The sequence below is a fragment of the Aquarana catesbeiana genome, linkage group LG10 (assembly GCF_042186555.1).
Source record: "Aquarana catesbeiana isolate 2022-GZ linkage group LG10, ASM4218655v1, whole genome shotgun sequence".
Taxonomy (NCBI): Eukaryota; Metazoa; Chordata; class Amphibia; order Anura; family Ranidae; genus Aquarana; species Aquarana catesbeiana.
Genome location: NC_133333.1, coordinates 245,198,556 through 245,270,644, shown reverse-complemented (window position 1 = coordinate 245,270,644; position 72,089 = coordinate 245,198,556). Strand labels below are relative to the sequence as shown.

The following is a 72,089-nucleotide window of genomic DNA, read 5'->3' as shown; positions in this document are numbered from 1 at the left end:
GACCATCAACGTCGGACAGACTGCACCCCTCCTTCAAGAACTCAGTGACGGCACATTGCTTCTGCTTGGAATCCATTATTTAGTACCTGCTATGAAAAAGAAGAAGAGTTATGCCCCGTATACACAGTCGGACTTTCCGACGGAATATGTGCGACCGGAGCTTCTGACCGTGTGTGGGCTCCATCGGAATTTCCGACACACAAAGTTTGAGAGCAGGCTATAAAATTTTCCGACAACAAAAGCCGATCCTTTAACCACTTGAGGTCCGGGCCATAGCCGAATGACGGCTACAGCGCGGACCTCAATCTCCGGGAGGACGTCATATGACGTCCTCCCCTATGCACGCGCACCGCGCGCACCCTGCAGGGCGCGCGGTGTGCGCGCTGTGATCACCGAGTCACAGAGACTCGGATGATCACAGATCCGAGTAAGGGGCCGGTCCCGGCCCCTTACCATGTGATCAGCTGTCAGCCAATGACAGCTGATCACATGATGTAAACAAAAGCTCGGTGATCGGTTTCGTTTTCTCTTCACGCTGACAGCGTGAGGAGGAAAAAAAAGCCGATCACCAGCTTATGTCAAAGGGACATCGGTCCCGAAGAGGAAGGAGGCACAGATGCCTCATCTGTGCCTCCAAGTGCCATCTGCCAGTGCCCACAGTGCCCACAAGTGCCACCTATTAAAGCCCACAAGTGCCACCTATCAATGCCCACAAGTGCCACCTATTAGTGCCACCTAGCAGTGCTGCCATCAATCAGTGCCCAATCAGTGCCCAACACTGCCACCCATCAGTGCCCATAACCGCCACCCATCAGTGCCCATAACCGCCACCCATCAGTGCCCATCACTGCCACCTATCGGTGCCCATCAGTGCCGCCTCATCAGCGTACATCAACGAAGGAGAAAAATTAACTGTTTGCAAAAATTGATAACAAAATATAAAAAAAAAATAATTTTTTTTTTTAATTCTGTCTTTTTCAATTTTTTTAACAAAAAATAAAAACCGTAGAGCTGATCAAATACCATCAAAAGAAAGCTCTATTTGTGGGAAAAAAATTATAAAAATTTCATTTGGGTACTGTGTTGTATGACCGCGCAATTGTCATTCAAAGTGCGACAGCGCTGAAAGCTGAAAATTGGTCTGGACAGGAGGGAGGTTTAAGTGCCCAGTAAGCAAGTGGTTAAATTCCGATCGTGCGTAGACAATTCCAACGGACAAAGTGCCACGCATGCTCAGAATAAATAAAGAGACGAAAGCTATTGGCTATTGCCCCGTTTATAGTCCCGACGTACGTGTTTTACGTCACCGCGTTCAGAACGATCGGATTTTCCGACAACTTTGTGCGACCGTGTGTATGCAAGACAAGTTTGAGCCAACATCCGTCGGAAAAAATCCTAGGATTTTGTTGTCGGAATGTCCGATCAATGTCTGACCGTGTGTACGGGGCAGTAGTCTTCCAACGTGTGAAATTTGATAGACCAGTGTAAGCTATTCTGTTTGCTTTTTCGGCACAACCCTTGTATATTACCCTGTTTCCCCGAAAATAAGACCTAGCGTGATTGTCGGTGATGGCTGCAATATAAGCCCTACCCCCCAAATAAGCCCTAGTTAAAGTCCTTGTAGGTCTTATTTTCAGGGTAGGGCTTATTTTCGGGGAAACAGGGTAGGGCTTATTTGGGGGGGGGGTAGGGCCTATATTGCAGCCATCACCGACGATCACGCTAGGTCTTATTTTCGGGGAAACAGGGTAGTAGAGTGACTATTTCAGTCTGTTTGGGCCATGATAAAATTTTGACTATTTTTATTTTGAATCTTCATTTCCGGTTTCCTTCTCCCAATCATCTTGCTTAGTGCAATCTTGAATTCCTTGTTCCTCATTGTATATATTAGCGGGTTCAGCGTTGGAGTGATTACGGCGTAGACTACAGGGGTCAGCTTCTCTTGCTCGGTTATTTCTTCAGAACTACTTCTATAATACGCAAACAAGGAAGTGCTGTAAAACAAGGATACAACAATTAGGTGGGAGGCACACGTGGAAAAGGCTTTGTGCTGTCCTCCCTTAGACCTAATTTTCAGTATGGTGGAAATAATGTTAATATAAGATACCAAAGTCAGAACAAAAGACCCAAGTCCATAGGCTCCACCAACAACATAGAGGATTAGCTCTGTCGGTAGAGTGTCATCACAAGCCAAGTTCAACAAGGGTCGGATATCACAAAAAAACTGGCTTACGACATTGGAGGAACAGAAGGATTGTTGAAAGGTACGGGTAGTGTGGATTGTTGAGTTGATGAACCCGCTGATCCAGGAGCTGAAGGCTAAAGCGACACAAGTAGGAGGATCCATGACGGTCACATAATGCAGGGGGTCACAGACGGCTACATACCGGTCATAGGCCATGACGGCAAGCAAGGAGCATTCAATGCTGCCCAGAGCGATAAATAAATACATCTGAACAGCACAGCCCATGAAGGAAATGGAATTGGTCTTCAAAAGAAAATTAAGAAGCATTTTCGGAATGGTGACCGAGGTGTAAAATATCTCAAGGACAGATAGGTTACTGAGAAGAAAGTACATGGGAGTGTGGAGCTCGGTACTGAATGACGTGGCAGCAATGATGAGTACATTCCCTATTAGGGTTACTGCATACAACACAAGGAATATATAAAAGAGAGCGATCTGTACGGAGAGAAGGTCTGGAAACCCAAGGAGGACAAACTCTGTAACTCTACTACTGTTCACCATACTCAGTCCTGGATGTCCAGTCAATGACCATCATATGTTAAATATCCCCTTTACACTACAGAGACATAAACACAAACCTACGGAAGTAATAAATATGTCACGTTTAATTTAATAATGAAAATTTTCAATACAAATTGAATTAATTTAATTTAATACTTTCATACTTATTGATATTTTAACCCACATATGTGAAACACGAGGCCCACAAGCCGAATCTGGCCTGCCCAGGCCATTTCATATGGCCCTCACACCTCTACTGCAACTGCTGCACCCCCCCATCTCCACCCCCTACCTTGCCTCAGCAGTAGGCAGGAGGACCCAGCTCTGCCTCCAGCTTCTTCCCAGCAGCAGTATAGGGTAAGAGGGGTGCGATGTGATATAAGAGAGGGTGGGGGACTGTCAGGGCTGGGCTCAGCCCTTCCTTCTCTGAGTTGGCCGCTCAGCTGTCGGCTAATTGCCAGCTCCTATCTCTCAACAGTTACTCAGCTGTTGATGATATCCTGCTCGTCAGTCCTGCCTACTTAAGCCGTCCAGCCCAGAGGACCTCTGCCTTCGCCTTGGTCAACATCACAGAGACTCTCTCCTGCATTCCTGACGTTTGGCTTGTCTGACTATCCGTTCCTGAACTCTGGCTATGTTTTGACTACGTTTGTTCTATTTACTTTTATTATTAAACAAGTGTGATTTAACTGTACTTCTGTCTCAGTCTGATTTCATGGTTTCTGACAGTGACTCTTGACTTCTGATGGGGGGGCAAGATGTCAAGACATTTTCCACTTCCACTGGCCACACTCCGGCCTTCCTAAAGTCTGCAGGAGGGGGCGTGGCCAGGCAGCGCATGTAGCAGGACACACTTCTCCTCAGCTCCGCCGAAAATCCTGGTAATCATCCTCCAGATCACTTATCCAACCCGCTGACACCTCCGATCGGAACCGCACGCTATCCGGGCCACAGCAGACCCAACCACCCGACCGATTTACAGCAGAAAAACATGCCAAAACGGGACAAGAATGGTGGCGGCCTGCCCGCAGTACAGGCCCAAGATGGCGCTCTGCCACAGCGATCTCAAAAGGAAAAATATAAGGAAGCAGCCCAGAAGCTCCTGTTTGGTAATAAAACATCAAAAGAAATACCATCACCCACATCTGACCTCAGTGAGGAAGAAGCAAACCAGCTGGAGATGGATAATACTATGCCACTGGAGGATGGCGCTGGATCCCCATCTGACTGGGCCACAGTGAGTACAGTATCACATCCCTATCAAGGCACTCAGACACCAAATATCCCCCTGGATGGCCCTGAACCCACTCTCAGAGATATCCTCTCTGCAGTGACTATATGCAACAGATCCATCTCAACCCTGACTGATGAAGTGAAGGGTGTTAAAGCTGAAATATCCTATGTGAGACAGGACATGCAAAAGCTGAGAGAGCGCACAGCTGCAGTGGAGAGTAGGGTCAGTGTTATTGAAGATGACTTAGTACCCATGCAGAGAGATTTAAAGTATAACTGCCATCTTGCTGATCAGCATGCTGCGCATTTAGATGATTTGGAAAATCGCATGCGCCGCAATAATGTCTGCGCCTTAGGATTCCCAGAAAGGATAGAGGGTAAAGACCCTGTCGCTTTCATCGAACAATGGCTCCTCACTACATTTGGAAAAGAAGCATTCTCTCCGCTATTTGCGGTGGAGAGAGCGCATAGAGTGCCATCTCGTCCACTACCCCCTGGCAATCACCCGCGTGCTTTTCTGTTTAAGCTTTTAAACTACAAGGACAGAGATGTCATCCTTGCTAAAGCCAGAACCATGGGCAGTAAGTTATCCATTGAAAACTCCAAAATCTCCCTGTTTCCGGACTTTTCAGCTGAGCTCCAGAAGCAGCGAGCAAAGTTTATGGATGTCAAACGAAGATTAAGGGATCTTAACTTGCCATATGCGATGCTATATCCTGCCCGCCTTAGAGTAGTCGCTCTCGGAGAAACCCGCTTCTTTGAACGTCCGGACATGGCGGCCCAGTGGCTAGATCGTGAGGATAGGGCCCTTAAAGCTGCCAGACCACAAAGAGATGTCCCTGCTTAAGAGATAAGTCCTGGATATGCAATGACCTGGCAAGACCAGGTCTATTTTTGTTGGGATAAATCCCTGGGCCATGAAGAGGCCTTAAGATTCAAAATAATTGTTGTCTATGGAGGACAGTTTTTACTCTCACATCCGATGTTCAGGCGGCCGAGGAGAACTGTCTGTTTGTATCACCCTCCTCCCCACAGGATTTTCTTTTTCCCTTTTTTTTTCTCTCATTTTTTATCCTTTTGCTCCCTTTTCTGTCCGCATTTTTGCCTGCAAATAATGAAGCAATACATGCCTACCGCAGCTGTGAAACCCCTATGGAAACTAGCCTACTGGTTGTCTAGGAGTTTTCAAGGCTTTTACCCCCCCCCACACCTGTTGTGTGGGAAAAGTTAACGCTGCAGCCAAGTGGCTGTGTAAACTGTTGACCTTTAGATTCTTGCCATGCAGAGTAACATGCATTAACCCAATAATTTACTGTCTTCTGTACCTATGTACTAACCTAATAATGTATTTCTCCCTGCCTTGCAACATGATTTCATGTCTACAAATACCTACATGCTCTCTGAAAGGAGAAAACAAGCATAATTTGGAGAAAAGGAGCCTATCCTCCCTTCCAGATAACATGTCACGGTATAACCCGGGAGTCTTGTCGAGAATTATGCCGGCCTGGTCAATGATCCTGAAACAAAATGGGGATGACTAAATTGTCCATTGTGACTTGGAATGTCAGAGGACTGGGAAATCCAGTTAAAAGGGGGGCGGTCCTTAGACATCTCAAGTCGCTAAATGCGGGGGTAGTCTGCCTACAGGAGACCCATTTCTCTGCAGACCCTCCTCCAAGCCTCTGCCCACGATTGTATACTAACCAGTTTCATGCAACCCACTCCACTTACTCAAGGGGAGCAAGTATACTGTTCAGAAAAGATATTCAGTTCAACTGCATTAGAAAACGCATTGACCCGGCTGGCAGATATGTCTTTCATTTATGCTCAATTACAGGCCTCAAATGTATTCTTGCTAGCATCTATATACCCCCACCGTATAACTCAGAGGTTATCCGACACCTAACAGGTTTTATGGCCCAATACCCAGAAGTACCCTTACTGGCAATGGGGGACTACAATAATCTCTTAAATCCTCTCAAAGATAAATTTCCTGTACCTACTGCTGACACATCTCAGATGAAAGGTGGTACCCCCTTTGCCAGATTACTTGAAGAAACAGGGCTGATAGATGTCTGGAGATCCAAACACCCAAATGATAAAAAATACTCCTGCCACTCAGCTTCACATGACGGGTTATCCAGAATAGATTTGGGCCTTGGGAATGACAAGATGCTACATTTAATAGTGGAATCTGACTATGCAGACAGGCACATATCTGATCACTTGGCACTTTGTGTAACCATTTCATTACCAAGTAGGTACAAACGGCCAATGTGGAAACTTAATCCCTTTTGGCTCTCGTTGTTTGCCGAGCCAGATCCTATAGCCAGAGCACTTACACTGTTTCTGAGAGATAACATTGGCACGGCTGGGCTGGGGCTGGTTTGGGATACAGCGAAAGCCTTCTTGAGAGGACAACTTATCAAAACAATATCACAGATTAAAACTGACACCAAGGCTTGGGAAATATTGATAAGAAATAGAGCCACCGAGACTGAAAACGATTATATTAACAATCCCACAGGAGACAACAAGAGAGCATGGTTGAGTGCACAGACAATGTCTGGACAACTGGCGTTGCAGCTGGCGGAGAACAAACGTTTTTTTCTCCAACAGTCACATTTTGAGGAGGGGGAGACGACTGGTCATATGCTTGCAGTACTGGCGCGGTCTCAACAGTCGACCTCTCTCATCCCCGCCATATGTGACGCACAGGGTGCTCTGAAATGCTCTACTCCTGATATTCTGAAGGTCTTTGGTGATTTCTATGCTGATCTCTATACGTCTAAAGTTACGCCCACTGATGCGTAACTTCTTAGATAGCTGTGAACTCCCCAGTCTCTCACTAGAGGATAGGGTCATGCTCAATGCCCCTTTAACTGCAGAAGAACTGGATATTGCCCTATCTCAAACTAAAAACAATAAAGCACCAGGTATAGATGGCCTCCCTGCAGAGATATACAAACTCTATGCAGACTCCATGCTCCCCACACTGCTGAAAGTATACAATGAGGCATTTAAGGAGGGTTCATTGCCAAGCTCAATGAATGAGGCAATCATCATTGTTATATTAAAACCGGGTAAAGATGTGAATTCCCCAGGATCTTAACAGACCCATCTCACTGCTCACATCCGATATCAAGTTGCTGGCCCGGATGTTAGCAAACAGATTGGCCAAGGTAATTCATAAAATAGTGCATAGAGACCAATCCGGGTTTATCCCCACGAGATCCACGGCCCAAAATATAAGAAGACTATTCCTGAACTTACAGCTCCCAGTGGACAACACAGGTAATAGAGCAATTTTTTCGCTGGACGCAGCTAAGGCTTTCGACAGTGTCGAGTGGCCTTATCTGTGGAAAACATTACAAAATATGGGATTGGGAGATACCTTTATTAGATGGATACAGCTTTTGTATGCTGCGCCCACGGCCAGAATACGGATTAATGGGGAACTTTCAGAACCCTTTCCTTTGTTTAGAGGCACCAGACAGGGGTGCCCACTGTCGCCCCTGCTGTTTGCCTTGGCCCTGGAACCTCTGGGAGCAAAAATCAGAGGAGACTCTAGAATAGCGGGATTCCAAAGAGGTATGAACAAAGATGTAGTGTCCATGTACGCAGATGATACCCTGCTCTACCTAGGAGACACAAAAGACTCATTAGAAACGGTTATGTCCCTCATCAAGGACTTCGGGGAGCTATCGGGCTTCTCCATTAACTGGGACAAGTCAGTGCTGATGCCGCTTGACCCCCTGAACATTCCATTACCACTAGGTGCAGAGATGATACAACAAGTAGGCTCGTTCCGCTACCTAGGGATCCAGGTGACCCCTAACCCAGCCACTTATGTTGAACAGAACCTAACACCTTTATTAACCAAATTCCGCGAAAAAAGCAGGGCCTGGTGTAAACTGCCCCTGTCTGTTGTTGGTAGAATTAACCTTATTAAAATGGTCTGGGCACCACAACTGCTTTATATTTTTAACAATTCCCCAGTTTGGATACCAAAAAAATGGTTCGATAGATTAGAGACCCAATTCAGAGAGCTCATATGGAGAAAAAAAATAGCGAGGATAAAATTATCAACGTTACAATACGGCAAAGAGGAGGGAGGACTTGCAGTCCCTCATCCTAGGATGTATTATCTCGCCTCCCAACTACAACAACTAGGAGGATGGGGCCTGCTGGACCCGAAAGACCCGATCCGTAAACTTGTAACGCTGGAAGACAATAATTATTCAGCACTGACAACTTTGGAGGCGGGATTCTTACACTTAGACCCGGAAGCTCCTACAGTTAAATTATTAAACTCACTTTGGGCCTATATCAAAAAACTAATGGGCATCACGGGCTTTCTGTCCAGCACGCCTCTCTGGCGAAATAGACAACTGAAAGAAATACAAAAACTAAAAGACTTCAAGGGCTGGGAGGACGCAGGCATCAAATATATCTCACAGTTATACCAGGGCAACACTCTCAAATCATTCCAACAGATCCACACAGAGTTTGGAATCCCACATAATAATTTTTATAAATACCTCCAATTGCGACATGCCTTACAAACCCAGAATAGAAATGCTAGAATCCAACCGACAGAACATCCGATTATACAGGATGTATTTATGGATGAAGTTAAAAAGGGCATGATATCTAAATGTTACAATACACTTATAGCACAAATACAAGACCCCTCTAGACTACCATCCAGACAGCGGTGGGAGGAAGATATAGGAGCAATAGATGGAGACACCTGGGAGATATGCCTTATGAATGCCCCCTTGGTGTCACTTTCTGCATCACAGAAACTTTCACATCTTTACCTTCTACATAGGGCGTACAGAACCCCTCTTCAACTCTATAAGTGGGGAATTAGAGATTCACCCCTGTGCCCAAAATGTGAACGGGATCATGGAAATCTACTCCACATGATCTGGAAATGCCCCAAGCTATTCAGATATTGGAAGGAAGTGCTGGACACGATTTCAGAAGTATATATGGTACCTCTTGAGAGAACTCTGGTGGTCTGTGTACTGGGGGGAATAGACGAAGAGTTTGCACCTCCACCCACACGTATAGCGCTCCTTCGTTTACTATACATAGCAAAGAAATTAATTGCCCAGTGGTGGATTACCCCGCGAGTTCCCACCAGGGGGCAATGGATAGACAGCGTGAATAGGATCCTAATAAGAGAAAAAATAACCTACCAACGTAGAAAGGCTCCACAAAAATTCCTCTCCATATGGCAGGCGTGGTTGGACGTCCCTGGTTTGGCCCCGCATCAACTAGTTAGGGATAGGTTACTCTTGGGTTGATGTAGACTGGACTACTGTATAGTAATTATGCGCATGCAAGGAAACGTGAAATTAAAAAAAAAAAAAAAGACAGCCCCTGGGGAATATGAAACAGTATGTATGATGAGGTACTGCATGGCAAGGCTTTACTCTGTTTTGTTTGTATCCCTTTTTTTTTCTGTTTTTCCCTTCTATTTTATTTCTTTACTTTAAAAATGAATATAATATTGAACTAAACATAACTAATCAAGTTAAGGTTGTCGGAATTATAATACAGTAAGAGTTGATTCTGATATTGCTGTTGAATGAACAACAGGTTCACTATTTTTATACTTTAATATGATTGGAAATCATTAGAGCGTTCAACATATAAGGGTACTATTATTATAGCTGGTATTTGCTTAAATCTATACCTTGTATGGAGTCATACTCCCTGCGAAATATATTATATGTTAGACCTATTATAATTAAAAGACATGGGTAAGACAGGTGATGCTCCTGGTAACATATTATTGGAACAGTCTACAATAATCTAAGGTAGTTGATAACTGCTCCTGTGACATGCTTTATGAGAATCCCGAAATTTGTACATGTTATATACGAGTATCTGTATGCTACCTGTATTTGTTTCTTTATGCAAAATAAAAACCTTTCTGACTAAAAAAAAAAAAAAGTCTGCAGGACAGTAAACTTGGCCCTTTGTTTAGAAATTTTGGAGACCTCCTGGTCTAGACCTCCAATGTCTCCATAAAGAGTACCTGTCACCTGACCATGCTATCACATGGGGGCTCATTGGCCCCCTTGCAATAGCATTAAAGTTAAAAAAAATAAAAAGTGTAAAAAAAAAAAGAGGAATTACTTAAAATAAATAAAAATAATTAAAAATATTTTAAAGCTCTCTTGTAAAAAAAAATATATATATATTTAAAAGCACCCCTGTACACTGCCCATATAAAAAGCACAGAGCAGGGCAAGCATGTGTAATGTAAATACCAAATTGTGTGGCACATGTGAGGTATTGTGGCGAATGTTGGGGTGAAAGCACAAATTCTAGGGTCGTATTTCATGGTTAACTCTAAACTAACAAGCCTATTTTGGGTACCATCGCTGTTTTCTGCAATTCTACTGGCAATTTTACGACATGAAATTTTTGGCATTTATTTACTTGACGCCACTTTCACATTTTACCAAAAGCTGGATATAGTATTGTGTTTGCACTAAATACATTTTAGTGCATTTTATCCTGAAATACACCTGAGAAACAGTTGGGCAAATATCGTGCGACATAAAAAATTGCAACTACTGCCATTTTATTCTCCAGGGTCTCTGATTTCTGGAAATATATATATTTTTTTAAGGGTTTACAGTCATTTCTAGTAAAAAAAAAAAAGATGCTGATTTTAACATATGTGTGAAAAATTAAAAAATTACCCAGACAGCAAGTGGCTAAAATAATTTGAGGTGAGATCTAGAGATGAATACTGATTGCAAAGTAACGGATATATTAGGGAAATAAAACCAGGTACCACAAGACTTCCCTTGTAGAACAAATGCAGAGTCATTGTTATCACATATAACGTGTTTGTAATATTGACCTAAAGATGGAATGAATACATTTTGTACTTTGAGAAGACAGTGGCAGTTGTCAGTATTGTCAGCTATGGGGTCTCAGCTCTACTACAAGACAATAAACGCAGCTTCCAGTACGTGGTTTTATTCCCTCGTAGATGCCTGAGGGAGAAACCGTCTCATCCCAAGAGATCATCAACTATATTTATAACACAACGTTGTACATTCATTAATTAAGAGTGTTTGAAAGCCTAATTAAATGTTGCATTTCAATCAGCTAAATACATGCCATGTGCTTCAAATCAGAAGATGTTCAAAGTCCTACAGTATGTTTTCCTTAGAAAGCAGCCACGGCTTGAGTAGAAAAGCTTGCCCCTGCCAGCATGCTTTATTGACGGACCCTTGATCTCTGTGTGGAAGTATTTGTAAGAGGGGGTTTGTGGTTGGTGGGTTTTGAGGCCAAAGCAGAAGTCCTGACCCCCCTCTCCAGCCCTGCTAGAACATTGTTTAGGCCAAACCCTCCCCCATCTTGTGCCCTGCTCCTAGCCATAGGCCTCCACACGACATTCCTAACTATAGACCTTTATCCTGAAGAAGGGGTGTCCACACAATGAATAATTTCACTGCACTTTGCTGGTGTTGTTCAGGGAGTGGCAATACAGTCACATCACAGGGACATACATTCCAAAGAGGGAGGGAGAAAGGGTGGCGCCACCTAAGTGCGGTATCACAAGGGAAGTTTTATTTCCAAGTGTTAAAAACACTTACAGGATAAAAATGATAAAAATTGCTTATCGCATAAGTAGGGAGTCCGCCATATGTCCTCTTGTCCTGCAGGGGCCGTCGGGATCTGGTCCACTTGGATGGATGTGGAGGGAATGGACGCTCTGTTGTAGTAAGGAAGTCCACGCCGACCAGCGCTGGACACTCCGGGGGACTTGACGTCACCAGGAAGGGAATGAAGAGGCTGGACAATACTGGCTATGCGCTTGGAGCTCTCTGCTCCTTCAGAAGGCCTTCTTCTTTCCTGGTGACATCATGTCCGCTGGAATATCCAGCACTGGTTGGCGTGGACTTCCTGACTACAACAGAGCTTCCATTCCCTCCACATCCATCCAAGTGGACCAGATCCTGGTGGCTCCTGCAGAACAAGAGGACATATGGCGGACTCCCTACTTATGCGATAAGCGATTTTATCATTTTTATCCTGTAAGTGTTTTTAACTGTTGGAAATAAATCTTCCCTTGTGATACTGCACTTAGGTGTTGCTTCCCTCCTTGTCTTCCTTACAGAGCTGGCTTAACTCTGAGGACAGCAGCCTCCAGTGCCTCACATACAGCCCTTATTATGAAGACTATTACAGCTCCAAGTGCTGTACCATTGCCAGAGCTCTTGTTTGCATGCACCCCTTGTGCCTGAATCTCTTGACTTTGTACATACATTCCAAAGTCACTTGACATACACAGTGGGTTTGCCACCTATCTGGGATTCACCTGGACAGTCCGGGTTTTGAATCATGTGTCTGGGTTTCAGATCACCTGAAACCCAGACATATTATTCAGACCGCAATGTGGCTCCCCAACATAGGGGTGTGCCGGGTGTGCCTGGGCACATCCTAATCACTTCATGTTGTGCCTTAGAAAAGGGATGTGTGGGTAAGAAATTTGAAGCCCAGCAGCCAGAAGATACATTGTGAATGAAATGTGCTGATGCACGAGCCTCCTCCCTAATATGACTGAAGTCTCCCTCCTCCCTCCCTTCTCTCTCATGCCTCTGAGCGAGTAAGTTCACTAAGGTAAGGGGGACTCAGATGTAAGGGGTGCTCTACGGACTCTGATGTAAGGAGAGCTTTGGGAACCCTGATTTAAGAGGGGATGCTGGAAACTCTGATGTAAGCGGGGCTTTGGTGAGCAGAAATCTCCTTACATCAGAGCTCCCCTTTACACCAGAGGTCACAGAGTTACCCCTTAAAAAAATAAAAATAAAAATTGCCATGAACAGCTGAAGTGTTCTGGTTTGGCTTGAAGAAAAGCTGGCAACCCTAATACACAGTCAATCACATATAGTGGACGATCCGCAGTAGTCACAGGTGAAAGCATGTACAGCATCTCAACATCCATCTCCCCACAGTCTCTCCTCTGCCCAGGGTCATCGGTACTCACAGGACTGTGTTTCCTGTAGTCACCTCCTAGCTGGGTACATCTCTCCCAGGAACCCTCCGAGGAAGCAGCCTCACACAGGGATCTCCAGCCTGGCCTATAAGGTCTTGCAATCTGCCCTAGCTCCAACCCCCATTAAGGAACAGATTGGCTAAAGCCGGCTCCTTCTCTGTACAGGTCCACTCTACCCAGGTTCCTACCCTGTCCAGGCCCAATGTGTGCTGGCTACATTCTCACAGATGTGGGCTGTTTGGCTCTCATGTCCCAAGAGAGATGCTCCTCCCTACCTGACTTATATATGGGTATTGACTCTGCAGGAGGGCCTAACACCTGAAGACACTTTAGTTGATTTTCTAAAAAACTAGAGCTTGCAAAATCTGGTGCAGCTCTGCATAGAAACCAATCAGCTTCCAATTTTTTTTGTCAAAGCTTAATTGAACAAGCTGAAGTTAGAAGCTTTGGCCACCATACACAGCTGCACCAGATTTTGCACTCTGCAGTTTTAGTACACCTGCTTACACATTGGTCTCCCTGAAACAGTCCAACACAGAGCCAGAATTATAGCTCTGCAGTCAGAAAGCTCGTTCTTCTTGTTGCTTGGAGAGCTCTAGCTGTGATTCTAGCAGGGGGTACATCAGACCTCTGCAGAGAGACCACTGCTTCCATAAAAAGAGCAAGTGGTGGGGAGCGGGCATTCTTCCAGCACTGAGTGGTACCCATGCAATGACATGTAAGCTCTGCTCACTCCTGAAGTACTGTGAGCCCAGCCTCCTGCATGATGACGTGCCTCCCGGGGAGGTATTTTATCACGGTTACATGATAATTTAAGTTTTTGGGGTTGTATTCAAGATGCGCAAAGAGAGATCACACAAACAGTTGTAGGTGTAACATTTAATTAAGTAATGACAGATACATATAACAAAATGTAATAATAATAGAAAACTTAACAAGAATACTTAACTAAAGGTGCTGTTTCGCCACAGAGTCCTGCCCGCTTTTTAGAAGGCGTGGCACAGATAATCACAGACATATGCATGATAGCAAGCTCTGATACAAGACTGAATATTCCAAGTTTTAGCTGTGGTATATAGGACTTGTGTAAGGATATGGCCAACCCCCCAGGTAAGCAATATGACCTTTTAAGAACTTGGTCAGTTTGTAATGACATTTCTTTGGTATGAAGTTAGCTAAGGTAACTACACTTTGGAGGCTTGCTTTCTTAGATATTGTGAGACAACTTTAATAAGGAAATATGAAAGTTCCCCATCAGGGGGGCATGTAAATGACTGGTTGGGCTCACAATTGCTCGGTCATTTAATGCTGTACCCAAATTAAATTTTTATAATTTTTTTCACACAAATAGAGCTTTCTTTTGGTGGTATTTAATCACCACTGGGGTTTTTGTTTTTTGCTAAACAAACCAAAAAAGACTGAAAATTTTGAAAAAAAAAACATGTTTCATAGTCTGTTATAAAATTTTGCAAACAGGTAATTTTTCTCCTTCATTGATATGCGCTGATGAGGATGCACTGATGGGCACAGATAGGCTGCACCAATGGGCACTGATAGGCACAGATAAGGCGGCACTGATAGAATAACACTGATAGATGGCATTGATGGGCACTAATAGGTGGCATTGGGCACTGATGGACACTGGTAGGTGGCACTGATGGGCAGCACTGGTGATGAGACACTGGTGACATTGATAGGTAGCACTGTGGGGACTGATAGGTGGCACTGTGGGCACTGATGGGTGGCACTGTGGGCACTGGTAGGTGGTAGACTTGTGCACAACGGAAAATTTCGTTTAGTTTCGGTTCGTTGTCATTCGTAAAATACATAATTTCGTTCTGTTACGTTGATTCATTTTCGGATAATTCGTTATTTCTGTAGAGTGACGATATTCGTTATACTGAATCTCGAATCATGTTGAATTCTCTTTCGTATTCGTTGAAATTCGACATTTATGTATGTATATACAGTATATTCGTGATAATGATTCGTAGTTTGGAAAGTCGTTTGTTTATTGAATCTCTTAACACACACAATGACAATATCTCTTCTCCTCTGCTCAAATACAATACAACACCCTTCTCACTCAGTTCTCAGGAATGCACTTTGCCAGTAATCCAACCTCCAGCACAAATTAATCAGCTGATTGGACTGTAAAATTTACTTTGAGTTGACCTTTTGTTTCATTAGATCTTTAACAAATTACCGAATCATGTCAAATTCATTTGTATCCGCTATAATTTCTTTTGTATTAGTTGAAATTTGTTATTTATGTATGTATATTGATTTGTGATAACGATTCGTAGTTTGGAAAGTTGTTTGTTTATTGAACCTATTAACACACACAATGACAATATCTCTTCTCCTCTGCTCAAATACAATACAACACCCTTCTCACTCAGTTCTCAGGAATGCACTTTGCTAGTAATCCAACCTCCAGTACAAAATTAATCAGCTGATTGGACTGTAAGATTTACTTTGAGTTGACCTTTTGTTTCATTAGATCTTTTAACGAATTAAAGCAGAGCTCCATCACCCTCCAAAAATTTTAAGTCAACAGCTACAAATACTGTAGCTGCTGACTTTTAATATTAGGACACTTACCTGTCCAGGGATCCCGCGATGTTGTTACACCAGACGATTTTTCATTCGGCTCTATGGTGCTGTCGCCGCCATTCCTCGTAAGGGAAACCGGCAATTCACAGCCGGTTCGCTATTTTGCATGCGCAAAGCATGCTGCGCCTTTCTGCATGGCCCAACGGCGGTGGAAGGAGGAGGGGGGCTGTGACGAAGTCTCCCAGAAGTGGGGACGGAAAAAACAGGTACCCGCTCCCCCCTCTCCCCCAAAAGGTTCCAAACATGGCACACATTACACACATTACACAGTAAGGCACATAAAGTATTTAACCCCTTTATCGCCCTAGATGTTAACCCCTTCCCAGCCAGTGTCATTAGTACAGTGACAGTGCACAATGTTAGCACTGATTACTGTATTACTGTCACTGGAGATGTCAGTGGCAGTTAGTCAGTTCCCCCCAAGCACCAGTTAGTGTCATATTGGCTGCTGCACTATCACAATCCCACTATAAGTCGCTGATCACCGTCATTACTAGTATCAAAAAATAAAATAAAATACAGTATATATCCCATAGTTTGTAGACGCTATAAATTTCACGCAAACCAATCAATATACACTTATTGGGATTTTTTATTTTTTTTTAACAAAGACATGTAGCAGAATACACTTTGCCAAAATTTATGAAGAAATTAAATTTTTCGATTTTTTTTTTTATTGGATATGTTTTAAAACAGAAAGTAAAAAATAATAATAATATTTTAATTTTTGGTCTTTTTTTTGTTTATATCACAGAAAAAAAAAAAAAAACAGTGGTGATCAAATACCACCAAAAGAAAGCTCTATTTGTGTGAAAAAGAATTATACAAATTTCATTTGAGTACAGTGTTGCATGACCGTGCACTTGCCAGTTAAAGTAGCGCAGAGCTTAATAGCAAAAAATGGCCTGGTCAGGAAGGGGGGAAAACCTTCTGAAGGTCAAGTGGTTAATCTGAGGCTTTTAGATATTCAGTTTTACTTAAGCTTTATATATACACATACAGGTGCCCCGTGCATCTCATAAAATTAGAATATCATCAAAAAGTTAATTTATTTCAATACTCAAATTCACGAAGTGAAACTCGTATATTTTATATAGGTGTGTTACACACAGAGTGATATATTTCAAGCATTTCTTTCTTTTAATTTTGATGATTGTGGCTCACAACTTGTAAAAACCGCAAATTTAGTATATCAGAAAATTTGAATATTACATAAAACCAATAAAAAAAAAGGATTTCTAATACAGAAATGTTGGCTTACTGAAACGTATGTCCATGTACAGTATAGTATGCACTCAGTAGTTGGTCGGGGCTCCTTTTGCATGAGTTACTGCATCAATGCGGCGTGGCATGGAGGTGATCAGCCTGTGGCACTGCTGAGCTGTTATGGAAGCCCAGGTTGCTTTGATAGCGGCCTTCACCTCGTCTGCATTGTTGGGTCTGGTGTCTCTCATCTTCCTCTTGACAATACCCCACAGATTCTCTATGGGGTTTAGGTCAGGTGAGTTTGCTGGCCAATCAAGCACAGTGATACCATGATCATTAAGTATTGGTACTTTTGGCAGTGTGAGCAGGTGCCAAATTCTGCTGCAAAATGAAATCAGCATAAAGCTGGTCAGCAGAGAGAAGCATGAAGTGCTCTAGAATTTCCTGGTAGAGGGCTGCGCTGACTTTGGACTTGATAGAACACAGTGGACCAACACCAGCAGATGACATGGCTCCCCAAATCATCACAGGCTGTGGAAACTTCACACTGGACCTCATGCAACTTGGACTCTGTGCCTCTTCACTCCTCTTCCAGACTCTGGGACTGCGATTTTCAAAGGAAATGCAACATTTTCCAAAGTCCGTGATGATTTGGGGAGCCATGTCATCTGTTGTTGTTGGTCCACTGTGTTTTAGCGCAGCCCTCTACCAGGAAATTCCTGAAAAAGTATTAATTCCCCTTGAAATTTTCCACATTTTGTCATGTTACTACCCAAAACATAAATGTATTTTTGGGGGATTTTATGTGATAAACCAAAACAAAGTGGCAAATAATTGTGAAGTGGAAGGAAAATGATAAATGGTTTTCAAACGGTTTTACAAATAAATATCTGAAAAGTGTGATGTGCATTTGTATTCAGCTCCCTTTACTCTGATACCGCTAACTAAAATCTAGTGGGCCAATTGCCTTCAGAAGTCACCTAATTAGTAAATAGAGACCAGCTGTGTGTAATTTAATCTCAGTATAAATACAGCTGTTCTGTGAAGCCCAGAGGTTTGTTAGAGAACCTTAGTCAACAAACACTATTATAAAGGCCAAGGAACACACCAGACAGGTCAGGGATAAAGTTGTGGAGAAGTATAAAGCAGGGTTAGGTTACAAAAAAAATATCCCAAGCTTTGAACATCTCACGGAGCCCTGTCTAATCCATCATCCGAAAATGGAAAGATTATGGCACAACTACAAACCTACCAAGACATGGCCGTCCACCTAAACTGACAGGCCGGGCAAGGAGAGCATTCATCAGAGAAGAGCCAAGAGGTCCATGGTAACTCTGGAGGAGCTGCAGAGATCCACAGCTCAGGTGGGAGAATCTGTCCACAGGACAACTATTAGTTGTGCTCTCCACAAATCTGACCTTTATGGAAGAGTGACAAGAAGAAAGACATCGTTGAAAGAAAGCCACAAGAAGTTCCATTTGCAGTTTGCGAGAAGCCATGTGGAGGACACAGCAAACATGTGGAAGAAGGTGCTCTGGTCAGATGAGACCAAAATGTTACTTTTTGGCCTCAAAGCTAAACGCTATGTGTGGCGGAAAACTAACACTGCACATCATCCTGAACACACCATCCCCACTGTGAAACATGGTGGTGGCAGCATCATGTTGTGGGGATGATTTTCTTCAGCAGGGACAGGGAAGTTGGTCAGAGTTGATGAGAAGATGGATGGAGTCAAATACAGAATAACCTTAGAAGAAAACCTGTTAGAGTCTGCAAAAGACTTGAGATTGGGGCGGAGGTTCACCTTCCAGCAGGACAACGACCCCAAACATACAGCCAGAGCTACAATGGAATCGTTTGGATCAAAGCCTATTTATGTGTTAGAATGGCCCAGTCAAAGTCCAGACCTAAATCCAATTGAGAATCTGTGGCAAGACTTGAAAACAAGACAAGACTGTCCAATCTGACAGAGCTTGAGATATTTTGCAAAGAAGAATGGGAAAAATGTCACTCTCTAGATGCGCAAAGCTGGTAGATGTTGGAAGGACAACAGCATGTAATGTAAAGTATGTGTCTTTATGTAACATTGTAGAAAATACCATATTTACAGCACTGCTGGGCGCTCACATGACCCGCCGGAGCTCTTCTTTCCCGCTCCGAGCACTGCTGAGGGAGATGCCAAGATCCCCGCTGATGTCAGCCCTGCTCCGAGCACTGTAGAGGGAGGGGCCGCTGATGTCACGCGGAAGGAGAGGAGGAGAGTTCTAATTGGTCACATGAGCGCCCAGTGGTGCTGTAAATAAGGTATTCCCTAGATAAGTGCAATTTTTTTTTTAACTAATTTCGACAAATTAATTAATTCGGAAATATCCTAATTAACGAAAACCCATTTAACAAATTTTTCGGAATATTAGTAAATTAGAATATTCAAAAATTCGTAAATTCGTACATTCAAAAACTCGTACATTCAAAAATTTATAAATTCGTAATATCGTAAATTCATACATTCGTAAATTTGTAAATTCATAAATTCAAAAATTCGGAAATTCAAATATTCCGAAATCTGAAATAATAATTAAGTAATAATAACTTAACTGTTATTAACTATTAAATTATAGGTATTGGAATTTCCTTTCAGATTTGGCTGTTAGTGAACGTAACGAATACAAATTTATCCGAAGTTACGAATTATGCGAAATAACGAATGCCGTATATAAACGAATGGAACGTAATGAATTAATAATAATAAACAACAATAATAAAAATAATAGAAAACTTTTTATTATTTATTATTTATTTGTTCCATTCCATATGTTTAGATGCAGCGTTCGTTATTTTGGATAATTAGCAACTTTGGATAAATTTGTTACGTTCACTAACAGACAACTTTGAAAGGAAATTCCAGTACCTAGAATTTAATAGTTAGTTATTTCAGATTTTCGAATATTTCGGGTTTTCGGATTTTCACATTTTTCCAAATTTCCGAATTTTTGAATGTACGAATTTACTAATTGCGATCATAACGAATGACCCAAAAAAAAAACGAATGAAACTAAATGAAAACGAGCAAATTTTTTGGCAGATGTCCAGTATTTTCTACAATAATGTTACATAAAGACAAAAACTGGACACTATATAATCCTTTTACAGCCTGGATTACATGATTTTACAAGGACTTTAACTAGGGATTATTTTCAGGGTAGGGCTTATATTGTAGCCATCCTAGAGAATTGAGATAGGTCTTATTTTCGAGGTAGGTCTTATTTTTTGGGAAACACGGTATTAGCTATATACCGACTTTACTTATCAACGTTGATTTAAAAAAGATACAAAAAAATTATAGCCCATAGACTTCAATTCTATATCCCCTCCCTGATCCATTTGGACCAAGTAGGGTTTGTCCCTAGCAGAGAAGTGGAGGATAATACTTTCAAAACGATTACCCTTTTGGACTACGCAAAGAAAAAACATCTTCCTTTTTGCCTTTTAGCGGTAGACGCCAAGAAGGTGTTTGACCACATATCCTGGGACTTTATTTTTGCCTGCCTCGCAGCATTGATGTTCCCCCCAGCTTACTAACTAAAATTATGGCCCTATATGACTCACCCCTGGCTAGGGTTCGAGTCAAAAGTATTCTATCTGACCCTATTTATATCCACAACGGAACTCATCAAGGGTGCCCTCTTTCACCTTATCTTTATATTCTGGCAATGGAACACCTGGCGAACGCTATTAGATCTAACACTTTTATCCAATGTCTGGCTATAGGCCAAAGAGAGATAAAACTAAGCCTTTATGCTCATGACCTATTATTGCACTTCTCTAACCCCAAACATGGCTTTTCCAGCCCTAATACACAAGCTTAAAGTCTTCAGTCAATATAGCAATTTTAGAGCGAACATGCATAAAACGGAAGCACTAAATGTTACCATACCAGATGTGACTGTTTCGATGTTGCGAGACTCTTTCCCTTTTACTTGGAAAACTAAAGCTATCAAATACTTAGGTATTCAAATCCCACCTAACCTTGAATCTCTGTATGACTTAAATTATAAACCTTTACTGTTATTTGTAAATAGCAGGTTGAAGGACTGGCCGGTCTTCGACCATTTATGGTTTCGGAAGGATTGCTCTACTGAAAATTGATATTTTGCCCCGTATTCTATATATTTTTCGAACTTTATCAATAAACCGTCCACATTCCTTCTTCAGTTCTCTAAAATCCTTATTTGTGCTTTACATTTGGGCTGATTCTCATGCCAGAATGGGCTATGACACTTTAACCAGGCCCAAACATCTGGGAGGAGTAAGTTTGCTCCATATGAGTTACTGTCACACAGCCAGAGTATTAGACTGGTTTCACAACTCTTGAGAAAACTATGGGTACAAATTGAGGAATCACTATCCCCCTACACTCTTGTGTCTTTACCATGGATTTTGCCATCTTTACATCCTCAGGCAAATTCTACACCCTCATGTGTTCTAGCAACCCTTAAAATCTGGGACCGCTTACTTCCTTTATTATCTTCTTATATAAGTCCACTGACGCCACTCACAGGCAATCCAGAATTTCCCCCAGGGTTACCATTGATACAATTGAATGATTTCATGCCCTGTCAGCCAAGTAGGTGGTTACTGTATTTCCAACTTTGTAACTTCTATAACTCATTAAAAACAAGAGGCGACCTTCATCGTCCCCTTACTGTTTTTGAATCTTTATGTACACAAGCTGACCTCCCTACTCATACGGTTTCTTTTCTTTATAACTCTATCCTAACTGAGATTTTCTCTGACAAACCTTCTTACTTTGTGGAATGGGAAAGGGAGCAACAGTAGGAGTCACTTTTGAGGAGGAAGAAGTTCGTAAATCCTGTATGTGGACCCATAAATCTTCTGTTGCGAGTAAAATACAGGAACGAAACTATAAAGTAATCGCAAGATGGTATTACTGTACTTGGATACTACATCAAATATTTCCAAATACATCAGATCAACGTTGGCGAAGCCTATCTCACATAGGCACCACGCAACATATATGGTGGAGTTGCCCCGTCTTGCGCCCATTTTGGGACAGTGTTTTTAAAATATACAATGTCTTTGCCTCAGAGACAGCTCCTCAAACTCCCCAAATAGCTCTGTTATCTATATTCCCAGAATCCATCTCAAAAGTCAAGAAGGGGATTTTTTTGTTTCTTTTTTAACGGCTACCAGGGCGATAATTCTGCGACAATGGAAATCCCAGCACACTCCGTCTATAATAGAATGGATAACTGAATTAAATAACCTTATGAGAATGGAAAAATTTTCAGCGCAGTTGCACGGCCGATATTCTCATTTTCAAGATGTATGGCTCTTCTGGATATCTTTTATGAAAAACCCTGAGTTTGCAATGTTACTATTCTAAAACCCTCCCATTTGACTATAAAACCCACTTTTTCTTATACAGTAATGGACGTTCTGTCGACAGGCCCAAGTCGCTCTTTTTTTTTCCCCCCAATTTTTTTTTTCCTTTTTTTCTCTTTCTTTTTTTCATATTTAACCCCTTCGCGCCTGCGCTATAGCCGAAAAATACGGCTACAGCGTGGGCCTAAATTGCCAGGAGGGCATCCACGTACCTCCTTCTGAGCTCTGCGCTCGCTCTGTGATCAGAGAGTCCACGAGACTCGGATGATCACAGATTGGAGTAAGGGACCAATCCCGACCCCTTAGCACGTGATCAGCTGTCAGCCAATGACAGCTGATCACGTGATGTAAACAGAGCCGGTAATCGGCTATTTTTTTTCTTCACGCTGACAGCGTGAGGAGAAAAGAAAAATCAGTGCCAACTAGTGCCACCTATTAATGCCCACCAGTGCCATCTATCAGTGCCGATCAGTGCTGTCAATCAGTGTCTATTAGTGCCTCATCATCAGTGCTACCCAACAGTGTCACCTACCAGTGCCCATCAGTGCAACCTATCAATACTACCTATCAGTGCCACCTATCAGTGGCCTTCAGTGCCATCCATAAGTGCCTATCAGTGCCACCCATCAGTGCCAGCTATCAATGCCACCTATCAGTGCCCACCAGTGCCACCTCATCAGCGCCCTTCACAGCCTTATCAGTGCCCATCAGTGCCGCCTTATCAGTGCCCATCAGTGCAGCTTATCAGTGCCCATCAGTGCAGCCTATCAGTGCCCATCAGTGCAGCTTATCAGTGCCCATCAGTGCAGCCTCATCAGCGATAATCGGCTATTTTTTTTTTCTTCACACTGACAGCATGAGGAGAAAAAAAAAATCAGTGCCAACTATTGCCACCTACCAATGCCCACCAGTGCCACCTATCAATGCCCACCAGTGCCATCTATCAGTGCCGATCAGTGCTACCTATCAGTGTCACCTACCAGTGCCCATCGGTGCCATCTATCAGTGCCCATCAGTGCAACCTATCAATACTACCTATTAGTGCCACCTATCAGTGGCCTTCAGTGCCGTCCATAAGTGCCCATCAGTGCCACCCATCAGTGCAAGCTATCAATGCCACCTATCAGTGCCCACCAGTGCCACCTCATCAGCGCCCTTCACAGCCTAATCAGTGCCCATCAGTGCCGCCTTATCAGTGCCCATCAGTGCAGCCTATCAGTGCCCATCAGTGCAGCTTATCAGTGCCCATCAGTGCAGCCTATCAGTGCCCATCAGTTAAGCTTATCAGTGCCCATCAGTGCAGCCTATCAGTGCCTATCGGTGCCCATCAGTGCAGCCTCATCAGCGCACATTAGTGAAGGAGAAAAATTACCTGTTTGCAAAATTTTATAGCAAACTATGAAAACTGTTTTGTTTTTTTTTTCTAAATTTAGGGTCTTTTTTTGTTTGTTTGGCAAAAAATAAAAAACCCAGTAGTGGTTAAATACAACCAAAAGAAAGCTCTATTTGTGTGAACAAAATGAAAAAAATGTCATTTGGGTACAGTGTAGCATGACCGTGCAATTGTCATTCAAAGTGCGACAGGGCTGAAAGCTGAAAATTGGCCTGGGCAAGGGGGGGTAAAAGTGTACAGTCGGCAAGTGGTTAATTACGGTTATTAATGCTTAATCCCTAATGCATAAAAAAATAAAAATCAAGAAGATCTAACCACCAGTGGCTGATTAAACCCACCAGCATCTATCCATGATGAAAGATTCTGTATTGAGTAAACTGACTTCTATGGCTTCTATTTGCAGTCACCTATAAATGACCATGTGTGAACAAAGTAACTTTAGGCAGCTTTCTCCCAATCATTTTTCTTAGCGCGGTCTTAAACTCTTTGTTCCTCATCGTATAAATGAATGGATTGAGCGTTGGTGTAACCACCGCGTAAATCACTGGGGCTATTTTCTGCTGGTCTGTGGTTTGTGTTGAGCTACGTCTAGGATATGCGAATAGTGAAGTGCCATAAAACAAGGAGACAACAACCAGATGAGAGGCACAGGTGGAAAAGGCTTTCTGCTGTCCTTTCCTAGACCTGATCTTCAGTATGGTGGAAATAATGTGGATATAAGATATCAGAGTCAAAATAAAAGAGCCAACGCCATATCCTCCACCAACAACAGTGAGTACTATCTCAGTAGATAGCGTGTCATCACAAGCCAAACTCAACAAGGGTCGGATGTCACAAAAGAACTGGTTTATGACCTTAGAGGAACAGAAATTGTGGTGGAAGGTACAGGTGGTGTGGACCATAGAGTTTATGAACCCACTGATCCAAGAGCTAAAGGCTAAAACAAGACGAGTAGGACGGTCCATGACGGTCACATAATGCAGGGGGTGGCAGACAGCTAAATACCGGTCATAAGCCATAACGGCAAGCAAGGAGCATTCAATGCTACCAAGAGCTATAAATAAATACGTCTGAACAACACAGGCAACGAAGGAGATAGAATTAGTGTTGAGAAGAATATTTAGAAGCATTTTTGGAACGGTGACTGAGATATAAAATATCTCAAGTAAAGATAAATTGGTAAGGAAGAAGTACATGGGAGAATGGAGCTCCAGGCTGAACGAAGTTGTAGCAATGATGGCTACATTTCCTGTTAGGGTTAGCACATAAATTACAAGAAATGTATAAAATAGAATGACTTGGATAGAAACAAGGTCTGTAAATCCAAGGAGAATAAATTCTGTCACAATACTCCTGTTCATCATAGTCATTCCTGAATGCCAGGATATAGGAACCTTACTAGGAGTACTGTGGTTATTAAAGGATAGGCACCGTTAGATAAGCTATATTCCTTATATATGCAAAATAAGTGAATAATGAAGAAAACAATTCCATTAAATCCATTACGATTCACTAGATGTTATATATATAGTTGAAAATACCATCAATTAAAAATCCCTTGCCGACCGCCTGCAGCTGTGCCCATGGATCCTGTAAGTCCTTAGAGGAATCCGTGTTTTTATTCCATTAAAGTGTTTGTTATCCCTAACAATGAGCATCTCTTATTTGCTCCCTTTTGGACTATTAAATGTACGATTGAAATTGTGTGTATAATTTCCCAAACCAAATGGATATTTGAATCGAAAGTCTTTTTTCTGTGCCAGTGTTTGAAATTATGCAGTGCAATAATTTACAAAGTGTTTTTTTTTTTTTTTAAATCAGGTAAATTTTATTACAATTTTCTACAGCAAGTTTGCACCAATAAATGCAAACAAGATTAAAACATCAAATTTAAAAAAAGCCTACTAGATAGGCATGGCATGGTCACCAAAAAAAGAAATGACACAACTCTCTGAGCAATCCAGCATGAATAAAATTACAACTTCAGTCAAACTGCAGGTCACAGAAGTCTATTCAATACTAGGTCAAGAGGTGATAAACCAGGCGTGGCTAACCAGTTATCCCATACTTGTCCCCAGGTAGCCCCCCAAAGCACCTTGTCCCCATGTTGATGGGGACAAGGGCCTCATCCCCACAATCCTTGCCCGGCGGTTGTGGGGGTCTGCAGGTGGGGGGCTTATCGGAGTCTGGAAGCCCCCTTTAACAAGGGTGCCTCAGATCCTGACCTCCCACCCTGTGTGAAATGGTAACGGGGTACAAATGTACCCCTACCATTTCACAAAAAAAGTGTCAAAATGGTACAAATGACAAGTCACGGCTTGGGACAAGTCCTTTATTAAAAAATTTAAAAATAAAAATGTCCCACAAAGTCCATTCATCTTCTTCTCTCAGGCCGCCGACGGAAAAGAAAAAGAAAAAGCCGCAACCGACCCGCCTCCATGGAGGCACCCGCCATATGACGCATCCTCGCAGGTGACAGGTCTTTTATAACTGAGAGCGGGGCCACACGGTGAAATTCCCAAGTGACCCCGCCCCCCTCTGATGCATGGGTACTTCCCCATGGCTTTCCCAGGGCGTCAAAGGGGGACAGGGACAGCCGTTTACGTAACCAGGTGGCCCCACCCCCTCTGACACCCAAAGCACCCTCCCCATGTTGAGGGCATGTGGCCTGGTACGGTTCAGGAGGGGGGGTGCTCTCTCTCATCCCCCCCTCTTTTCCTGCGGCCTGCCAGGTTGCGTGCTCGGATAAGGATGTGGTATGGATTTTTGGGGGGACCCCCACGCCATTTTTTTTTAAATTTTGGTTCGGGGGTTCCCCTTAATATTCATACCAGACTGGTAATGGACTGGGGGGATCCCATGCCATTTTTTTTAATGACTTCTTTTATCTGTATTGCCGGGACCGTCAATTCATTATAGCCGCGAGTACTTTAAATGACTTTTTTTCCTTTAGAAATGTCATTTTGTGCAGGGACTGTTCTAAACACGGGAAAAATGCGCCACTTTACAGGCATACTATAGACACCCCCAGGTACAAAATTTAAAGGAATATTTCACTTTTATTGTTTCACTTTAAGGATTATTAAAATCACTACTCCCGAAAAAAACGTCCGTTTTAAAAACTTTCTTTTGCATTGATACATGTCCCCTGGGGCAGGGCCTAGGTCCCCAAACACTTTTTATGACAATACCATGCATATAAGCCTTTAAAATTAGCACTTTTGATTTCTCCCATAGACTTTTAAAGGTTTAAAGCTTTCGAATTTGAAATTGTTCGCTGTTGGGCGAACAGGTGGACACCCGATGTTTGAGTCGTACTTACGTTCGACTCAAACATCGGGCTCATCCCTAGTCAGGAGTCATTCAGGAGTCTCGGAGTCCTTATGCATCCCCCATCATGGTAGTAAGGAAGAAAAATGGGTCGCTACCCATGTGTATCGATTACCGGACCTTGAACTGACGCACCATTCCAGACCAGTACACCACACCCCGTATCGAAGATACTTTGCAGTGCTTCACTGGAGCTAAGTGGTTTAGTGTGCTTGACTTGAAAAGTGGGTATTACCAGATTTCCATGCACCTGGAAGATCGGGAGAAAACGGCATTTATTTGCCCGTTAGGATTCTACAAGTTTAGTCGGACGCCTCAGGGCCTGTCGGGGGCTCCTGCAACCTTCCAACGTCTGATGGAAAGGACAGTAGGAGACCTGAATCTCGTGGAGGTACTCGTGTATTTGGATGACATCATCGTATTTGGAAGGACACTTGAAGAACGCGAAACTCGACTAGAAAAGGTATTCTCCGGCTTCCATGAGGAAGGACTGAAGTTGTTACTGGAAAAATGTCAGTTCTATAGAACCTCTGTTACCTATTTGGGCCATGTTGTTTCTGCAGGAGGAGTCGCTACAGATCCACAGAAGCTGGAGGCTGTCACTACCTGGCCCAGACCAAGAACTGTAACCGAGTTGAGATCTTTCCTGGGATTCTGCTCCTATTACCGACAATTTGTGGCCAACTTCACCAAAATTGCTCGGCACCTTAATGAGCTTTTGTAAGTGGTTACGGGAGAAGAAGAAGATGGAGCCAGAGCCAAGAAGAGTGGTGCTCGCAAGAGAGGAAATTCTGTCCAAAGTCAATGGACCTCTCCATGTGAAAAAGCGTTTTGGCAGTTCAAGAAGAGTCTTACAGAGGCCCCGGTTTTTGCCTACGCTGACCCTGGCCTGCCCTATGAGCTGCATGTGGACTCCAGTAGAGAAGGATTGGGAGGAGTACTATATCAGGAACAAAATGGAGGATTGAGACCCGTGGCTCATGTGAGTAAGAGCCTTACCCCATCGGAGAAGAATTACCCCATCCATAAATTGGAATTTTTGGCACTCAAGTGGACTGTGGTGGATAAGTTGAGAGACTATCTGTATGGAGCTGAATTCATTGTCAAGACTGACAACAATCCCTTAACTTACATCTTGATCTTAGTCTGAAGTAAGATCACTGGGTCACTGGGGAAGAAACAGCATCTTGATTGTGACCAATCACTTCACCTGCTATGCACAGGCCTATCCTACTAAAGATCAGAAGTCCAGCACTGTGGCAAAGGTGCTCGTGGAGAAGTTTTTCGTGCACTATGGGTTTCCCGTGAGAATCCATTCAGACCAAGGAAGAGACTTTAAGAGTCAACTAGTCCATCAGTTGTGTGCCCTATTGGGTATCAAGAAGTCTCGTACTACACCATATCACCCTCAAGGAGACCCTCAACCTGAACAATTCAATCAGACTTTGCTAAACATGTTGGGAGCTCTGTCCCCAGAGAAGAAACAGCATTGGGGTAATCATATAGCAGCAATGGTGCATGCTTACAATAGCACGGAGAGTGATGCTACTGGTTACTCCCCCTAACGCCTTATGTTTGGGAGAGAAGCTCGTCTTCCTGCTGTTCTGGCTTTTGGCACTTCCCTTGACGACACCCCTTTAAGGTCGCATAAGGGCTATGTAGACAGATTACGGAGGAACTTACGACAAGCCTATGAGAAAGCTATGGAACATGCTTCTACCAGGGAATCTCGGAATAAACAAAACTTTGATCTGAAAGTAAAGATACAGGACTTGCAACCAGGTGACTGAGTGTTACTGAAGAATCTAGGGGTATCAAGAAAACATAAGCTGGCGGATCGTTGGAGGCCACAGCCCTATGTTGTGTGTAAACAACTTCCTGGCCTACCTGTGTATCAGATCAGACCTGATGGAGAGAAGGGACCGTTGAAGATGTGGCACAGAAATCACTTGTTACCATTATCAGACACAGTGAGGGTGCCTCAAGCACCTCTACAGCCTCTCCCAAAGCCAACTCCACCTCGAACACGCTCACAAAATGAAATGTTGACTGTAGCTGATATGACGTGTGTTCCCGAGTTTCTAGTCCAGTGTCCTCACCAGGAAGAAGGAGGATTGAAGTAGAAGAGGAGGAGGAGGATGAGATGGTGAATGTGCCTTTCTGGTTGTGGTCTGCCGAAGACAGCTCAATAACCAGCCCTTTGAAGAGGATGGAAAAAGAGATGGAAGCTATTAAAGTGGTACCACAGCAGCCAAAGGAAACAGCTAGGATGGTACCTCAACAGCCAAAGGAAACACCTAGGATGATACCTCAATGGAGACAAATAAGATGACCCGTAGGTCCCTTGGACCAGAATTCAAGATATTACCACCTTTTGAGGTTGTGGAGAGAACCAAGGCCAAAGGAGTTGTCTCTGAACAAGAGACAAGGGACCTGATAGACTTCTCTAGTGAACTATTACCAATCCTTGATGTTGGTGAACCATCTGTCAGGGCTGGCGCAGCCCTTCCTTCTCTGAGCTGGCCGGCTAATTGCCAGCTCTCATCTCTCTCCACAGTTAACCAGCTGTTGTGGATCTGCTCATCAGTCCCACCTACTTAAAGATTTCCAGCTCACTGCATTCCTGCCTTCGACTTGGTCACATCACAAGAAACCATCTCATGCGTTCCTGTTTAAAGACTGGCTTTGCTGACATCCCTTCTGGCTCCTTATCCTGCTTGCTGTTCCTCTACTTGGATCCCTGACTTCTGGCTTGGCTGATTACCCAATCTGGTTACTGAACTCTGGCTTGGCTGACTGCCCGATCCGGTTACTGGACTCTGGCTATGCTTTGACTACGCTTACTCTATTTACCTTTTTATTTTTATTAATAAACAAGTGTGATTTTACTGTACTTCTGTCTCGGTCTGGTTCATGGTTTCTGACAGTAGGCGAAGGCCATGAATTCAGAAGATACAGTCAATCCACTTGTTGGTCATATTTTTTCCAGATTGGATGAGCAAGATCACCGCTTGGATCTGTTTGCCATGGCGTTACAAACCTCCTGAGTCGCACGGCCCACCTGGAATCCCCCACTGTGGCTGCTCCGGTACAACCTGAGTTGCAGGCCGTCCTTGCTGCTGCTTCAGTCTCTGTGCAGGCACCCGCCTTGAATATTACATCTATAAGAGGTATGTCTGGTTCCGCCCCGCTTCCCCAGCGATTTGGGGGCGATCCAGTTCAATGCAGAGGGTTTCTCAACCAAGTTGAGATATACTTTGAGATGCTGCCCCAGGCGTTTCCCACGGACAGAAGCAAAGTAGGGTTTGTGATATCTTTGCTTTCTGAGAGAGCCCTGGCCTGGGCTAATCCTCTATGGGAGATGAAAAAACCTGTTGTCTTGAGTTACCCTGATTTTGTGGCCTCCTTTAAAAGGGTATTTGACGTTCCCACGAGCTCCGCTTCTGCTGCCAAGTGCCTCATGTCCATCAAACAGAGTACGAGAACTGTTGCATACTACGCCATTGAATTCCGTACTCTGGGAGCAGAGGTTGCTTGGAACAATGAGGCCCTCGTGGCTGCTTTTTCTCATGGTCTCTCGGATTCCATCAAGGATGAGATAGCAGCCCGAGATATACCCACTGAGCTGGAGAGCTTGATCTCGTTTGCCATCCTCATTGACTCCAGACTCAGAGAAAAACTTTCTTTTAAGGAGCACTTGCGGAAGCCTCCTGTACGTTTGCCTTCGAGCTTCGCAGTCCCACCCGTGCCTCCGTCACCTCCCATGTCTCCTGGTACTGAGTCGGTCCGTGAAGATGAACCCATGCACTTGGGCTTCACGCGTCTCTCTGCGGATGAGAGAACCTTTAGGAGGAGGGAGAGATTGTGCCTTTATTGTGGCCAGGCAGGTCACTTTTTGAAGTCTTGTCCTACCCGTCCTGGAAACACCCGAACCTTGAGGTCCTGTCATGGACAGACCTTAACTGGCGTTGTGTCGTCCCCAGTTATCCAGAAGGATAAGCCCCTGGTTTCGGTCACCCTTTCTTGGGCTAAGTTGTCTATCGTGATACAGGCTCTAATAGACTCTGCGGCTGCAGGCCTGTTCATTGATGCTGCCTTTGTATCAAAGCACAATTCCACTGCAGTTGCGTGACACTCCACTTATCATTGAGGCTCTTGACGGGAGACCTCTACAGCCTACCCATGTGACTAATGAGACGGTTCCATTGTCCATGGCCGTAGGGGCTCTTCACCATGAGATAATCCAATTCCAAGTTATTTCCTCACCTAAGTTTCCGCTGGTTATTGGTTATCCTTGGTTACAGAGGCACAACACCTCTTTTGATTGGTTCTGTGCTGAGGTTCTGTCCTAGTCACCACAATGCAGTGAGACATGCTTCCAGAAGGTAGCCAAGGTCCTGTGCACCTCTTCACTCTCCTCCCTGCCAGAGGAGTACCGTGATTTTAGCGATGTCTTTGACAAAGGTCAAGCCGGTGGTTTGCCTCCACACCCGCCGTATGATTGCGCAATTGACCTTCAACCTGGTGCCATACCCCCTCGTGGCCGGGTTTACCCTTTGTCGGTCTTGGAGGATAAAGCCATGGAGGAGTATGTTGCAGACGCACTTTCTCGAGGTTTCAACCGCAAATTCTCGTCTCCTGCTGGTGCCGGTTTCTTCTTTGTAAAGAAGAAGAGCGGTGAACTGAGACTTTGTATTGACTATAGGGGTCTCAATCGTTTCACGATTAAGAATGCCTACACGATTTCATTGATTACTGAGTTATTTGACCTCCTCAAGGGAGTAACGGTTTTCACGAAGCTTGATTTGAGAGGGGCTTACAATCTCGTGAGGATTAAGGAGGGCGACTAGTGGAAAACTGCGTTTAATACCAGAACAGGCCATTATGAGTACCTTGTAATGCCTTTTGGCCTTTGTAACGCCCCGGCAGTTTTCCAGGAATTTATTAACGATGTCCTCCTGAGATTTGTTGCAGTTATGTGTGGTGGTTTATCTCGATGATATCCTCATATTTTCCATGTCCCTGGGGAGCCACCACACAGATGTCTGTCGTGTGCTTCAGAAACTAAGAGAGAACAATTGTAAACTGGAGAAGTGCGAGTTCCATCGTGAACAGGTTAAATTCCTGGGCTATGTAATTTCCACTGCTGGTTTTTCGATGGACCCAAAGAAACTTTCGGCAGTCCTACAGTGGCCTCGACCCGTGGGTTTACGTCCTCTGAAGCGTTTCCTGGGTTTTGCCAACTATTATTGGAAGTTTATTCGTAACTTCTCGACTCTGGTCAAGCCCCTGACTGATATGACCAGAAGGGACGATAACCCACAGAGTTGGTCTCCGGAGTCCATTAAGGTCTTTGAGAGTCTCAAGGCTGCCTTTGTTTCTGCTCCTGTGTTGGCACATCCTGATCCTACGTTATCTTTTATCCTTGAGGTTGATGCTTCTGAGACTGGTGTTGGTGCCCTTCTGTCTCAACGTCCCACCTCTGGGAGTGCTATGCATCCTTGTGGCTACTTTTCCAAGAAATTGTCACCTACGGAGTGCAATTATGAGATTAGTGACAGAGAGCTGTTGGCGATCATTTTAGCCCTGAAAGAATGGAGACATCTCCTTGAAGGTACCCCTGTGGCGGTTCTCATTCTTACTGACCATAAGAATCTCACATTCTTGTCTGAGGCTAAACGCCTCTCTCCCAGAAGGGCGCAATGGGCTCTTTTCTTGTCAAGTTTCAATTACATTGTCTCATTCTTACCCGGTACTAAGAATGTAAGGGCTGAAGTCTTGTCACGACAATTTTCCTCCACTTCCAAGTTGGAGTCGGTTCCGGTTCCTCCTGATTGTATTCTGGCTACGGTTCGCACCAGACTTACTTCTCCTTTGGGTGACAAAATTCTTGCTGCTCAGGTCGGTGCTCCTCCTGAGAAACCTTGTGACCGCTGCTTTGTCCCAGAGTGTCTCCATACTGCCGTGCTCCAGACTTACCATTCTCCCAAGGCAGCTGGCAACCCTGGGAGGAATCAACTCGTTTGGGCCATTTCCCAACAATTCTGGTGGCCTAGTCTACGTGCTGATGTAACTGCCTTTGTAGCTGCCTGTTCCTTGTGTGCTCAGAGTAAGACTCCACGACACCTTCCAGTGGGCCTCCTACAACCCATACCCAATGGAGAGAGGCCCTGGACCCACCTGTCTGTGGATTTCATTGTGGAGTTGCCCAACTCCCAAGGCAACACTGTTATCCTTATGGTGGTTGACCGGTTCTCAAAGATGTGTCATTGTATTCCACTTAAGAAGTTACCTACTTCTAAGGAACTGGTTTCCATTTTTGCTCGGGAGATATTTCGCTTACATGGACTACCCAAGGTGATTTTCTCGGACAGGGGCAGTCAGTTTGTCTCCCGTTTCTGGCGAGCCTTTTGAGCACAGTTGGGAATTCAGCTTGCTTTTTCCTCTGCGTATCACCCGCAGTCTAATGGGGCCGCAGAGTGAGCCAATCAGTCCTTGGAGCAATTCCTACATTGCTATATTTCTGACCATCATAACAACTGGTCAGATCTATTACCATGGGCAGAGTTTGCTCACAACAGTGCCTTGAATTCAGCCTCCCGATTGTCTCCATTTATGGCAAATTATGGTTTCCAAACTTCCATGTTGCCTGACTCGCTTGTTCCGCAGAGTATTCCTGTGCTAGAGGAGCATCTCCATGGTCTTCGTTCCACTTGGGCACAAGTCCAGGAGGCTTTGCGTCATGCTTATGATAAGTACAGATTCCATGCTGACTGCAGACGCTTGCCTGCGCCTTCCTACCAGGTTGGGGACAGGGTCTGGCTGGCATCTCTCAACCTCCGACTTTGTGTTCCCTCATTGAAGTTCACACCTTGGTTTATTGGACCTTTCCGTATCCTTCGCAGGATTAACCCAGTGGCTTACGCATTGGACCTTCCTCCTAGTATGTGCATCTCAAATGTGTTTCATGTTTTCTTATTGAAACCATTGGTCTGCAACCGCTTTACCACCTCGGTGCCACGTCCTTACCCTATACAGGTTGAGAACCATGAGGAGTATGAGGTACAATAAATTGTTGACTCCTGTAGGTTTCGTGGGTACATACAGTACCTGGTGCATTGGAAGGGGTACGGTCCGGAGGAACGCTCCTGGGTCTCATCCTCGGACGTACATGCCCCTGCCCTCCTCTGCGATTTCCATGGTTGTTTTCCCCTCAAGCCCGAGGGTCCTCTGAGGGGGAGGGGTCGTTGAGGAGGGGGTACTGTCAGGGTTGGCTCAGCTCTTTCTTCTCTGAGCTGGTCGCTCAGCTGTCAGCTAAATGCCAGCTCTCATCTTTCTCCACAGTTACCCAGCTGTTCCTGATCCTGCTCGTCTGACCTGCCTACTTAAAGCTGTCCAGATCACTTCATTTCTACCTTCGCCTTGGTCACATCACAAGAAACCATCTCCTGCATTCCTGTTTAAAGACTAGCTTGCTGACATCCCTTCTGGCTCATTATCCTGCTTGCTGTTCCTCTACTTGGATCCCTGACTTCTGGCCTGGCTGATTACCTGATCTGGTTACTGAACTCTGGCTTGGCTGATTATCCTATCTTGTTACTGAACTCTGGCTTGGCTGACTACCCAATCCGGTTACTGGACTCTGGCTATGCTTTGACTTCGCTTACTCTATTTACCTTTTTATTTTTATTAATAAACAAGTGTGATTTTACTGTACTTCTGTCTCGGTCTGGTTCATGGTTTCTGACAGCACCCTCCCAAGAGACTCACTTATGACACACTGGGAGAGAGCTCTGAAGAGCTTATTCATACCATTCGCAGATCAGCTCCTGATGCTACACCTCCCACTGTTAATTGGGTAGGGGGCAACTCTGCTCTAACCTCTGACATCAATGAGTGGGACATGGCAATTGCCCTGGCCTGTTCAAAGACTGATTTTAAGCTAACTGATAGTGTGTATAGATGGGTGTCAGTATTTGCTAGATTTAGATTGTGGTTAAAAAAAAAACACTAATAGTTCATTCCTTCTTTCTTAGCAAGCTGAAGTGGGTATTCTTTATATCTAAGGGGACCAAAGAGTTCAAGTGGGGGGAGTGTGTAGCCAGGGGTTTGCTACTATAGACATTATAGTTGAACAGTTCGTTGTTGTTTGCAAATGGGTTTGGCTCCCCCTAGTGTCTGCTGGACTCTGTTAGGATGTTTTTCTTACTCCTTGAGAAGGAATGCAGCAAAATATTGTGGGAGATGTAGTTTGGAGGAGAAAATGAATCTGTTGGCTGGATCAGCCCTGAACTACAGGACAGACAATGCAAAGCGCGCAGAGCTGCCTGCTGAGATGAGTGATAAAAGGACAGGCGCGGCCTGCTTTCAGCCTCTCTGGACACCATTTAACACCTGCCAGCAGCAGGTCTGTGTGTGACCAGGAGTGAGAGACTGCGGCCTATACAGCAGAGAGCCAGATCGCCCGCCTCGGAGAGATCTTGGAGGACAGCCCTGCTATTCTAGCAAGCGGACCGGCCTGCGCTTCAGAGCAACTTGAAGCCACCTGCTCTTCAGTCCATCGGGAGTTGCAGCACGGCATGGCGGCGCCATCTTCACCAGACAGAGAAACCAGGAGGGGATTCTGGACGGAGCCTCACAGAAATTGGGGTCTATTGTGGTGAGAGGGCACCTGCCCATTTCAGTAGAGATTACAGTATTGCTGAGTGAGTTCTTTCTACAGACTGCTGGTGAGACTTGTAGTTCCAAGGAGGTGAATCTACTTCTTCACAGGCATCATACAGCTGGACTTTGGGGCCTTGTATTTCTCCCCTGCGCTGTAAGGTCAGTACTGCATTGCACTCACATGTAAAGAGGAATCTACAAGTGGTGAAATTTCTTCAGTTAAGCAATCATCAGTACATCTTTTGTTCTACGGTCATTTCTTTTCCTTTGTCTCTGTGGATTACAAATTACAACAATATACTGCAGTTTAACCATCAGGCTAGCTGAGGATATCTGGAGTTGAAGAACTTTCACTGCCTTTTTCTTTTGCTGGGCATTGCTGCTCTACTCGCAGGTTGATCTCTGAATTATAGCCTAGGGTGAGCCATTTGTGTAGATGCTTAATTTTACACTGTGTTGTTGAATGTAAAGTTTATAGACTGCATTTTGGTCTGTGTGTGGAGGCCTCAGTGGGAAGGTATTTAATATATGTTTTGAAGATATTGAGTATTTATCCCTCTGTGCATCTGTTCACATATACCCCTTAAAGGTGATTAAAAGGTTATATGTTCTGTATATGTGCATAAAGTGTTAACTATTGTCAATCATAACTTGTGTTTATTCATGTTCTTTATTGTGTTCCATTACTTATCTCAGTAAACCTTTCTGAGTGGTTCAGCAATATTGTGCGAGTTTCGTATTGCTAACATCACATTGCAGAATGGAAACCAAGGTATCAGACGTAAGAGAGGATCTGCAGAGTCGGGGTAGCCAGTGGGGTATAGAGTCAATTAGCAGCCCTCATGGTGGTACATTAGTTAAATGAGTTTCGTTAATTCAAATATTTCCGAATTAACAAATTTGTCGAATTTCATATAAAAACTAATTCGGAAAGAAACGAATTGCACATGTCTATTGCTACATTCTCATCTTTACATTTTTAGAAATGCAAATTTTACAGGTTAACAATTTTCTGTTTTTATATTAGCAAAAATGTTTGCTGAGGTCAAGATGTCTTTTTTGACTTTTAGCTTTTCCCAAATGCTTTTCTACAAGCCATCTACACTTAGTTCCTAAGGCAGTAGGTACAGTAACAGGATTCAGCAACGGAGGCAGACTGCAACATAAAATAAACAAGATTCCTACTTTGCCTAAAAGAATCTCCAGATTTTGGACTATTGAAATGGAAGAAATTGGTTGTAAAAAAGAATATGACAACCATCAGATGGGCTAAGCATGTGGAAAAGACTTTTGGAACCAGAGGAGATCTTTCCAAACTAAGGGGATGTCTTCTTTCAACAATCACCAACCCATAAGGAATGGGTGTCTCTAATGGAAGATTTAACCTTACCTCCTGTTTTGGTGAAAACTCAAACATTTTGGATTTCCCATAACTTTGTGTACCAGGAGACAATTGTCACCAGAACCAAAAGAGAAGGTATAATTGAGCACAGGTATATCTTTTCTCTGTTGTAACGCAGGTCAGTGACCAGACCTGAATCTAGTAGCTCTCCCCCACCTTGTGTCTTTATGCCCCATGTTAGCATGGTGTCCACTGTAGCATTTGCAGTGGCAAAGCAGTGTAGGACTGGCCATAAAAGCGATTATTTGACACAGTTGCACAGCTTAAGCATGTATTGAAATACTGTATGTGTGAACTAAAAACCTCTGTTTTTTATTGCATAGTTTGCTGGAAAGGGTGTATAGCAGTGTGCAGAGGGTCCATCCAGAATTTGTACCAATAGAGAAGGTGACTATCCCCTTGGGAGAAAGACGGCAACAAAACCCTAATTGGATTCTAACCATTCCACATTTATCCAAAGGTAATAAAATGTTTTGGCTTTGAATATGCTTTGATACTACAATTTGTTCCCTCAACTGGCTTTTAAGTGGAAGATACAGACATGGCAATATAGAACCTTTGGTGGGTTTCGTCACTAGAATTTCCATATATCTTAACTCATTTGCTTAATACTCTAAACTACTTCCAGAGTTGTGTGGAATTATTCTTTAAATAAGATGTATAATTTAGTAAGAACATCCCTCAAGGCTCTCTTCACCTCGTTATTTCTCAGACAGTAAACAACTGGGTTCAGGAATGGGGGAACAATACTGTACAGAAGAGAAGCTACTTGGACAAAGACAAAGGAATCTCCAGAGTTTGGACCATTATAGTTGAAGATAGAAGTAAAATAAAACACTGTTACAACAATGAGGTGGGATGAACATGTGGAGAAGACCTTCCACCTTCCTGCGGTTGAGCGGATTTTCAGTATGGTGGAAATTATACGGATGTATGAATTTGTAACAAGAATGAATGGCGTTATCCCAAGAAAAAATGTAACAACATGTAATAGCACCTGACTGTTGTATGTATCACTGCAAGCGGCATGTAACAGTGGAAGAACATCACAAAAGTAGTGCCTGATATGTCGGGCACCACAAAAAGTTAGTTTCCAGGTCATCATGGTGTGAAATACAGCATTCACTGATCCGCTGAACCAGCATGCCACCACAAAGTTTAAACAGACCTTCTTATTAATTGCAGTGATGTAGTGGAGCGGGTTACAAATGGCCACGTATCGGTCATAAGCCATGACAGCTAGGAAAAGACATTCTGTTCCTCCAAAGCAGACAAAGAAATAGAGTTGTGTAAGACACCTATTGAAGGAAATCTTCTTGTTGCCTGTTATGGCATTAGCCAACATGGCTGGGAGAGTAACCGAAGAATAACAGACATCTAATAAAGATAGGCAAGCCAGGAAAAAATACATTGGTGACTGGAGGTGACTGTCCACTTGAACAATGCCAAAAACAGAGAGATTTCCTAGAACAGTTATTGTGTAGATTAGACCAATTAAAAGTGATAATAGTATGTGCTCTTCTGGAAACCCCAGTAAGGTAAAGACATCCAAGGAAGTTTTGTTTGTGGCTGCCATGTACTCACCCAAACCCTATAGGAAGATTGTGAGAAGGAAATCAATAACACTTGTGAGAACTAGCATCAAATGTAGAACTTTTAAGGACATCACCACTCACTTTTCAAGGGCTTTTTTTTGTTTAGGGCTTTTCTTGCCCATTTTTATTAAAAGAAAGTTCAGCAAACACAAACATGAGTTTCCTTTGCAGGGGTATTCTGCATTCTTTCTCCTTTAACATAAATAACCTTGAGCCCTTCTGGCTTGAACTTGCATCCAGCGGCGGCTGGTGCCTGATAATTCGGGGGAGGGAGCGGCAAACTCATGCCACCCCCCGGCAGGAGACGAGGCAGTTCCCTGAGACGGACGGCCTCCTTACCTGCCCAGGAGGACTCCGATCTCCGCTCCGTCCCCTGTCCAAGTGCCAGTCGGTCGGTCTTCTCCTCCGGCCGTGCTCTCCGCTCTCCTCTCTCCTCCTCCTCCTAGACGTCCCCTAGGATCGCCTGGCGTTTTGGCCAATCAGGAAATAGGTCTCATAACCCGCTTCCTGATTGGCGGAAAAGCGATTCGGTGTGAAAATAGTGAATAGTGATTGTCACACAACTGGGTGGGCTCGGAGCACAGTGCTCTGCACCCAGAGACCACCCTTCTTTGAAGGGGGCCGAATGCATGGATGGGGGGAGCAGCGCCGGTGCGCCCCTTATTGACGGGCCGTCACTGCTTGCAGCACTGCCGCTCTGGCCTTACACTTCAGGCCCTTGACTGTTCACTGACCAACTTGGTGCGCAGTGCACACAACTAGCAGCCACTTGCTGCACTGGCTCCCACTTTGTTTCTAGTTGGAGCTCTCCTGACTCCTGGGCCAGACCTCCTGTCTGCCTGGGTGGAGCCCAGAACCATGGTCAGGTCATTATCAAAAGCCCAGCACACACCTGACCAATTAGCATGCTGGCTATCACTTTGAAATCTCCAGGCTCCAGGTCCCAAAATGGACTTTAGAAAACAACGAGGAAACTGAAAAGCCAGTTTCCTCTGCAATAAAGCAAACCCCCTGGAGCCCCTCGCCAGGTTAAGAATTCTGAGTCAAAATCGCTTCTAAACCCTGGCAGGGCAACGCTCTGCCACACACCATTAAACACCTTTTGTATCAAAATACATCTGGTGCAGCTTTGCATAGAAACCAATCAGCTTCCAGGTTTTTTGGCCAAAGCTTAATTGAACAAGCTGAAGTTAGAAGCTGATTGGCTGCCATGGACAGCTGCACCAGATTCTGCATGTTCCAGTTTTAGTAAATATGCACAGGCACAGGCTGAAATTAATACTTCACTGAGGTGTCATTCAGGACCAGATTAAGGTCAACTGATGCTATAATCACAGTCCAACATGGGTTCTTCTTGGCCCTTCCATGCTTAAAGATGAACTCCTTCGGGTCTGGTATGGATACTAAGGGGAACCCCACACCAAATGGAAAAAGAAAATGGCGTGGGCCCCCCTAAAATCAATTCCAGACCCTTATCCAAGCATGCAGCCCGGCAGGCCAGGAAAGAGAGGGGTGGATAAGTGATCGCCCCCCCTCCTGAACCATACCAGGCCACATGCCCTTAACATGGGGGGAGTGCTTTGGGGCAGGGAGGGCTCTGCCCCCCAACCCCAAAGCATTTTGTTCCCATTGTTGATGGGGACAATGACCTCTTCCCCACGACCCTGGGGAGTGGTTGTGAGGGTCTGCGGGGGGGGCTTATCGGAATCTGGAAGCCCCCTCTAACAAAGGAGGACCCCATCCCCCCCCCATGTGAATGAGCATGGGGTACATCGTACCCTTCCCATTCACCAAAATAGTGAATAAAGACACTATACAAGCTTTTGTCAATTTTTTAATTAAAATAAATAAATAAATAAAATGTTCCCCGATGTAGATCCATCATCAATCATGCCACCCGCTGCATTGCTGGGCCCAAAAAAAAAAATGTTCGGCCTCATCGAAGGCTCCCCGCCGACTGTTTGCTCCTCTGTCTGACATTTCTTAAATAGGTAAGAGGCGGAGACCCCAGCTGGTGACCCCGCTCCCTTGTGACGTCACTGACCGAGGCAAGCTATGTCAGTGACATCCCAAGGGGGTGGGGTTGCACCCTCCCATGTTGAGGGCATGTTGTCTGGTTCAATAGGGGGCATTCATGCGGATAAGGGTCTGGTATGGATTTTGGGGGGATCCCATGCATTTTTTCTTTCTTAATTTTAGCGTGGGCCTGGTAAGGATTGGGGGCGGGCACGCTGTTTTTTAAAAATTCATTTCCTATTGCTGGCAATTCTTTTGTTTACATTTTGGCTCTCAGCAGGGAAGCCCGCTGACATCTGATGAGTCGGCGGTTGTTAAGGACGCGCCGGACATTCTGACCAAAACAGATTGCACATATCCTACCCTCTATGTTTTAAAATAATATGCACAAGGCATAGGGTATGTCCCATATGATGAATCCATTCCTGATGGGTTGGTGGTTGCTCCAATTTCCAATACTGTAAAAAGACTTTCCCAGCTTGGAATAGAGCCCTGGAGACAATGGCTTTGATGTGATCTACAGAGTGGATTTAAAAAAAAGTCTATACCATTATAAACATTATAAACACAGAACACCTGGATTGCTGCGAGTCTAGGGGCCAAGTAGAGTGCTCTGATGAGGAGTAATCAGATAAGTGGATCAGGCCCAGTGCAGCCAGCACAGCATGGAAAAAGATGCAACAGTCAAGGAAAAAATGCAGCGCTCTGAAAGAACGATCAAATAAATTCCAACGTAGCACTGTATGCATAAACAATGCTATTTATTCCATAAAGTTAAAAAATGGTTGAACAGTCAAAGTTTAAAATAAACGGTAGTAAACGTTACCAGTGACCTCAGAGTGTATAAGGGGCAAACAATCATCTGGGAGGCTTGCCTGGAGATGTTTTGAACATCAATCACCATCCAAGGAAGTGGAGGGGAGAAAATTCAGTTCCCAGATGGGGAGTGTACTGGCTGCTGGCAAATCCTGCCAGCTCCAGGTGGATGCCACAGCTGGATGGTGGTCAGCAGGATGGATAGAAAGACTACCAGTCCTCACAAGGGGCCAACAACACTTAAAAATGAGGTCAAGTGAAAAAAAGAGCTTCTGTGAAATGTTTTAATGGTGAATGGGTGAGAAAGATGGGGGGGATTATTGATGGGAATGACAATTGGAGGTAAGTATAATGTAATAATTACACTCAACTGTATGCTGTCTTTTACCAGATATGAATAGGTTGGTGTTTGGGGAGGCAATGGATGCAGTTGAGGTTATTTTCTTGTGGCTGTACTGTATGTTTTTGGTCTTTTTATGAGATGCTGTACATCTTTTTAACCACTTGACCTCCAGAAAGTTTTACCCCCTTCATGACGAGGGCATTTTTGCTTTTCAGTATTGTGCTACTTTACCTGGTAATTGCGTGGTCATTCAATGCTGTTCCCAAATGAAATCTATTTAATTTTTTCCCACAAATAGAGCTCCATAGGTTCATAAAGACATGGATGAGCAAGTTGGGGTGGAGGAACTTGACTGGCGTGCACAGAGTCCTGACCTCAACCGATAGAACACCTTTGGGAGGAATTAGAGCGGAGACTGAGAGTCAGGCCTTCTCGCCCAACATCAGTGCCTGACCTCACAAATGCTCTTCTGGAAGAATGATCAAACATTCCCATAGACACACTCCTAAACCTTGTGGACAGCCTTCCCAGAAGAGTTAAAGCTGTTATAGCTGCAAAGAGAGGGCCAACTCCATATTGAACCTTACGGACTAAGACTGGGATGCCATTAAAGTTCATGTGCGTGTAAAGGCAGCTGTCTCAATACTTTTGGTTATACAGTGTATATATACAGTGGGGAGAACAAGTATTTGATACACTGCCGATTTTGCAGGATTTCCTACTTACAAAGCATGTAGAGGTCTGTAATTTTTATCATAGGTACTCTTCAACTGTGAGAGACGGAATCTAAAACAAAAATCCAGAAAATCATATTGTATGATTTTTTAAGTAATTAATTTGCATTTTATTGCATGACATAAGTATTTGATACATCGGGAAAACAGAACTTAATATTTGGTACAGAAACCTTTGTTTACAATTCCAGAGATCATACGTTTCCTGTAGTTCTTGACCAGGTTTGCACACGCTGCAGCAGGGATTTGGCCCACTCCTCCATACAGACCTTCTCCAGATCCTTCAGGTTTCGGGGCTGTCGCTGGCCAAGAAGGACTTTCGGCTCCCTCCAAAGATTTTCTATTGGGTTCAGGTCTGGAGACTGGCTAGGCCACTCCAGGACCTTGAGATGCTTCTTACGGACGGAGCCACTCCTTAGTTGCCCTGACTGTGTGTTTCGGGTCATTGTCATGCTGTAAGACCCAGCCACGACCCATCTTCAATGCTCTTACTGATGGTCCCATTCATCCTCCCCTCAATACAGTGCAGTCGTCCTGTCCCCTTTGCAGTAAAGCAGCCTCAAAGATATATGTTTCCACCTCCATGCTTCAGGATTGGGATGGTGTTCTTGGGGTTGTACTCATCCTTCACGGCGAGTGGAGTTTAGACCAAAAAGCTCTATTTTTGTCTCATCAGACCACATGACCTTTTCCCATTCCTCCTCTGGATCATCCAGATGGTCATTGGCAAACTTCAGACGGGCCTGGACATGCGCTGACTTGAGCAGGGGGACCTTGCATGCGCTGCGGGATTTGAATCCATGACGGCGTAGTGTGTTAATAATGGTTTTCTTTGAGACTGTAGTCCCAGCTCTCTTCAGGTCATTGACCAGGCCCTGCCGTGTATTTCTGGGCTGATCCCTCACCTTCCTCATGATCATTGATGTCCCACAAGGTGAGATCTTGCATGGAGCCCCAGACCGAGAGAGATTGACTGTCATCTTGAACCTCTTCCATTTTCTAATAATTGCGCCAACAGTTGTTGCCTTCTCACCAAGCTGCATGCCTATTTTCCTGTAGCCCATCCCAGCCTTGTGCAGGTCTACAATTTTATCCCTGATGTCCTTACACAGCTCTCTGGTCTTGGCCATTGTGGAGAGGTTGGAGTCTGTTTGATTGAGTGTGTGGACAGGTGTCTTTTATACAGGTAACGAGTTCAAACAGGTGCAGTTAATACAGGTAATGAGTGGAGAACAGGGGGGCTTTTTAAAGAAAAAATAACAGGTCTGTGAGAGCCGGAATTCTTAATGGTTGGTAAGGAAATGATTATGCAATAAAATGCAAACTCATTTTTTTTAAATCATACAATGTGATTTTCCGGATTTTTGTTTTAGATTCTGTCTCTCACGTTTGAAGAGCACCTATGATAAAAATAACAGACCTCAACATGCTTTGTAAGTAGGAAAACCTGCAAAATCGGCAGTGTATCAAATACTTGTTCCCCCCCACTGTATATATATATATATTGAACAAGAAACAAAGAAAGTTTGTCAGTATGAAACTGATGGTAAGATGTATTCTTTAGAGTTAAATGAGGGGGTTTTGGGACTTTAAATGAGGAACAATAGTGTTCCTCCATCCCGGTTTTCGATAATAAATGAATAGGAAGTTGGGACTTTAAAATGAAGCAATTGGGTAGTGGAGGTAAAGTAAACCATCTATAAATTGCATGATGAAATATTTATTGATTGTAAAGCATATAACACATAGTAAAGGAGTATTGATTTCATATACAATAAAATAATTCATACATATATATAGAATGATGTACACATAATATAGGCATAGTGTATTCTTTGATTAATATCCAGTGTATCACCATATGTCCTGAAGAAATGCGTAGATGAGAAACTCGTGAAATGTACCTTGCCAGACACTCTTATGCCCCGTACACACAATTGGATTTTCTGACAACAAATGTTGGATGTGAGCTTGTTGGCGGAAAGTCTGACCGTGTGTATGCTCCATCAAACATTTTTTGTCGGACTTTCCACCAACAAATGTTGGCTAGCAGGTTCTCAAATTTTCCGCCAACAAATTTTTGTTGTCGGACTTTCCGTTCGCGTGTAAACAAGTCCATCGCACAAAAGTCCACGCATGCTCAGAAGCAGAAGCGGTCGGTCTTGTAAACTAGCGTTCGTAATGGAGAATTAACATTCGTGACGCGGCAAATTATGAAATCTCCAAATGCAGCGCACAATTCTCTTCTTCTTTATTGGGATAATAATGAATCTACTTTGCTGGTGATGTTGATGGAGTTATTGCAAACAAATTTTCCAAGGCTTTTTTTCAAGTGATATCAAGAATAATAATAATAGTGCTAAATGAAAAACGCAAAAAGAAAAGCACGAATCAACACTGACCAAACTTCTACTAACATGAAATTAGCAGAAGGAGCCCAAAGGGTGGCGCTAAAGAGCTGAAAAACCACATAGTAAGTCTAGTACGTCACTACGTTCGTAATTGTTGGCCGACATTTGTGTGACCGCGTGTATGCAAGACAAGTTTGGAGCCAACAACCTTTGAACAAAATTCCACGGTTTTGTTGTCGGAAAGTCCGATCGTGTGTACGGGGCATTATAGATGTCACTGTTATAACAATTGGATGGTCAATATTATTATGGCAGGGATCTAGTTCTGGTCCCGGGTGGTGTTCAGTTATATTTATGTTTTGGTCTTTTTATCAGATACTGTGCATCTTAAAAAAAAATTTAAATAAATTTGTATTTTTTCAAATAGTTTTTATCTGCCTTGGGTTGTACTGGAAAAGTCCAATATTGTGGAGCAATGGGATTTGTTTCTCCAATGTCTTTTTCTTACTATAGAGGAAGAGTTATTCAGGCCATACACGGTCGAATTTCGAACGAATTTTCCTTTTAAAATCAGAATGTTCTTTTTTTGTGATCCGATGATGCCATCATTGATTTTCGAAATTCGGCCGACCAAGCCTTCAATTTCACCGCTACAGAAAAGAATTTTCGTGCCTGGGAATCTTCTTTTCTCTCCGTAAATTTTCTTTTCTTATTACATTTCTCGCACGATTCTCCCATCATTGATTAGAAAATCGTTCGTTTTTCTAAAAATTTCCAACATGTCCGATTCCTAAAATTTGATTGCCGCACGAAAATCGGCCATTGCTGCAGCCCACTAATGGTGCGAAATTCATACGAAAATTCTTTCATATGATTTTCAAAAGAAAATTCTTACGAAATTCGAACCGTGTATGGCCAGCATTACTCTACCAAAATCTGAAATATAAATGACCTATAACTTAAAAAAGTTATGTCCACTTTTGCATTAATTTTGGTACAGCCCTCGTGTGTTATAGAAAGAAAATAAATATTAACAGAAAGCACCGGGAATTAATTTATTACATAACTAACTGTACTGAAATAAACTTACTACTGTAAATGGTCTTTTTTCAAATTTACAATTAGTTAATATAAAATTAAGTAGATACATAATATAATTTAAATATATATAAATATCATCCACATTTAGTTTGGAATCCAAAAAAGAACAAAATAATTATTCAATAATAAATGCGAAGGACTCCATTAAGTGCTGACTATTACAGCTAAACTGGTGTAATTGTAGACGAACTGCAAACATTCATGTTTAAAAATATATACGCATTTTCAGGTCTGCATAAGACGCATGTAGCAATTTAAAGTGGTTGTAAACCCATTACAACCACTTTAACCTACAGGTAAGCCTAGATTAAGGCTTACCTGTAGGTGCAAGAAATATCTCCCAAACCTAAAAGGAGATATTTGCAGAAATAGAGGCACTGATGTCTACGGCGCATGGCCAGAGCCGCGATACCCGGAAGTCACTCCGGGATAGATGGCGCCGTCGGAGGAGGCGAACGAGGGCCGATGCGGGGGCTTTGATCTCAGGTTAATAATTCCTGCCTTTGTCTTGCAGGGTGTATTTTTTTTTTCAGAGGCTTTACTTCCTCTTTAAGGCTGGGTTCACACTATTGTGAATTTGATGCGGGCTTCCCTGCATCCAATTTGCATAGCAGGAGACTGTGGCCGGCTCTCTATGGAGCCGGTTCACACGTCTCCGCAGCGGCTCTGGTGCGAATTGGCACAGGAGCCCTGTACGTCTTTTGGTCTGTTTCAGGTCCAAATTCAGCCAAAAATTCGGGCTGAAATCGGATCTGAGAGAGACTCCACCGCTCAGGTAGATCCAGACCGGACTAAATGAATCCTTAGCCTCCAGGGAACAAGAGCCCCAGGTGCTGGCTAATGCTGAAGCAGGCAGGAATGTGCAAAAAGATCTGGACAGCCGCACACCGGGAGAAATTTCATGTGTCTTTATTGTAGAAACTGGATCATGAAGTACACAAGACACCACAGCAAGAAAGTACAGGAAAACATCTGACGCGTTTCACACTTATACTAAGTGCTTACTCATGGCTCAAAATCGGACCTGAAACGTTGAACGGTGACCCCCCTGCTATGAGCCGCTCCGTACTGCAGTGTGAACCCAGCCTAAAGAATATAAAATGGGAAAAAGTTTTGAGACTAAAACAGAAAAATCAACCTACACAGAATGCCAATGTTGATATGCTTTCCAGATCCAAGGGTTTGCTTGTTAGTGTTATGATATTTATTGAGCATTAAAGACATCTACCGAGGATGTGCATCCAGGGAAAACAGATTTTAAAAAATCTACAGAGGAATTCTTAATTTATTTACAGGAATAGAGTGCATTTATATGATTATATTTACTAACTACAAATTCAAATTAAAAATATAATTAGATTGAGTTAATGATATACCATATATAATTAATGGGAAAACACAAAGTCTACGTACAGTGCCTTGAAAATTTATTCATACCCCTTAAAATTTTCCACATTTTGTCATGTTACAATCAAAAACTTAAATGTATTTTATTGTGATTTTATGTGATAGACCAACACAAAGTGGCACACAATTGTGAAGTGGAAGGAAAATGATAAATAGTTTTCACATCTTTTTTACAAATAAATATCTAAATAAGGGTTGTGTGTGCATTTTTATTCAGCCCCCTTTACTCTGACACCCCTAGCAAGGAGAGCATTAATCAGAGAAGCAGCCAAGAGGTCCATGGTGACTCTGGAGGAGCTGCAGAGATCCACAGCTCAGGTAAGAGAATCTGTCCACAGGACAACTATTAGTTGTGCATTCCACAAATCTGACCTTTATGGAATAGTGGGAACAAGAAAGCCATTGTTGAAAGAAAGCCATAAGAAGTCCCGTTGCAGTTTGCAAGAAGTCATGTGGGGGATACAGCCAACAAGTGGTCTGCCTGGAGTTTGCTCTCCCTGTGCCTGCGTGAGTTAACCCTGTCAACTCTTTTCTACCTTTAACACTCTACTTTGCCCCCCATTACCTCCACCCACTAACTTACTCACTTCCCAGGAGATTGCTAATCACTTCAAAAAGAAGATTGATACAATTAGTCTCGAGATCACCACTCTACAGACATCTCCCTCACTTTACATTCCTTGTCCTCCTGAACAATACTTCTTTTTTTATTGCCCACTTGGCCTCTTGCTCCCTGCACCCTGTTCCTTCTCAGATACTGCGGTCGCCCTCTGGCTCTATCCTACACTCTTTAACTTATATCTTCAACCTCTCCCTCTCTACTGGAATCTTCCCCAACCCACTAAAACATGCGCTAGTCACTCTCATACCAAAAAAGGCCTCACTGGACCCCACCAATCTTAGCAACCTAAGACCCATCTCCTTACTCCCTTTTGCCTCCAAACTCCTTGAACGTTTAATCTACAACCAAGAGACCACCTCATTAAGAATAACCTTCTTGATCCCCTTCAGTCTGGATTTTGCCCACAGCACTCCACAGAAACATCTCTCCTAAAACATAACAAATGACTTACTAACAGCCAAGACCAATGGTTATTATTCCGTATTCTTACTCTTGGACCTCTCCGCTGCCTTTGATACATTGACCACTCGCCCCTCCTCAAAAAACTCAATTTGCTTTGTCTCCTTGACTGTGTTTTCAGTTGGTTCGAATCTTACCTATCTCACCGCACCTTAAGTGTCAGTTACAACTCCACTTCCTCCTCCCCAACTTCTCATACCGTTGGGGTCCCCCAAGGTTCTCTCCTTGGACCTCTACTATTCTCGATCTACATGTCCTTCCTGGGTCACCTTAAAGCCTTCCATGGCTTCCGCTACCATTTATATGCCGATGACACCCAAATCTATCTCTCTGCCCCTCAGCTCACCTCATCAGTCTCCTCACGCATCACTGATTTATTAACAGACATATCAGCCTGGATGTCACACCACTTCCTCAAACTGAATCTATCTAAAACCGAGCTCCTAATGTTTCCTCCACCATGTGCCCCTTCCCCTGACTCCTCTGTCAAGATCAATGGCACAACTATCAGTCTGTCCCCACATTCCAGGGTGCTAGGGGTATCACTTTTAAAATCATGCCTCCTTAGCCTCTGCAACATCTCTGGAATATGCCCCTTTTTAACCACTGACACCACCAATCACTCCCTGGTTATCTCTCGCCTCGACTACAGCAACTCCCTCCTCATTGGATTACCTTTACATAGACGTTCCCACCTTCAGTCCATAATAAATGCTGCTGCAAGGCTCATCCAACTTACCAACCATTCAGTGTTTTCCACCCCTCTCTGCCAATCCCTCCACTGGCTTCCACTCACCCAATGAATTAAATTCAAAGTACTAACAATAATTTTCAAAGCCATCCATAACTCTGCCCTCAGCTACATCACTAACCTAGTCCCAAAATAGCAACCAAGCTACTCTCTTCAAGCCTTCCAAGACCTCCTGCTCTATAGCTCCCTTGTCCCCTCCTCCCATGCTCGCCTCCAGGATTTCTCCAGAGCTTCTCCCATCCTTTGGAACTCCCTACCCCAATCTGTCCAACTGTCCCCTAATCTATCGTTCTTTAGACGATCCCTGAAAACTCTTCTCTTTCTCCATCAGCTCATCCCCAACAGCTATTACCTTTTGTATCAATTGACCCTCCCTCTTAGATTGCAAGCTCTAAGGAGCAGGGCCCTCTGATTCCTCTTGTACCAAATTGTAATCTAACTGTAATGTCTGCCTTCATTTTGTTAAGCGCTGCGCAAACTGTTGGCGCTATATAAATCCTGTATAATAATAATAAGAAGAAGAATAAGTATTAGCCTTGAATTCACTTTAATTCTCAAAGTTGTTCCGTCAACTGGTTTTAAGTGGAAAAAAATGCAGTCTGGAACTTTGGCAGGTTTTATCACTAGAAGTTCCCAATATATACACTCATTTGCTCAATACTCTAAATTATTTCCAGAGTTAGGTGGGATTATTGTTTAAATAAGATGTATGATTTAGTAAGAACATCCCTCAAGGCTCTCTTCACCTCGTTGTTTCTCAGACAGTAAACCACCGGGTTCAGCAATGGGGGGACAATACTGTAAAGAAGAGAAGCCATTCGGATCAAGACAAAGGAATCTCCAGAGTTTGGACCATTATAGTTGAAGATGGCAGTTGAGTAAAACACTGTTACAACAATGAGGTGGGCTGAACACGTGGAGAAGACCTTCTGCCTTCCTGTGGTGGAGCGGATTTTCAGTATGGTTGAAATTATACGGATGTATGAATTTGTAACAAGTATGAATGGCGTTATCCCAATAAAAAATGTTACAACATGTAGTAGAACCTGACTGCCGTATGTATCACTACAAGCAGCTTGTAACAATGGGAGAACATCACAAAAGTAGTGCCTGATATGTCGGGCACCACAAAAAGTTAGTTTCCAGGTCATCATGGTGTGAAATACAGCGTTCATCATTCCGTTCAGCCAGCATGCCACCACAAGGTATGAACAGACCTTCCTATTCATTGTGGTGATGTAGTGGAGCGGGTTACATATGGCCACGTATCGGTCATAAGCCATGACAGCTAGAAAAAGACATTCTGTTCCTCCAAAGCAGACAAAGAAATAGAGTTGTGTAAGACACCTATTGAAGGAAATCTTCCTGTTGCCTGTTATGGCATTAGCCAACATGGCTGGGAGAGTAACCGAAGAGTAACAGACATCTAATAAAGATAGGCAAGCCAGGAAAAAATACATTGGTGACTGGAGGTGACTGTCTACTTGAACAATGCCAAAAACAGAGAGATTTCCTAGAACAGTTATTGTGTAGATTAGACCAATTAAAACTGATAATAGTATGTGCTCTTCTGGAAACCCCAGTAAGGTAAAGACATCCAAGGAAGTTTCGTTTGTGGCTGCCATGTACTCACCCAAACCCTATATGTGAGAAGGAAATCAATAACACCTGTGAGAACTAGCATCAAATGTAGAACTTTTAAGGACACCATCACTCGCTTTTTAAGAGCTTTTTTTTTTTTTAAGGGCTTTTTTTGCAAACTTTTATTAAAAGAAAGTTCAGCAAACACAAACATGAGTTTCCCTTGCAGGGGTATTCCGCATTCCTTCTCCTTTAACATAAACAACATTCAGCCCTTCTGGCTTGTACTTGCAGCCAGTGGTGGCTGGTGCTCGATAATTTGGGGGGAACCAATGCCACCCCCCGGCAGGAGACGAGGCAGTTTCCCCTGAGGGGAAATGAATACGGGGAATGTGGGGAACAACCCCCCCTCCCCCCGTGAGACGGACGGCCTTCTTACCTGCCCGGGAGGACTCCGATATCCCCTCCCTCCCCGGTCCAAGTGCCGGATGGCTGAGCCGCTGCGGGTGAGCCATCCATGGTCACAGTGGTGGCTGGTGGGTCGGTCGGTCTTGTCCTGTGCTCTCCGTTCTTCTCTCTCCTCCTCCTCCCTCCTCCTCCTAGGCATCCCATAGGATCACCTGCCGTTTTGGCCAATCGGGAAACAGATCTCATAACACGCTTTCTGATTGGCGGAGAAGCGATTCAGTGTGAAAATAGTGAATGTTCATTCACTACTGTCACACAACTGGGTGGGCTCGGAGCACAGTGCTCTGCCCCCCGAGACCACCCTTTTTTGAAGCCTTTTAGCGCCTCTGGCTCTAATCATGTGCTTAAAAAAAAACACCCCCTTCATTGGAATCCATGCGTCCGGCACCCTGTATGTAGATGAGGGGAGCAGCGCCGGTGCGCCCCTTATGGATGGGCCATCACTGCTTGCAGCACTGCTGCTCTGGCCTTACACACCAGGCCCTTGTCTGTCTCCTACAGACTGTTCACTGACCAACTTGGTGCACAGTGCACACAGCTAGCAGCCACTTGCTGCACTGGCTCCCACTTTGTTTCTAGTTGGAGCTCTCCTGACTCCTGGGCCAGACCTCCTGTCTGCCTGGGTGGAGCCCAGAACCATGGTCAGGTCATTACCAAAAGCCCAGCACACACCTGACCAATTAGCAAGCTGGCTGCTCTGAATACCTGGAACCAGGATTGGAGATTTCCTCCCAACTGGATCACTTTGAAATCTCCAGGCTCCAGGTCCCAAAACGGACTTTAGAAAACAACGAAGAAACTGAAAAGCCAGTTTCCTCTGCAATAAAGCAAACCCCCTGGAGCCCCTCAACCCGCCAGGTTGAGAATTCTGGGTCAAAATCGCTTTCTGAACCCTGGCAGGGCAACGCTCTGCCACACACCATTAAACACCTTTTGTATCAAAATACATCGGGGTGTAATACTGAGGTGTAATACTTCACTGAGGTGTCATTCAGGACCAGATTAAGGTCAACTGATGCTATAATCACAGTCCAACTCGGGTTCATCTTGGCCCTTCCATGCTTAAAGATGAACTCCAGGCATAAAAACATTCAGGCTGGGTTCACACTTATGCGAATTGGATGCGGGTTTCCCCCTGCATCCAATTCGCATGACAGGAGAGTGAGACCAGCTCTCTATCTCCGGGGCGGCTGCGGAGCGGATCGCACACGGGGTCCCGTGCGTCTTTGGCTCTGTTTCAGGTAAAGATTTCGGCCTGATTCATCCCTGAAACGGAGAACAGTGCCCCCGGAACCCCTGCTGCGAGCCGCGTGTGGACCCGTCCTAGAACATACTTGTGATCAGAAGCTTCCAATGATGTGACCTCTGTGCCACAGTAGCCACTATTAGAAAGCCCTCCTGCACCCTGGTATTTAGACCCTCTTAAAGGGCCAGGGGACAGTGGTTGTAAACATCATGCAGCTAGCCAAGCCGAAATAGCTCAGTTGGGAGAGCGTTAGACTGAAGATCTAAAGGTCCCTGGTTCGATCCCGGGTTTCGGCAGAGCTTTTTGGTGGTGATATATCAGGATTTGCGAATGATAGCTCTATGATAATTTATTACACAGATATATGAACCAAACTAAATGAATTAAAAAATACAAAGAAGTAAAATCTTTTTGTACAAACACATACGTTTGAAAAACAAACAGTTGTAAAGAGTCAAAATCTTACTGTCAGAAGTGGGATTCGAACCCACGCCTCCAGAGGAGACTGCGACCTGAACGCAGCACCTTAGACCGCTCGGCCATCCTGACAATGTACACAGCTCATCTAATATGACTTTGTAGTATAGTACCTGTTGTTTCTTGCTGCTTCCAAAAAGTGTAATTTTTGTATTTAGTTAAACTATACCGTTTAAATCTGAATGTTGGGCACAAAAACTTTCATGTTGTAGGATATGATTTAGCACAACATTCATTAAATCTATATTATCAGTTAAAAATGCATCTAATATGACTTTTTGTGCACACAGTCACCATAAAATTGTTTTATTTTCTGTATGACAATAAAGAGAAAAACGACCAACACTCAGCACTGCACTTGTTGTTTGTTACAATCAAGGGATTGAATGGTGTATGAGGGACTATATCGGCATCAGATGAGAGTAGGTACACCTCAAATAATGTTGATAAGCAATAATATAAAATGACAAAGACAGCACTGTGCAAACTGTTAGCGCTTTATAAATCCTGTATAATACTAATGTATGTATATACTAACTTGTCAAAAGTATTGGGACACTTTCCTTTACATGCACATGAACTTTACTGGCAACCCAGTAGTCCTCCCGATGACACTGATAGGGCACTATTTATTTAACTTATACCAATGATGGGGCACTATTTCTCCCACTGACACCAATAATGGGGCACTATTTATTTCACTGACACCAATGATGGGGCACTATTCCTCCCACAGATGCTAATGATAGGGCACTATTCCTCCCACTGACACCAATGATAGGGCACTATTTATTTCACTGACATCAATGATGGGGCACTATTCCTCCCACAGATGCTAATGATAGTGCCCCATTCCTCCCACTGAGACCAATGATGGGGCACTATTCCTCCCACAGATGCTAATGATAGGGCACTATTCCTCCCACTGAGACCAATGATAGGGCAATGGTATCAGTGGAAGGAATAGTGCCCCATTCCTCCCACTGACACCAATGATAGGGCACTATTCCTCCCACTGAGACCAATGATAGGGCACTATTCCTCCCACTGAGACCAATGATAGGGCACTATTCCTCCCACTGACACCAATGATAGGGCACTATTCCTCCCACTGAGACCAATGATAGGGCACTTTTCCTCCCACTGAGACCAATGATAGGGCACTATTCCTCCCACTGAGACCAATGATAGGGCAATGGTATCAGTGGAAGGAATAGTGCCCCATTCCTCCCACTGACACCAATGATAGGGCACTATTCCTCCCACTGAGACCAATGATAGGGCACTATTCCTCCCACTGAGACCAATGATAGGGCACTATTCCTCCCACTGAGACCAATGATAGGGCACTATTCCTCCCACTGAGACCAATGATAGGGCACTATTCCTCCCACTGACACCGATGATAGGGCACTATTCCTTCCACTGAGACCAATGATAGGGCACTATTCCTCCCACTGAGACCAATGATAGGGCAATGGTATCAGTGGAAGGAATAGTGCCCCATTCCTCCCACTGAGACAAATGATGGGGCACTATTCCTTCCACTGATACCAATGATGATATTGACTGGCCTGCACCTTAACCTGACAGAACACCTTTGGGATGAACGGAGACTGCGAGCCAGGCCTTCTCGTCCAACATTTGAGCCTGACCTCACAAATGATCCAACATTCCCATAGACACATGCAAAGGGTGGGCCAACTCAATATTGAACCCTACGGACTAATGCCCCGTACACACGGTCGGATTTTCCGACGGAAAATGTGTGATAGGACCTTGTTGTCGGAAATTCCAACCGTGTGTGGGCTCCATCACATATTTTCCATCGGAATTTCCGACACACAAAGTTTGAGAGCTTGCTATAAAATTTTCCGGCAACAAAATCTGTTGTCGGAAATTCCGATCGTGTGTACACAAATCCGACGAACAAAGTGCCATGCATGCTCAGAATAAATTGAGAGACGAAAGCTATTGGCTACTGCCCTGTTTATAGTCCCGACGTACGTGTTTTACGTCACCGCGTTCAGAACGATCGGATTTTCCGACAACTTTGTGTGACTGTGTGTATGCAAGACAAGTTTGAGCCAACATCCAATCCATGGATTTTGTTGTCGGAATGTCCGATCAATGTCCGACCGTGTGTACAGGGCATTAGACTGGGATGGGATTAAAATTCATGTGTGTGTAAAGGCAGGCGTCCCAATACTGTTGGTAATACAGTATATATAATAATAAGTCAATGAGGCTGATGTACTAAAGGAGTTGAAAATCTATTACTCAATTAGGTGGATAAAGCACCTGGACCTGATGGTATCCACCCACGGATCCTAAAAGAATTGAGCTCTGTAATTTCAAAGCCATTGTATCTAATTTTTAGGGACTCATTAATGACGGGAATAGTACCACTGGATTGGCGCAGGGCAAACGTGGTGCCCATATTTTAAAATGGATTAAAGTCTTTACCAAGTAACTATAGACCTGTTAGTTTAACTTCTATAGTCGGGAAGATACTGGAGCGTTTAATAAAAGATCACATAGACGAGTTCTTGCTGGAAGAAGACATTTTAAGCAACGGACAGCATGGATTCATGAAAGACAGAAGTTGTCAGACAAACCTGATTTCTTTTTATGAAGAGGTAAGTAAAACCTTGGACAGAGGGGTGGCTGTGGACGTGGTATACTTGGACAGAGGGGTGGCGGTGGACGTGGTATACTTGGATTTTGCAAAAGCGTTCGACACAGTTCCCCACACACGGCTCATGTGTAAGGTAAAGTCTACAGGCTTGGGACTATCAGTTTGTAAATGGATAGAAAACTGGCTAAAAGACCAAATTCAGAGAGTAGTGGTTAATGATTCTTACTCTGAATGGTCTGAGGTTATCAGTGGTGTACCCCAAGGTTCAGTGTTGGGACCCTTACTTTTTAATACCTTTATAAATGATATCGGGTCTGGAATGAAAAGTACCATTTGAGTCTTTGCAGATGACACTAAGCTATGCAGTAGAATAACGTCCTTACAGGACGTCTCCAATTTACAAGCCGACCTCAATGCTCTGTCTAATTGGGCGACTATGTGGCAAATGAGGTTTAATGTTGAGAAATGTAAAGTTATGCACTTGAGGGGTATGAATTTGCATGCATCATACATACTAGGGGGAGTACAACTGGGAGAATCCATGGTGGAGAAGGATCTGGGGGTTTTGGTAGATCATAAGCTCAATAATAGCATGTAATGCCAAGCTGCGGTTTCCAAAGTGAGCAAAGTCCTTTCTTGTATTAAGAGAGGTATGGACTCCAGAGAGAGAGATATCATTTTGCCCCCCTGTACAAATCATTAGTAAGACCTCATCTGGAATATGCAGTTCAGTTTTGGGCACCAGTTCTCAAAAAAGGATATCGGGGAACTGGAGAAAGTGCAGAGAAGGGCAACCAAACTGATACGAGGCATGGAGGAGCTCAGATAGGAGGAAAGATTAGAGGAACTGAATTTATTATTTAAGAAGAGGAGAATAAGGGGGGATATGATCAACATGTTCAAATATATAAGGGGTCCATATAGTGAACATGGTGTTGAGTTATTCACTTTACGGTCAACAGAGAGGACAAGGGGGCACTCTTTACATCTAGAGGAAAAGAGATTTCATCTCCAAATACGGAAAGGTTTCTTCACAGTAAGAGCTGTGAAAATGTGGAATAGACTCCCTCCAGAGGTGGTTCTGGCCAGCTCAGTAGATTGCTTTAAGAAAGGCCTAGATTCTTTCCTAAATGTACATAATATAACTGGGTACTGACATTTTATAGGTAAAGTTGATCCAGGGAAAATCCGATTGCCTCTTGGGGGATCAGGAAGGATTTTTTTCTCCTGCTGTAGCAAATTGGAGCATGCCCTGCTGGGGTTTTTGCCTTCCTCTGGATCAACTGTGGGTATAAAATTGGGTATATTGGATTGTACAATATTTTTTATTTATTTATTGTTATTGTTTTTAAGGTTGAACTGGATGGACTTGTGTGTTTTTTCAACCTAACTATGTAATTACGTGAAAAGAAAATTCCTGTGTACTTATTCTGTCTGCTTATGTTTGTAAAGTTTACTGTGTGAAGATTCTCAATTCATTTTATTTCATTTCAATTAAATTCAATCAGCCCAAAGGTTTCAGAATTTCATAGAAAAGACATGTCTTCCTCTAGCACAGATCCTTAGGCTTGGGACCTCCTTCTCCGCCACATCCTATCGGTTCTGTGGCCAGGTATTTGTCTTGTATGCAGGGCCATCTTTAAGGCAGGGCACATAGGGCAGCTGCCCAGGGTCCCATCATTGTTGTGGGCCCCAATGCAGCTGCCTCATACTTGCCAACTATCCCAGTTTAAATTCCCTTATCCCTTGAAGTTTTAGTCCTGTGCTGTGTCCCGATATCTCAGTGTAAAGTTCTGTTGCTGCTGCCCAGCTCTGCCCTATAGCTATGCACAGATGACTCTTCTGCAGATCCTGTGTTTACATGTAAATGACCTGCATTGATATGTAAATTGTCGTGGATCGGCGGCATTGATATGTAAATAGAGGCGGCATTCAAATGTATATCATGCCCCCTGAAGTCATATGCACCATCACTTCTGCTGAATGATGCCCACTGGGGAGGTAAAGGGGCATGCTTGAAAGTCCTGCCTACAACTGCAGTCATTAAGCCTAACATCAGCCTGTTCTGCAAAGGTAAGCAAATTGGAGGTGGTACCATTTTTCAAAAAAACATGGTGCCACAGCACCCTGAATTTTGGTGCATGTGAATACGCACATCTCAGCAGATGCATGAGGGTGTCATTAATAATTTATGGCACTGCTGTGTATCTGCTAAAGGGCAGCACATTTCTGTGGTGTCAGAAAAGCGATTTTGCATGCATTCGCAACACACACAAATGTGAACCCAGGTTAAATGTCTCCATTACATTGGTGGTCAGTGTAAATCTTCTCATTACATTGGGGCTTGGTGTACAATCCTTTCATTCACACTAGTGGCCAGTGTGAAGGTCCCCCTTACATTGGTGGTCAGTGTAAATCCCTCCTTACATTGGTGGTTACTGTGAATGCTTCTATTACATTAGTGGTCAGTGTAAATCCCCATTACATTGGTGGCCAGTGTAGAAACTCCTCTTTATATTGGTGATCAGTAGAAAAAAAAAACCTTGCATTTGTGGTCAGTTTCAAATCCTTCCTTACATTGGTGGTCCATGTAGAAGCCCCCTTTAAATTGGTAGTGGGTGTAAATCCCCCCTTACATTGGTGGCCAGTGTAGAAATCCCCCTTTGCTGGTTGTTGATGTAAAATCCCCCATTACATTGGTTGTCAGTGTACATTTTTCATTACATTGATGGTCAGTGTACATTTTCCTTTACATTTTTGGTAAGTGCAGAATTGCCCCTACACTGTTGGTCAGGGTAAATCCCCCTTTACATTGGTGGTCAGTGAAAATCCCCCTTTAAATTGGTGGTTGGTGTAAAAGTGTCACCTTACATTGGTGGTCAGTACAAATCTTCTCGACAACGGTTGTCAGCGTAAATTCCCCCTTACATGGAGGTCATTGTATATTCCCCCCTTACACTGGTGGTTGGTATAAATACTCCTATTACATTGGTGTCAGTGTAGAAATCCCTCTTTATATTGGTGGGTGGTGTAAAATTCACCATTACATGGTGGTCAGTGCAAATCCCCCCTCACATTGGTGGTCAGTGCAAATCCCTCCTCACATTGGTGGTCAGTGCAAATCCCTCCTCACATTGGTGGTCAGTGCAAATCCCCCCGCACATTGATGGTCAGTTCAAATCCCCCCTCACATTGTTGGTCAGTGCAAATCCCTCCTTACATTGGTGGTCATTGTAAATTCCCTATTACATTGGTGGTAAGTGTAGAATCCACCACTATATACTTGCCATAGATTTCCAGTTTTGTTCTACATGACTCAGCCTTTGCCACAGTGTACTGCCTCCTAACTAATCCCATCCCCCCACCACTGCCACTGATCCTATTAACCCCCCAGCATTGCCACTGATCACCCCCCCAGCACTGCCACTGATCAACACCCCCCCCCCCTTTCTTCCCAGCACTGCCACTGATCCCAAGAGTCCTAGGATTCCTAGGAGTTTTCTGTCTATTGATGGGTCCCCTCATCTCCCTAGTCCATGGTGTGCAGGCAGTGAGGAGATGATGTGCAGTAACCTTTAGCAACCAATCAGTGAGCAGTAATGACGTGCACTAACCTCTTGCAACCAATTATTGAGCGGTAAGAATATGTAGTAACCCCTAGCAATCAATCAGTGAGCAGTAATGATGTGCAGTAACCTCTAGCAACCAATTAGTGAGTGGTAAGGATATCCAGTAGCTTCTAACAACCAATCAGTGAGCAGTATTGATGTACAGTAATCTCTATCAACAAGCAGAAGGCATGTGCTGTAACCTCTAGCAAATGATCAGTGAGCCATAATGTGTGCTGTAACCTCTAGCAGTCAGTCAGTGAGTGGTAATGATACACTGTAACCTCTGGCAACCAATCACAATCGCTGCCTGATCTGATTCAGTAAACTGATATTTTTTTGTATGTCTTAGAGCAGGTAGAGAATGAAATTGCATGGAAGGGGAGGGGGGAGCCCAAGAAAATGTTTGCCCAGGGTCCAATCAATATTAAAGACGGCCTTGCTTGTATGCTGGCGCTTCACAGCTTTTCCAATGCATTTTCCTATTTATAATAGATTTTCCTTCTTTATGGTTCAACATAAGCAAATATAAATCATCCCTTTGTTAAAGGCTGATTATACTAAAATCAATGTCTACTAGCCCATACATGTCTCTTCTCTACAGTAACAAGTCAACAGCAGCTAATACGGTATTTATATGTTAAAAGATGAAAATAAATAGAACCAGAAAGCATTGGAAATGTATGTACAATATGTATGATATAATATATGAAACAAAAACTTACTACTATACAGGATCTTTTTTTTAATTCAAATCTAGTTAATATAAAATGATGCAGATACTTGATGTGTTCTAAAAATATCTAAATACGCGAATTCAGTGGGAATCCAAAAGAGAACATATTAAATGTGAAGGGCTCCACTAAGCACAGATTACATTTAAACTGATAAAAAAAAAAAGTTAGGCTGATGCAATTGTAGAAGAGCCACAAATTTTCTTATTAACAAAATTGACCTTTTATTAGGTCTCAGTAAGACACATGTGTAGCAATTTTTTAAAAAATATATAAAATTACAAATTGGAAAAAAAAACTAGAGACCAAAACAGAAAAATCGGAAGATTATTTTCTACAGAATGCAAGTCTTGTTATGCTTTCAGCATCCAAGGGGTTGCTTGTTAGAAGAGTTATGATATTTATTGAACAAAAAACACATCTACTGGGGGTGTGCATTCAGGGAAAACAGATGTAAAAAGTCTTAATTTATTTACAGGAATAATGACTTAGTAATAATAAAGACGTTAGTGTTCTCCTATGATTATGTGCTCTAAATATATTAAGAAAAAGTTGAAATTAAAAACATAAAAAAACACATGGAAGGCAAAATTTGGGAGATATGGGACTTTGAAGGTGCACTTATATTAGAATATATATGATAAACACACTGTATTAAAAAAAATATATATATTTATTGTAATACATAAGAAAAGTTTAAAATAGTATTATATACAATACATCCGCATTCCTTTTAGGTAGAAAAGGACACGTTTTGATGTTGTACTGCTGTAATCCACACTTGTATTCTACATGTTTCGCCGTGAGGCTTCTTCAGGAAAAGCGTGGAATCTTATCTACTGAATAATAGATCATACATATCAGGTAAATATTGTTACATTGTTCAAAACACAAAAAATAAGTAAATGATACATGAAAGAAAAACATAATTTGATGTGTACATATGGGTGCGCCCACCCGCCTGGGAATGCTCCCAAATACAAGGTTCCTACCTCATGGTGCTGAGGATCCAGGACCGGGCTATGGCCTGAACAAGAGGAAGGATTGAGAACCGCAGGCCCTAAGCATCCAACCAGTTGATGATCGCCCGCCTTATTTGGGCGATCATCAACTGGTTGGATTCTTAGGGCCAGCGGATGCAATGGGCTCCCACTGCTGTCTCAGCCCATAAGGAGGGAGAGTCCTGGGACAGCCGAGGTTATTGTGAACATTGCTGGATCGGAGGGAGTTCAGGTAAGGATTGGGGGGGCTGCTGCACACAGAAGGTTTTTTACCTTCATGCATAGAATGCATGAAGGTAAAAAACCTTCAGCCTTTAGAACCACATTCATTTCCTTATTGTTTATTGGTCTTAGTATAGTTGGTGAATATACTGCCATCTTGTGGTCATCTTTTCTGTGTTCTCTCCTATTTTATGATGTATTCCCCTTCCTTCTTACCTTGTCTTTATGGGATAAAGATGGCCGCTTGTCTCATGGTCACATGTTAATCTGTTCTCATCAGGGAACACATTACCATGTTTTAAGGACTGTCCACAGTGATTGTATCTGCTTATACAGGCTAGGCATAGAGGCCAGGCATAGAGGATAATTTGTTTTCTAACAAATTTTGACAAATTCGTTCATTTAGAAATATCCAAATTAACGAAAACTCGTTTAACTAATTTTTCTCGAATATTCGTAAATTCTCCAATGGTAAATTTTTCCAATGGTTTTTATTGGAATTTTATTTGGTCCAGCACATTACAACTCTTGGACCTATGTGTGACTACTGATTCATTGGTCAGGTAGCTAGGCCGCTGATGATATAAAGTCCGAACGTTAGACAATATACTTGAATATCATATGCAGCATCCCCAACAGTGGTAGCTGCTGAGTAAGAAAAATAAATAAGAACTAATAATAAGTACAGGGCATATTATTAACTGCAGCCCGTTCACTTACATGGACTTCTCCGAGCCCTTCAAAGTTTTATTCAGTGACTAGGTCACTCAGGTCACTCAAGACCAACAATGGCTTAGAAGTTAACCCATCTTCTAAAAGAAAGAATGGAGAAATCTGGGGGGGGTATAGAGTAAGAAAAAAGAAAAAAAGGAAAACCTTAGTGTCTAAGTACCAGGCTGTGACCCTCCTACGCAGATTACCGGTGTCTCTCCATCCAGATCAGGTGGGTTAGCTGCCATGAAAATGACTGCGATTAGGCATCACCTATCCTGGAATCCCCTCCACTGGCCTCCCCAAGAGAACCTGCTGTGGAGACTTTGTTAGATTCACTTGAGTGAGGGAATAAATAAAATTATATGTGTGGATCCAAAACTGCCAAGCATCTATCTTCTACAGAGTTGTAAGTAAAGGGTGTTTAAAGTGGGGTAGGAGCAGTTTTAAGCTTAGTCAATTCTACTTTAAGTACTAGCACACTGCAGCCTTTACTGAAGTTCCTTGGATTGTCAGCATGGTCAGGATGTGTTCTTGGTTTGGCAGCCTTCTGGATCTCCAGTGGTCTGACATGCTTCATTCCTGGAGCCTGCAGTAAAACCAGATATGGGTTGTACCATTTCCTACGCTATTATAAACTGATAAAAAAATCATATACAGTGCATCTGGAAAGTATTCACAGCGCTTCACTTTTTCCACATTTTGTTAGGTTACAGCCTTATTGCAAAATGGATTAAATTCATTATTGTCCTCAAGATTCTACAAACAATACCCCATCATGACAATGTGAAAGCAGTTTATTTGAAATCTTTGCAAATTTATTAAAAAGAAAAAAGAAAAAAATCCCATGTACATAAGTATTCACAGCCTTTCCTCAATACTTTGTTGAAGCACCTTTGGTACCAATTACAGCCTCAAGTCTTTTTGAGTATGGTGCTACAAGCTTGGCACACCTGATTTTGGGCAGTTTCTCCCATTCTTCTTTGCAGGACATCTCAAGCTTCATCAGATTGTATGGGGAGCGTCGGTGCACAGCCATTTTCAGATCTCTCCAGAGATGTTCAATCGGGTTCAAGTCTGGGCTTTGGCTGGATCACTCAAGGACATTCACAGAGTTGTCCCGTAGCCACTCCTTTGTTATCTTGGCTGTGTGCTTAGGGTCGTTGTCCTGTTGGAAGATGAACCTTCGCCCAATCTAAGGCCCAGAGCGCTCTGGAGCAGGTTTTCATCAAGAATGTCTCTGTACATTGCTGCATTCATCTTTCCCTTAAGCCTGACTAGTCTCTCAGGTCCTGCCGCTGAAAACCATCCCATCAGCATGACACTGCCATCACCATGCTTCACTGTAGGGATGGTATTGGCCAGGTGATGGACGGTGCCTGGTTTCCTCCAGATATGACTCTTGCTATTCAGGCCAAAGAGTTCAATTTTTGTTTCATCAGACCAGAGAATTTTGTTCCTCATGGTCTGAGAGTCCTTCAGGTGCCTTTTGGCAAACTGCAGGCGGTCTGTCACGTGCCTTTTATTGAGCAGTGGCTTCCCTCTGGCCACTCTACCATATAGGCCTGATTGGTGGAGTGCTGCAGAGATGGTTGTTCTCCTGGAAGGTTCTCCTCTCTCCACAGAGAAATGCAGAGTGACTATCGGGTTCTTGATCACCTCCCTGACTAAGGCCCTTCTCCCCTAACACTCAGTTTGGCCGGGGAGCTCTAGGAAGAGTCCTGGTGGTTCCAAACTTCTTACATTTAAGGATGATGGAGGCCACCGTGCACATTGGGACTTTCAATGCTGTAGAATTTTTTTCTGTGTCCCGGTCCCTAGATCTGTGCCTCCATACAATCCTGTCTCGGAGGTCTACAGACAATTCCTTGGACTTCATGGCTTGGTTTGTGCTCTGACGTGCACTGTTAACTGTGGGAACTTATATAGACAGGTGTGTGCCTTTCCAAATCATGTCCAATCAACTGAATATACCACAGGTGGACTCCAATCAAGTTGTGGAAAACATCTCAAGGATGATCAGTGGAAACAGGATGCACCTGAGCTCAATTTTGAGTGTCATGGCAAAGGCTGTGAATACTTTCCGGATGTACTTTAAACATAGTAATAAGTGAATATCTCAGCAGGTCACACAGTGGAAGTGGTTTTCTCTATCATAGCACCTTAGACTTTGGACCTCTTTCTCAGGTGCCTCCTGCCGGTTCTGTGGCTGGTTATTTTTCTCATATTCTGGCAATTCACAGCTTTTCCAATGTATCTTCCCATTTATACCAGATTTAATTTCATCCAGGTTCTTCATCAGCAAATATAAATCACCCTTGTATTAAAGGTTGATTAAACTCAAAACAATGGCTACTAACCCAGATATGTCCGTTACCTACAGTAACTCTACTTATTTAACAACAAGCCAATGAGCGCTAATAATTATATGCTATACAAAGAAAAACAATATTAACAGAAAGCACTGTAAATATGTGTACAACAGATAGACAAAAGTAGATAAAAATATACAGGTCTCTAAATGGTCTTTTTTAATTCAAATTTAGTTAATGAAATAATGAAGTGGATGCATCATATAGTCTAAACATATGCCTATATCACCTAAATGTATTTTGAAATTCAAAAAAGAAAAAAATAAGCAATGAATATTAAATGTGAAGAACTCCACTAGGTGCTAATTACTGTACATCTAAATTATTCAATTTTGCTCTGGTGTAATTTTTTTTAAAAAGGAAACAAAACAAGAATATAATATTTACTAAGCACCAAAGACATCTACCAGGGATGTGCATCCCGGTAAAACGAATTGAGTAACAGAGGCAGCCCTAATTTTCTTTACAAGAATTATGACTCAGTAGAAATAGCATTATCTTTTTTTGTCTTTTACTCTTTGGTGTAAATGTAGATGTATTTTTTTTGGTATTTATTGATAAAGGCTAAATGTTTAGAAACAATGCAAAATTACATTTTTAAATATATGGTATGTGAAGACCTTAACTTCTTTTCTCAGTCATCTCTGTTTTAACAGGAAGTTGAAATTGAAGAATTATGTTTGGGCTCCTTTTCACACATTTTTTTTTTACTGAATACTTAACACATCTAAGGTAAGCTAAAAAAAAATTTTTTTAAATTGACGAATTTTGTGAGATCCAAACTGAATATGTGAGGCCTCAAATTGTTTCCTCAACAAGCAGGGAGTGAAAGCTATAGCAATGTTGATACGGAACTTTAGTGAGTGTCACCAGAATTTCAAATAAATATTTTTGTTCATTGTTTAATAATTGACCAGTAAAATATATGTAAAGCCAACCTTTTTTGTATATTTCAGTTACATTGAATTGCTCTACCCCAGGGATCTCCAAACTGCGGCCCGGGGGCGCCAGATGTGACCCTTTGCTTGCCTTTATCCGCCCCTTGGGGCACTATTCCTTCCACTGATACCATCGATGGGGCATTATTTCTCCTACTATCATAGGTGTGCGCAGCCTAATGCATTAGGGTGTGCACCCTTAAGCTCAAACATATATGCATGTGTATGTATCTACATATATATGACCCCGGCACATTGATCTCCCTGCTGGCACAGTGAAAGAGAAAAGGATAAACATTTCTCTTATGGCAGAGCCGGTAAGAGGGAGATCTTCCCATGTTCCTGTTGCTACACAGAACGATAACACTAATGCGCATGGGGGATTAGGGTGTGCCTGGGCACACCCGGCACACCCTGTGCGCACGCCTATGCCTACTATATGTAGATGTTTGCCAGCACAACAAGGATCATCAATTTCGTCCAAAGAATGATCACATCACAAAATGGTGTAGTGCAACGGTTTTGTGATGTGATCATTCTTTGGTTAAAAAACATTTGGACGAAATTGATGATCCTTGTTGTGCTGGTGAATATCTATATATCACATTGGTTCCAGTATCCAGCTGGCTGTCGCTACAGCACCCAATACCTTCAGAGCTTATTCCAGGAACATATGAAATGGGAATATGGACTGTGGACTATTTCTCCTACTGACCCCAGAGACAAAGAACTAATTCTCCCACTGAAACCAATTACAGGGCACTATTCCTTCCATTGACTGCAATAATGTAATTTTTTTTTACTCCCACTGACTACCAACCCTTTGGCATTGTTTATTCCCATTGATACCAGGGAACTTTCTACTCCCATGGGCCACAGTCTGCCCCCCCCCCTAATATTTGAAGGGCAGTAAACTGGCCCTTTGTTTTGAAAGGTTGGAGACCCCTGCTCTACTCAGTAGTTTACTGTCTGTGAAATAATGAGGAGTAGAGAGTCTTGAAGGCTCTTCCTCCTAAATGATACATCTTATTTAAACAAATAAGATGTATCATTTAGTAGGAATATTCCTCAAGGCTATCTTCACCTCATTATTTTTTTAGAAAGTAAACAACTGGGTTAGGCAATGGAGAGAAAATACTGTACAGAAGGACTGTCATTCAGAAAGACAAAGGAATCTCCAGAGTTTGGACCATTATAGTTGCAGATGGCAGTTGAGTAAAACATTGTTAAAATGTGGTGGGATGAATATGTGGAGAAGACCTTCTGCCTTTCTGCATAGAGTGTGCGCATGATGTTCCACCAATCTCTTCAACTATAAGTCTGGTGAAAGAGGTTTTTGATCACAGACAAATCAACTTAGTAGACATGTGCACAGCCAAAAAAATTCGTTCATTTTCGTTTTCGTTTCATTAGTTTATTATTTCTTTCGTTTCTCGGGTCATTCGTTATGATCGCGATTCATAAATTTGTTCATTCGTAAATTCGTAAATGCGTTCATTCGTACATTCGTAAATTCAAACATTCGTTCATTCGTACATTCGTAAATTCAAACATTCTTTCATTCGTACATTCGTACATTTTTACATTTGTACATTCGTAAAATCGTAATTTGTAAATTAGAAAATTTGTAAATTTGTAAATTCGAAGTTTGAAAATCCAAAAACCCGAATATTCAAAAATCTTAAATAGTATGTGTTACGTTCACTAACAGCCAAATTTAAAAGGAAATTACAATACCTATAAATTAAAAGTTACTAGTAATTACTAATAGTTAAGTTATTATTAGTTAACTATTATTTCAGATTTCCGAATTTTCGAATTTACAAATTTACAAATTCACTAATTTACTAATGTACGAATGCACAAATGTACGAATGTAAATTGCGAATTTACGAATGTACGAATGCCCGAATTTACGAATGTCCAATTTTATCGAATTTACGAATATTCGGAAAAAATTGGTTAAACGGGTTTTCGTTAATTCGGATATTCCCGAATTAACGAATTTGTCGAAATTCGTTAAAAAACGAATTCGGAACGAAACGAATTGCACATGCCTACAACTTATTAATAGCACCACTTGATAGGTTATATATAGAAAGAAGGAATGGGATTTTTAAGGTGCAAATTTAATTTGAAGAATAGTAACAACTACTGTATATTATATAAGAATTTTTTAAATTATTTTAGAAAAAATAAAAAACTAGTTATAACCACAAGAATTGGCAAGTACAGATCAACAAGATTTTGTGGATACAGCATAGAAGGATAGAATTCCCAACATGTTTCACCCATATATCGGGCTTCTTCAGGGGTAGCTGGGTTCCCACGGACATACACATGCTGTCGTTGAATGCCAGTCCTATGAATAAGTACTGGCGGTTTTAGACAGCATTCGTCCCTTGGCTTTGAGTCCACTGCAGAACAATGTTTTTCGGTTCTTGAATGCCCCCTATGGTCACCTTTAGCACATGGTTCTCTGGACGAAGTTAGACACCTGTGACCCTTTAGTGATTTGACCAATATTTCAAGAGACCAAGAAGGCTTGTACCTCTAGCTGGACAGCATCCCCTGAAGAAGCCCGGTATATGGGTGAAACATGTTGGGAATTCTATCCTTCTATGCTGTATCCACAAAATCTTGTTGATCTGTCCTTTCCAATTGTTGTGGTTTTAACTAGTTTTTTGTTTTTTCTAAAATAAAAAAAAAAAATCTTATATAATATAGTTGTTAGTATTCTTCAAATTCAATTTTCACCTTAAAAATCCCATTCCTTCTTTCTATATAAAAGTCTGGTGGATAGTAAGAAGGTGCCCAGCAACCAAAGAAATGTAGGTAGCCCCTGGTGCTCAGGCTTGATTTGTCTGCAAACCGAGTGAACTAGATAAAAGAAAGCTCTGACATAATGCCAATGTATGCCAATACCAATCTATTGCTTGTAGCTCATCAGCATTAGATAACACAAGCCACCATTCATTGGCACGGTTCTCACTTTCTTATTCTCCGTTGCAGCCCCAACCACACATGGCGTAGCATTACAGGGTTGTTGCAAAGATCAGGATCATGTGACAAGAGCCGGCACCCCCCCGCCCATAAGACCTGTAAGAAACTCACGGAATCTGTCTGCATGAGGTTTTAACCAATAAAGCTGAGTGAAATTTCTAAGTTCAGCTCAATTGCAATTCTTCCGGTATGAATTTTGCAGTTTATTGATTGGTTGTATATTATTATTATTATTAATAATAATAATAATAATAATAATAATAATAATAATAATAACATTTCTATTATTATTATTTAGGATTTATATAGTACCAACAGTTTGCTCAGTACTTTACAATATAAAGGGAGAAGGAACAGGTATAATACAATTATAAGACAAAGGGCCTTACTCCCGAGAGCTTATTTTTCATTGGTTAACGTTATCTTGTTAGTTTTCTTCTATTATTAGCCCTGTTATATTATTAGTGGTAGCAGGAGAGAAATTCCCAGTAGGTTCTGTTTTCAGGATAAATTCTCTAACCATTCAGCAGTTCATATTAGGTAGGTGCAGGCTATGTGTGTGTGTGTGTGTGACATTGGCTTCCTAGATGCAGATTTTGATAGGACAATACTAATAACAATAATAGTAATAACAATAAAATAAGATTTAGTTATTATAGTCTAAACACCCTTAATCTGAGCTGTTTTCTGTAGTTTTTATTATTTGATTGTAATGTTCTAGAACTTTTTGGAGCAGTTCATACACAACCAATTTATCATTTAAGGTATGTTGCTTTATTTTATTTTTTTATTGCTTTTTTACATAACATAACTTTTTTTACATAACTTTTTTACATAACATTTATGTCAACATTGTCTGTCGCGTGTACTTTGTTATACTGAAACCAGCACCAGAATTTGGCAGGAGAAATTTCCATGCCAGACAAAAACAAGTCAGGCATTTGGCCACTCTTTACACATTAATCACGAGGAGGTGGTGGGTGGGGGGGGGGGGTCTGTTGGTTTCAGTAATATTTTTTACATGTTTTTTCAGATTGTATCTACTTTTAAGCCCACCTGTGTTCATAGGCAAACATTTTTTTCTGCAGCTTGGCCACTCACAAAATAAATTTTTAGGACTTTGGCTACATTGGAGCTTTTTAAACACTACGGTCAACCATAGATGGAACAATTGTCTTTTCTGCAACCACGGGTTGCAGGAAAGAAAATCGCTTGATTCACCCCCCCCCCCATCAACACAGTTATGCCGCGTACACACGATCACAAAATTCCGACAACAAAACCGTGGATTTATTTCTGACGAATGTTGGCTCAAACTTGTCTTGCATACACACGGTCGCACAAATGTTGTCGGAAATTCCGAACGTCAAGAACGCGGTGACGTACAACACGTACAACGAGCCGAGAAAAATGACGTTCAATAGCCAGTGCGGCTCTTCTGCTTGATTCCGAGCATGCGTGGAACTTTGTGCGTCAGATTTGTGTACACACGATAGGAATTTCCAACAACAAGTTTTGTTGTCGGAAAATTTGAGAACCAGCTCTCAAACATTTGTTGTCCGAAATTCCGACAACAAATGTCTGATGGAGCCTACACATGGTCGGAATTTCCGACAACAAGCTCACATCGAACATTTGTTGCCAGAAATTCCGACCGTGTGTTAGTGGCATAAGTGTTAATGAGGGAATTCCTGCTGCAGAGCCACTGTGTTCTCCCGGAGGGGTGCGGGACGGTTCGGGGGAACACAGTGATTACTGCTAGCGGCTATAACAGCAACTAGCAATAATTGCATGTAAAATCCGACAGGCTTGTTGTACCCAAGTTGATCGATCGATCAACTTGGGTACATTCAGCCTGCCCCTACATCAGGGGTCTCAAACTGGCGGCCCTCCAGCTGTTGCAAAAGTCCCATGAGGCATTGCAAGGCTGACAGTTACAAGCATGACTCCCGCAGGCAGAGGCATGATGGGACTTGTAGTTTCGTAACAGCTGGAGGGCCGCCCAGTTTGAGACCCCTGCCATACACGGTTAGAATCTTGGCCGGTCCCTGCTGAACCTGCCGAGATTCGAACATACTTGTGCAACATACTTGTGTCATAAACAACAGATTGATTTTCAAGGTGTTCTAAATGCCTAAATAGTTAACAAGTAGTTCATCACAAAAATCTAGAGTAGTTAAAGGGCATGTATAGCCGAACCATCGTTTTGATTTTTTTTTGATAAATAAGGAAAGATTTTAAACCATTTATTCTCTGCCCTGTTGGAGAGATATGACTTCACTTCCTGCTCCAGGGACGCAACAGGAAGTGAGATCAAATCTCTAAAGAGTGAGGGGAATCCTGATGGCTGTTACTAAAACAGGTGTCTCCACTGGAGTATTTCCCCTCATCTCCCTGTTCTAAAATTTTGGACTTCCCATCGCTTACTCTCTCAGTGACAGTGGTCCCTGGGACAAACAGAGAGTGTGAAGCCATCCATCTATCCCAGTGATGGCGAACCTTGGCACCCCAGATGTTTTGGAACTACATTTCCCATGATGCTCATGCACTCTGCAGTGTAGTTGAGCAGCATGGGAAATGTAGTTCCAAAACATCTGGGGTGCCAAGGTTCGCCATCACTGATCTATCCCATGGGTGCTCAACCTGTGGCCCTCCAGCTGTTGAGGAACTACAAGTCCCATCATGCCTCTGCCTTTTGGAGTCATGCCTGTTTGAAGAGGAAGTAAACTTCCATCTTTAAGTTTTACCTATAGGAAAGCCTATAATAAAGCTTACCTATTGGTAGTGTAAATATCTCCTAAACATGCGCCGTTTAGGAGATATTTACTGTCCTAGCAGCCAGTTATGTCACTGGCGCAGCTACGTGACCGGTGGCTCCCGCACGCACACGCGGTAGTGACCCGAAAAGGAAGACCGGGAGACGGATGCCGTCTCCAGCGATGACATCGTATTGCTGGAAGGCTTCGTTTTCAGGTAAGTTTTACATAATGTGCTAGTATGCGGTGCATACTAGCACATTATGCCTTTGCCTTGCAGGCAAGGAAAGAAAAAAAATTGCAGGGTTTACAACCTCTTTAACTGACAGCCTTGCAATGCTTCATGGGCTGGAGGGATCAAAGGTTGAGCGTTCATATCCATTGGGGACACAGACAGCAATAAAATCCATAGGGTAGTAGGTCAATAAAAGCACCAAATGAAAATCTTGAAAGTCCAAAATTGCCTATTGCTCAAAAGTTGATGGCAAAAAAAAAAAAGAAAATGCAAAGGGCATCCAATGAGTTTCAGGCGACACAAAAAGATGGTCATGTTAACTTTTTTTTATCATTCCTTTTCTATATGTGTATCTTTTAGCAACAATTTTGCTTCATTGTCATATTTATCTTTTCTATCTGTAGCACCTGAAACGTGTTGGCTGTTGGCTTTGTTTTTCTTGCCGCCACCAATGGAACAAATAAAGATTTTTGGACTCTCAAGGTTTTCATTTGGCCCTTTTATTGACCTGCTACCCCTGGGTTTCTCAATTCAGTTGAAGCCCATCTCCTAAGGGGTCTCTGTTATGTTGTGAGCTGCCTAACCCAAGTCAAAGTTCAAGAAATGACTCCTTTTAAAAACCTGTGAAAATTTTGGTCCACCACCTTGCCATTACTTGCTCTTGGATTTAAACAATAAAACCCTGACAGGGGTTCTAACATTTCCCCACTCTAAACAAAAAAATGTGTTGTCTGTAGATATACTTTAAACCTCTAGCCCAGTAGAGAAGTTTGTTCGTTTGAAACACACACAATCCTGTGCAAGGTCATATTTAAATGTTAAAATAGTTGGAGAAGTTGATTCGTTGGGGTAGGTGTAACAATACTTCTATAGCGAT

General features: G+C 42.9%; 4 protein-coding genes and 2 non-coding genes across 6 annotated transcripts; 1 reads left to right on the top strand and 5 right to left on the bottom strand.

Annotated features, from left to right (window-relative positions):
• Positions 1 to 1,765: 1,765 nt before the first annotated feature.
• On the bottom strand, positions 1,766 to 2,746 carry LOC141110175 (olfactory receptor 5B12-like). Its single transcript, XM_073601384.1, has one exon. The coding sequence runs from the start codon at positions 2,744 to 2,746 to the stop codon at positions 1,766 to 1,768; it is 981 nt and encodes a 326-aa protein (XP_073457485.1).
• A 21,292-nt stretch (positions 2,747 to 24,038) lies between these two features.
• LOC141109907 (olfactory receptor 1G1-like) lies at positions 24,039 to 25,001 on the bottom strand. The gene has a single exon (XM_073601159.1). The coding sequence runs from the start codon at positions 24,999 to 25,001 to the stop codon at positions 24,039 to 24,041; it is 963 nt and encodes a 320-aa protein (XP_073457260.1).
• A 12,666-nt stretch (positions 25,002 to 37,667) lies between these two features.
• Positions 37,668 to 38,603, bottom strand: LOC141110174 (olfactory receptor 1f45-like). The gene has a single exon (XM_073601383.1). It carries the CDS (start codon positions 38,601 to 38,603, stop codon positions 37,668 to 37,670), a length of 936 nt encoding a protein of 311 aa, XP_073457484.1.
• Positions 38,604 to 49,911: 11,308 nt separating this feature from the next.
• On the bottom strand, positions 49,912 to 51,744 carry LOC141110173 (olfactory receptor 1C1-like). The gene has a single exon (XM_073601382.1). The coding sequence runs from the start codon at positions 50,845 to 50,847 to the stop codon at positions 49,912 to 49,914; it is 936 nt and encodes a 311-aa protein (XP_073457483.1). The 5' UTR covers positions 50,848 to 51,744.
• Positions 51,745 to 52,740: 996 nt separating this feature from the next.
• Positions 52,741 to 52,813, top strand: TRNAF-GAA (transfer RNA phenylalanine (anticodon GAA)). The gene has a single exon. It is a non-coding gene; the product is annotated as a tRNA-Phe (tRNA).
• A 170-nt stretch (positions 52,814 to 52,983) lies between these two features.
• On the bottom strand, positions 52,984 to 53,066 carry TRNAL-CAG (transfer RNA leucine (anticodon CAG)). The gene has a single exon. It is a non-coding gene; the product is annotated as a tRNA-Leu (tRNA).
• Positions 53,067 to 72,089: the final 19,023 nt, after the last annotated feature.

Coding starts and splice junctions, on each gene's coding strand:
- LOC141110173 (XM_073601382.1), bottom strand. CDS start 50,847: ATGGCAGCCACAAACGAAACTTCCTTGGATGTCTTTACCTTACTGGGG.
- LOC141110174 (XM_073601383.1), bottom strand. CDS start 38,603: ATGGCAGCCACAAACAAAACTTCCTTGGATGTCTTTACCTTACTGGGG.
- LOC141110175 (XM_073601384.1), bottom strand. CDS start 2,746: ATGGTGAACAGTAGTAGAGTTACAGAGTTTGTCCTCCTTGGGTTTCCA.
- LOC141109907 (XM_073601159.1), bottom strand. CDS start 25,001: ATGACTATGATGAACAGGAGTATTGTGACAGAATTTATTCTCCTTGGA.